At 47.3% G+C, this 72,089-nt stretch overlaps 1 protein-coding gene across 1 annotated transcript; it reads left to right on the forward strand.

Moving 5' to 3' along the window:
• Positions 1-13,572: 13,572 nt before the first annotated feature.
• CCNI (cyclin I) lies at positions 13,573-54,520 on the forward strand. The gene is made up of 7 exons (XM_066574338.1): positions 13,573-13,888; positions 26,778-26,934; positions 44,192-44,326; positions 45,734-45,808; positions 47,027-47,167; positions 49,318-49,548; positions 52,816-54,520. Exons 2-7 carry the CDS (start codon positions 26,821-26,823, stop codon positions 53,269-53,271), a joined length of 1,152 nt encoding a protein of 383 aa, XP_066430435.1. The 5' UTR covers positions 13,573-13,888; positions 26,778-26,820; the 3' UTR covers positions 53,272-54,520.
• The last annotated feature ends 17,569 nt before the right edge of the window (positions 54,521-72,089 follow it).

The raw sequence follows: 72,089 nt of genomic DNA on the forward strand, positions 1-72,089 counted from the left end.
TAGCGACCAGCGCCAGGGATTTGATGGTATTGTCCCTAACTTCTCCGACTGGGACAAACCCCACTTGCTCCCTGTGGATCAGGTGAGGGATAGTGTCTTGAAGGCGTGAGGCAATCAGTTTTCCAAATAGTTTTATAGCTATATTAAGGAGGGAAATTGGCCTGTAGTTGCCGCAAACCGAGGCGTCCTTACCAGGTTTGGGGATGACCATGATGTGAGCTATCAAGGCCTGGACGGGGAAGTGCGCCCCCCCCCCCCCCCGTCCCACCGCGTTAAAGGGTCTAAAGACGAGAGGCAAGACCTCCTTCTGGAACGCTTTATAGAACCTGGCTGTAAAGCTGTCCGGACCTGGGCTCTTGCCCACTTTTACATTTTTACTTAGCTCGCCGCATACTATGTCTCTGGGTCTATTGGAGTCAGAGGAGATGGGGTCCAAGGAGCAGTGGATTCTATCAATTTCAATCTCAGAGTCCAGTGGCTTCTGTAATATCTCATTGAAAAACTCCTGGGCCCAGTTTTCTGGTTGAGAGTTGCCGATTTTCTCAGTGAGACCCCTAATTCTCAAGTTGTTTCTACGATGACGATTTTCCAGGTCGTCGATCAAGAAATATAACTCAGTGATCTGCTCGGAGTGTTGCAATAGCTCGTGAGAATGGGCATCCATGGTATTAGTAATTTGCTCCTGTGCGTCTTCTATCTCCTTAGTCCTCTGGCCCGTGTGATGGATATCTTGTTGGAGGGCGGCGATGTCCTTCTTATGGTAAGATTCCATTTTTTGAAAGAGACTGTTGATTTCTCTGTTGGTGGGTAGAGCTTTTTCCTATCCCAGTCTTCCTGGGTAGCAGGGGAGTCAGCGAACGAGAAGCTCACCCTTCTATTGTCAGACTGCCCCCGCTCGTTATTGGTGGATGGGGGGCTGGGTGTGAGGGGTACGTCCTCATGGCAGGTCTCTCTTGTGTCCCCACTTCCTAGGGATTATCTCTCCCCTTCTGACTGGGACACTTGATGATGGGGGAAAATGAAGGGGATCTGTGGCCGTGACCTTCATTTCCCCTGCAACCATGTGCTGGGGGGCCTTTCTGGCCATGAGGGCTTGTGCAGGTGGGCCTCTCTCAGGAGCGCCCTCCTTATCTCGGGTTGCATTAGGGCCCCGCTGTCTCTGTGGCTTAGGTGTGCTGGCCGCTTTGTGCAATGTCTTCCCGGGACTCCCCACACGCTCCGTCCCCTCAGCAGATGCACGGCTGGCCGGAGCACTGGAAGGGACTCCACCTGGCACCACACTCCCTACTTGGTAGCCATCAGCAGACGCCCCGGGGGTCTACAATTCAGTCTTTCTCCTCCACTGGGATCACTGTTTCCGTCTCTTCTCCCACGTGTCGCGCAGTCTCCTTCATCAGCGGCGCCATCTTGAGAAGTATGCTCTCCTGCTTTTCCCGTGCTCCCTGGGGGATCTGTGCCTTCTTGGGGCCCTCCTGGGTCTTCTTCCGTCTCATCTGGGCAGTAAACGGGGCCCAGTCCTCGTTCAGGATCTGTGAAATGGCGCTGGAGCTGGGAGTGGTGTGGAGATATAGCTCACTTGCTCATCAGCCGGCCATGCCTGCCCATACTAGGGCTACATAGGATATGCAGAGAAATAGATAATGCTGTGATTAAGTTCTCCTCTGTATCGATACGCAGTGCCCACACGCAGGTGTGTATGGCGCAATGAAAGCTAATACACGGGCGGTGACAATACGCCCATGTGAATGAGCCCTTAGTCAGGAGAGCAGTATTATACTATTGCTGCAGACCCTTCATTCTCCAGATCATGGGGTTTGAATCTTCAAATATGAAAGTTACTATGGACACTGAAATTATACAAAGATAACAAAAAATGAAACAAAAATGGCAAATGTATGATGAAAATGAAATAAAGAAGTCATGAAGAAGTTAGTCATTGAAGTTTCTGGGAGTGGAACGGGCAGTCCTCGGAGACCGGCTGTGCAGCTGCTGGCTGTTTTCAGTTGAACACAATGCTGTTCCACCTGCTCTTATTTGCCAACATGAGATGGAAGTCTTCACAGAGTAGTAGATAATGACAAAACATATAATGCACACAGTATAGAGGAAAAAACTGCATGTAGGGACATAGTTTGCATAATTCTGCAATGGTGGGGGTGGTTGCTCAGAACTGTTGTCTCATGGCGTATTGTGTGTGAAAGAAAAGGACACTCCTAAAATTAAAATATTATTTGTGAAGGATATCATAACACAGATTACGACATGTGGGAGAATGTTGCATATTTCATTTTTCTAACTACAGTATATACTACTGTAGTTATAACACTACTGGGTATTCTTTCACCACAACTGTCGCTGGCACCAGGCGTTCAGGATGCGCTCCCTGGATTTTCCCCCCAGATTCTCCCAGCGACCAACACATTCGGCTGTACCCATGTTGTTATAAAGGAGACATAGTTGAATGCTATAGTAGCACATCATTCACTCTAGTGGAGCACATGACATTTTAGGGCTACAGCTTTCACATAGAATGGACTATTCATATCAACTATAAGGGCCCATTTACGCACAACGATTATCACTCAAAATTCGCTCAGTAACCATCGTTTGAGCGATAATCGTTGTCTGTAAATGCTCCTATCTTTTACTCTGCGGCTGAACAATGATTTTTAGGTGAGCATAAAATCCATCCTTCAGCTGGAGAGAAGATAACACAGATGCATGCTGTGTTTGCTGTCCATTGTGCTGTATTCTCTACGGGAGTGCTGATTACATTGTATTCAGCTTGCAGCCCCAAGACAGAACAAAGGAGCTGAATGCAGAGAACAGACCACCTGCTGTTCTCTGCATACAGCTCCTGGAGGCTCATTTACATGCAAATGAAGGTGAAAAGCTGCTAATGGACATTAGAGTTCATTAGCAGTTTATGCAAAACAATCGCTCAAACCCTATTTTTTGAACGATTATCTTTGCATGTAAATCGGCCTTAAAGGGGTTGTCCCACGCCGAAATGGGTTTTTTTTTTCCAATAGGCCTTCCATTCGGCGCGAGACAAACCCAATGCATGTGTTAAAAAAAAAACCCGTTTAGTACTTACCCGAATCCCCGCGCTGCGGCGACTTCTTAGCAAGATGGCCGCCGGGATCTTCACCCACGATGCACCGCAGGTCTTCTCCCATGGTGCACCGTGGGCTCTGTGCGGTCCATTGCCGATTCCAGCCTCCTGATTGGCTGGAATCGGCACACGTGACGGGGCGGAGCTACGAGGACCAGCTCTCCGGCACGAGCGGCCCCATTCACCAGGGAGAAGACCGGACTGCGCAAGCGCGTCTAATCGGGCGATTAGACGCTGAAATTAGACGGCACAATGGAGACGAGGACGCTAGCAACGGAACAGGTAAGTGAATAACTTCTGATAACTTCTGTATGGCTCATAATTAATGCACGATGTACATTACAAAGTGCATTAATATGGCCATACAGAAGTGTATACCCCCACTTGCTTTCGCGGGACAACCCCTTTAACTTTGGGGGGGGCTCTAAGAAGTGCACTGGGAGAAGGAGCAGAATGGGGAGTTTGTGTACAGAGATGGTTCATGGCTGACAAAAGACTGAATGGTGGTCTGCACCTGGACAGACGGGAAAAAGGGGGAAAGTGTATGACTCTGCGCAGAGAAGATGTCACGTACAATCACTGGAAATAACTGCAATGTATTCACATTTCACTGTGCAGAACTGGTATCTCTCTGTATGTTCCAATGAGAAGTCCACCGGCAAGTGATCTAAAGGAAAAATTACAGACTTCCCCCCTTTACTAGTGAGATCCAACATCTAACCAAATATATCAAAAATGGCCATTACCCGTATGCAATAAAAGATCATCTGCATATAACAAGATCCATTCTTGAATTTCTCCATACTGCAGTCCAACTATTTCAGGTGATTGAGAAGTGAACCAAAAAACAAAAAAACAAACAAACACACACATACCCACATTCCCTAGGGCTCTAATCACCTAGATAGGCCGCCTGCACACGGGCGGAAATACCGCGGCGGGATTTCCGCCGCTCAAAGCCTGCATAGAAGTGCATTACAATACGCACTCCTTTGCAGACGGCCGCGGTTTGGCCGCGCGAAATCTCGCGCGGCAAACAAAACGCGGCATGTCCTATTTTTGTGCGGGGCTCGCAGAGCCTCGCACAGAAACGTCCCTCACCCGGCCGCCGGCTCCGGTCTGCGCATGCGCCGGCTGCCCGGCAGCCGGCACATGAAGGAGCCGGGGCCGCAGGGCGCGGATGAGTACGCGCTCGTCTCTGCAGGCGCTCGGGTCGGGTCTCGCGGCGAGAATTCTCGCCGCCGGATCCGACCCGCTCGTCTGCAGGCGGCCATATAGTGATAATGGTAAAAAAATTCTAGTACCACAGTAAGGTCACTAATCCTAAGGCTGCCTGCCTGTTTCGTCTGTACTGCGGATGGTCGCAGCGAGCCGTCGGCGGACATGCGCAGTACGGATTTTTTTTAAAACTGCGCTTTCCGCTTCATCGCTAGGCGATGATATGGAATCCGGGACGTGTCCGCAATGTCAATTACGGATGGGCCGCGGGTTGGACTGCTTCCATTGACTTAAATGGAAGCCGTCCATGTGGACACCACATGAAAATAGAGCATGCTGAGATTTTTCCTGAGATTGCGGAAACCGCACTTGGTTTCTGCGGGTGTGCAGGAAGAATCGATTTCCCATAGCATGCCATGGATGGTATTTGCTCCAGATCCATAGTGTGGACGCCCGCTGCAGATTCCGCAATGCAAATCCGTTTGTGTGCGGTTGGCCTAAAAAGGAGTACCGAAATGCCTTCCACTAATCGAACAAATAATCTCATTTCAGGCGGTCAAATATTCTACCTATAATCTACTACTAACAATAATAGTAATCTTTATTTGTATAGCGCCAACATATTCCGCAGCGCTTACATAGACGGGGAATACAGAAAGACAAAAGTACAAATATTACAGAACCATGGCTACATAGTAATCAGTTGGTGGAAACAATAGGGGTGAGGGTCCTGCTCCAAACAGTAGGGGTGAGGGTCCTGCTCCAAACAGTAGGGTGAGGGTCCTGCTCCAAACAGTAGGGGTGAGGGTCCTGCTCCAACGAGCTTACATACTACGAATAGTGGGGTGATACAGAAGGTAAAGGGCTGGAGATGTGCACGGTATGGGGGGGTGGAGGGTGAGGGATGCTATACACAGACAATGGTCAGACATTTAGCCGTGTGACGGCAGAATCGGTAAGACTGCAGGAGCGGGTTACTAATAAAAAGGACTACTTATTAGGGCTCATACAAATGACCGTATGTTTAAAACGCTTCAGCTGTCTGTGTGATGCCGCAGGGGTTGCATATGAATCGCCACCCTTACGCAATGTATTGCGAATGGACAGCGTTGCATATGCTGCCCATAAACAAATAGGGCTCACGCTGCATGGTATGTCAAACAGAGCATGCTGCGATCTACTTCACGCTTGTATCTACATGCAGCGTTTACATGCTCATAAGAATGGATCAATGAAAGTCCCTTTACTTTCATTGATTCCATTCACCGCATGTCACACAGCTGTACATCGTATGCGTAATACGCAATGAACGTACGGTCGTGTGAATGAGCCCTACTGTTATAGAAACATTGTTATTAATCCAGGAGGCAGTATTCGCCGTGCATCACAACACTCAGACGGATACAAAATAGCATAAGGCAGATGTAAACTCCGTAGCCTTCTCTCAACAGCTTCATCCGTTTTTTTTTTGGTATATCCACTGAATAATCTGAAAAGACAGCTATACGGTGACCGTCCATCATTAACTCTTTCATTTCTTTTGCTTTCTTTAAAATAATGTTCTGATTAGAGATGAGCTAGCGTACTCGGAAAAGCACTACTTGCTCGAGTAATGTGCTTTATCCGAGTATCGCTGTGCTCGTCCCTGAAGATTCGGGTGCCGCTGCGGCTGACAGGTGAGTCGCAGCGGGGAGCAGGGGAGAGCGGGCGGGAGAGAGGGAGAGAAAGATCTCCCCTCCGTTCCTCCCCGCTCTCCCCTGCAGCTCCCCGCTCCGTGCCGGCACCCGAATCTTCAGGGACGAGCACAGCGATACTCGGATAAAGCAAATTACTCGAGCGAGTAGTGCTTTTCCGAGTACGCTCGCTCATCTCTAGTTCTGATCTTTATAATGATGGAGTTTTATCAAACCGGTTCTCGGCCCGGCACCAGGTGGAGGTGGTCCAGCAGGAACTCTATGCGCCCTTCCCACCACAAAGAAAGCTGAAGTATCTTCCCAGTAGGTATATTATTCTAATGAAGGTATACGTCTGGATATTAAACGGTAATTGTATTCCAAAATATAATTTTAATAAAAATAATCTGCTTTTTTTTTTAAAAAGTGTTATCTTTCAGTTATCATATAGCTGCATTATTTAGAAATATACCACCGTACACAGAGCGGCGCTGCTGTATCTAAGCCTGCTCTGATATACAGTACATTTTTTTCGAAGGGGGTATGTTTTGGGGATTGGGTCCTTTCCCTCCTATGTGGTTACATGGTGCAGTTCCAGTGTTCACAAGGTTAAAACATCTAACTTCTGTTTGGGTCACGTATAACTTTGTGAGGGTGTGGGTATTTTATGATACTCTTTTTGTTGTGGAGTACACCCAATAAGCGGTGGTCGCTGGAAGGGGCGGTGGGTGTCACACCGCACATGGGAGCCTGCTATTGGCTGTATGGACACACCTCCTCACCAGCTGACAGTACAATAGGCTCTTATGACCTCTATGTCTGGCTATGGGACAAGTGAGGGGTGTGGAAGCTCTGTCTTCATGTAACACACAGGAGGAGAAGTCAGGGACCGCACACATCACAAAAGTCAGATCCCTCCGCTGTGGACTGAAAAAAAAAAAAGTCTTAAATTAGAGTACACCAATAGTAGTCGGTCTCTGTTACTTTACAGTAAGGCACCATGATAAAACACCAGATTCAGCACGATGATTTGCTGTCATTAGCTCTTCTTGTTTTACTATATATGTATCATTCCTAGTATATACAAATACGTCATGAATTCACATTTTGTCTAGATCTTTAAAAGGACAGCTTGTGCGAAATGCAAGGTGTTCTCTTCAAACCTCTCACAACCCAATCGATCAATATGATACAATTGTGACAAATGATGAATTGTAATTAACACTAGATGAAAAAAAAAAACATCTAAAGAATTTTGGGTCTCATTTATCAAACCAATCTAATAGTAAAACTGACTGCTGCCCACAGCAACCAATCACAGCTGAGCTATCATATTACCAGAGTAATATAAGGAAAGAGCTGTGATTGGTTGCTGTGGGCAACAAAAAACGTATTGCTATTAGGATACACTCACGGAGGGCAGAAATGCCGCAGAATTTCTGCAACGGAACATTCCAAAACAGAGTAAGATTCCGCACCCAATGCCACTTCCGAATAACTGACCAGAGGCGCTAAGCTCATTAGAGCCCACCGGGGCAAGGCTGTATAAAAAATTGGGGGTGAGGGATCTGCCAAAATCAGCTGTTGATACTCAGCTGATTTTGAGTAAATCCACACCAATATGTTCTGGAGGCGGAATTTGCAGTGGAAATTCCACAGCATTTCCGCCCCGGTGAACAAACCGTAACAGAAGTGATGAGGATTTTCAAATATAGAAAATCCGTACCAATTCCGCTACGTGTGAGCGGACCCTAAGGAATCATGTCCACGACTGCATATTACGCGTTGCTTGCACGGACGTGTGATGCGTGGTGAATGGAGTCAATGAACTTTTGTTGAACCATGCACATGTGCATCTAGAAACATGGAAAAGAATTGCAGCATGATCTATTTCTCTGCGTACCACGCGGCTTGAGCTCTATATATTTGCATGGGTGGTGTATGATGCACTGTTGATACGCAATACAGAGCAGGGAGTTAAAGGGGTTGTCCCGCGAAATCAAGTGGGGGTATACACTTCTGTATGGCCATATTAATGCACTTTGTAATGTACATCGTGCATTAATTATGAGCCATACAGAAGTTATTCACTTACCTGTTCCGTTGCTAGCGTCCTCGTCTCCATGGTGCCGTCTAATTTTCAGCGTTTAATCGCCCGATTAGACACGCTTGCGCAGTCCTGTCTTCTGTCTTCTGAATGGGGCCGCTCGTGCCAGAGAGCGGCTCCTCGTAGCTCCGCCCCGTCACGTGTGCCGATTCCAGCCAATCAGGAGGCTGGAATCGGCAATGGACCGCAGAGAAGACCTGCGGTCCACCGAGGGTGAAGATCCCGGCGGCCATCTTCACAAGGTAAGTAAGAAGTCACCGGAGCGCGGGGATTCGGGTAAGTACTACCCGTTTTTTTTTTTTTATCCCTGCATCGGGTTTGTCTCGCGCCGAACGAGGGGGCTATTGAGAAAAAAAACAAAAACGTTTCGGCGCGGGACAACCCCTTTAAAAGAGTAAAAAAAAGTTGCACTGCGGCTGTCCGAGTGATATGCGGGCATGTGCAGTGCATACACAGCCATACACGGTCTCTGCCTTCACAGCGTATGTTTGCCAAACAGGTAAAATGCTGCAGGTAGACCCGCTCCGTATTCGCATACGCCCCTGGGCACGAGCCCTTAGGTTTAATAAATGTAGCCCACAATACTTTGAGCTTCTCTTTCATCCAGTGCTAATTACAGCCATCATTCATCATAACTCAATCATACGGATTGATTGAAGTGTGGGTGGTCCGTAAGGAACATCTTGTACTTTCATGAGATGTGATACAACAATGTATGCATGGAACTTGTACCGAGACACTTTGTATGACTCTGTACTAGGAAGTCCTAGGAATTCCATGTATCGCCATATTGTTTTTCTCTCCACCACCATATTTTGGGAGAATATTTTGTAATATATCATCTGTGGGCATATGGAATCCAAACCTCTGTAAGTCTCAAGATGTTGTTTGAGGTACATGCAGTGTTTTTAAAAGGAACAGTTCAGTTCTGAAGTGGTTTTATGGGACTTATATAATTGTTACTGCTCATAAATCACCCCTCACCCCCCCCCCCGCCTCCCCCAAAAAGAGCAAAACAAAAAAACTGCCCGTCAAAATGTTCAAGACGGTATTTAGTACGATCCTGCTGTGGATTTTCCCACTGCAGACAATCCACAGAATCACCAACCCATGGGAGCAAACCCTTTGGCTTTTGAAGTGCAGATTGTGTTGGATTGGTCATTTGGTCACCGTAACGCTTTTGTAGAGCCCCGAAAGTGGAAACCCCTGAGGAGGGACCTCAGTTTGTGGATGTTTGGTATGCTTTGTAACAATCCTTGATGCAGGGGCCAGGTTTTTCAGCACAGGTTTCACAGTTATAAGAGGTGTCCTTTCGTATCCGCCTTTGTAGCACATTTTGCACCTTTTTAAAATTCTTTCCTACTTACCACTGGAAGGGACTTTACTAACGAAATATTGACTTGGTGCAATATGGCTGCCATGACTTCTGCAAGTACTGAGTCTGTACCTTTCCTGGTTCCCAAATATTAGGATCGTGATTATCACCTCTTGAAAATGAACAACTGTTACCATTTGCCCTGCACATCACAGTGGCATGTAAGCATCATACAGTGCCATGTGTACAAAGTGCACAGCCAGTACCACACCTTTGTGTTCTGCATGACACTATATGGCTTCAGCATTTGATCAACCCTTTCCATGTACATTTTATACTCCAGGATGCAGCCTAGTTTGGGGGTCACCATAGCGGTACCTTATAATAGGGTTGGGGGTGCTGCTGTTTGTGTGAATTGGGGTCATTATAAGGACATCCCTGTTGTTACACTTGACCAACATGTTGCCCTGTTTCACTCGCAGGGTGCCACAAGCTGCAGTTAACTATGAAAGTGAAGAACGTGAGAGGAATGTAGTTAGAGAATGTTGTAGAAGTTATCCACGTAGGAGAGGTAACCCTGCTCCAGTAGTGGGTGCGCCAAATTTCACCTAATTTGACCACTAACTCCTAGGAAAGGGCCATTCTGGGGATTCAGTCCTAATGTCCTTTCCTTCGTAATATCTAAACCCGCGGGTGTACCCAGAGGGCGCGCTCACACATCGAATACATTTTAACTGTATACCTTGCTCTCTTACTGGGCAGGGATGGGTGGAATTTAAGCCTTCATCCAAAATGTACGAGGGACGCGTCTACGGAAATGCATTTTTATGGGTTGTATGTCACAGCAAAACTGGAAGTGAAATGCTCCATAAGTAGCCTGAGTTTGAGTAGATGGTCAAATATTGGGTCATCTTGGGGCAGGCTTCTTTACCAGATCCATCTTCATACTAAGAGATCAGGCGCTGTGACTCATCGCCGACCAAACTGACATCACACAAATGCACTGCCAGCGCTGTGGAATGAGGTACAGAATAGGCAGGTAAGGAGCCGCAGGCAGAGGTGGACCACCCATGGAATACTCCATCGGTAATCTGCATATAGACTATGGTGTAAAAGTGGTTCCCCCTTGGCCTATAAAAGCCCCTCGGAAGCCCCTTGTGTGTAGTGACCTCTTCTTCTGCTTGTATGGAGCTTGTTGACCACTAGACCCCTCTACGATGCAGAGAAGAGATTTCACCCCGTTACCAGAGTCTGAGAGGGGCGCATTATTGGGATGTGAGAAGCTGGGGTATTAGTGTACCTTGACACCACCGAAAGCTAGGGGTTTGACAGGGAGAACACCCCTCTCACACCCCCAGCTCCATAGGGCCAAGGCTGCCAAGTCCTACTAGGAGACTGTGCATAGATGTGTGCGTGATGTGCACAATTGTTGTTACGTTTACATTATTAGCTGTAAATGCTGCCATGTTTCTGCAGTAACGTGGCAGCATGAACATAGTGTAAGCTTAAGAAGAAAACTTACCCTCACCCTAAGGTCCCCCGCTCAGAGCTGCCTGCCTCCAGCTCCATGTCGCCGGCTCCCCCACTCACAGCTGCCGTGCTGATGGTGTGCCCTCCGGCGCTGGGACTGTCATCTCCGTGGTCACCTGCCGCTGACCTGCTGAGATATGGCAACGTTACCGCTCTTAGGCGCCGGCGGGACTGTGACATCTGTGCCCACGCGCCCCGACGTACAGCTGTCACTCTCTGAACATCAGCTCCGCCACCAGGAAAGCCATATCAGCTTTGGTGGATGGCGGGGGGGTTCTTGCTCTTGCCGTCCAGCACATCACCTTCGGTGTGTGGCGGGGGGATTCCGGTGGCGTGTGCTCCTGCTGCTGCCGGCCGCCGGAAAGCACTGCGTCTCCCCCCCGGCCTGTAGGCTCGCTGTAGCTGGCGGTATGTGGAAGGTGGGAGTGGCTGTTGTGGAGCACCGGCGCCGGCGCAACATCATTGCGTTCAGGACGGCGACCAGTAACACTGTGGGAGCTATGGCTCTGCATTTCAACGAGGGTCCGCTGCATCCATTTTCCTACAACTTGCAGTGCCCTTCCAGGACCTATATGCCAGGCTGGTGTTCAGCCAATCAGGTAGTGGGGGCGTCACCCCAATGTCAATCTTGACTCCACCAGGACTTCCTGGTGGCGTCAACATACACTAATACCAGAAGCTGGATGGTTGTATGCATGAATTGTCCCCACCGGCCGTTCTGACCAGACTGTTGGGACCAGTGGATGTGTGAGGGCACACAAGGTGATCGGGATCAGAAAGCCCCCTACAGACCACAAGTAGAGAGGACCGTCTGACCAGACTGTTGGGAGGTGTTGGGACAAGTGGATGTGTGAGGGCACACAAGGTGACTGGGCTCAGGACCCCCCTACAGACCACCAGTAGAGAGGACCGTCTGACCAGACTGTTAGGTGGTGTTGGGACCAGTGGATGTGTGAGGGCACACAAGGTGACCGGACTCAGGACGCCCCCTGTAGACCACCAGTAGAGAGGACCATCTGAGCAGACTGTTAGGAGGTGTTGGGACCAGTGGATGTGTGAGGGCACACAAGGTGTCCGGGCTCAGGATGCCCCCTGTAGACCACCAGTAGAGAGGACCGTCTGACCAGACTATTAGGAGTTGTTGGGACCAGTGGATGTGTGAGGGCACACAAGGTGACCGGGCTCAGGACCCCCGACAGACCACCAGTAGAGAGGAGCATCTGACCAGCCTGTTAGGAGATGTTGGGACCAGCGGATGTGTGAGGGCACACAAGGTGACTGGGCTCAGAACGCCCCCTACAGACCACAAGTAGAGAGGAGCGTCTGACCAGACTGTTAGGAGGTGTTGGGACCAGTGGATGTGTGAGGGCACACAAGATGACCAGACTCAGGACGCCCCCTACAGACCACCAGTAGAAAGGACTGTCTGACCAGACTGTTAGGAGGTGTTGGGACTAGCGGATGTGTGAGGGCACACAAGGTGACCGGGCTCAGGACGCCCCCTACAGACCAGCAGTAGAGAGGAGCGTCTGATCATCCGACAAGCACCAGCAGCTCCAACTGTTTCCTTGTCTGCCATCTAGAGACAGGTGGCACTATTGTTACTGCCATGGCTATCAGAACCGTTTCCAGGCGCCTGGCTGAAGGACAATGAGTTTTGACAATGAGTATACTTCATATTGGCAGACATGACTCAGTCCATTCAGAAGCTGGCATCAAACATTTTTTGGCTATCTTGCGTTTATACCACCTGAATAATATTAGAAACAAGGTGATACTTGTGTGCTCCACGGTATGACGAGCAGTCCTAGAGTATGCAAAGTGGCCACAACAATGAGCCGAGCACTGCACTGTTATGGAAGGTATCCAAAGGAAAATCTGTTACCCCTAGCAACCAATCACAGCACAGCTTTCATTTTACCTCAGCAGTATAAGAAATGAAAGCAGAGCTGTGATTGGTTGCTATGGGCAACAAAAAATTACAGGGGAAGTCACTGAGTTTTCTATTTTTACGCCAGTTTTCGTCGCCCGGTGCTGAAGAACGGCCATGCAACATTTAACTCAAACCGGACCAGAACTGTGGATGTGTACCCGACAAACAGTTTTTGTGTTTTATATATAAGATACTTGTGTTTTGGGGAAATAAAAAGAATTTTTGAAATAAATGGTTTTTTTTGTTTTCACACACGTGTATTGGTGAAAATAATTAAAAAAAAAAGTGGTGACAGATAACCCACAAATACCCAAAAAGTGACAGGGTCCACACAAAAACATCTGCCTACAGCGCATCTCACACCTCCCTGCTTAGACAGGTTATCCCGAGCTGCAGTAACAAGCTCCTATTCCTCCATGTTTCTGTGGTAACACTGCCCTCCACCCTCATTATACCCCTTCCCGACTCCTTACTACATACATGGGGACCATCTATAGACCCCCTCCGCCCCGGTCTCTTCCCCCTCAAAGCTAAAGTCACAATGTAATATAGTCCCCCCTCTCTGTATCCCTCCGCATTCGTACGGAACTTTTTCTCTCCTATTCATGTTTATGCGAAGAGGCCCCTGCCTCCCTCAACCCTCTCACAGCAGATATATCCTTCCTCCCCCGTCCGGTCCTTCTTTCCCTCCCCACCCCCTTAGGAAGTAAAGTAGTCCTACCTTCCTATTTCTCTCTTTCCCCTCTCATTCTTCTGATTTAACCCCCCATCCACCTCCTCTCCCCCCCTAAGAAGAAGGACACCATAACGTCATTGGGAGAGGCAGTCATCATGAGCCCCCTCAGCTCCCAGAAGCCAGGAGGACACCCCCTCATATAAATACATGGAGGGCATTATTTTATAACTAAGTAGATATTGTTTTTTATTTGATTTTTTTTTTTTAATGGACCGGATGATCTCCAAATGCAGCAGTGAAACCTACAGCTTTGCAGGGGAGGTAAGCCAGAAGTGACCATAGAGACATCAGTCTCCATTGTTGTATATGGGATGGATTCTGTATCCCCCTTATGGTTATATATATATATATATATATATATATATATATATATATATATATATATATATATATATATATGCACTGTGTTCTATAGCATTTATTGTATTGTGTGCTGTGATTTCTGTGCCCTATGTTATGCATTGTGCATGCAGTAGATTGCAAGCTCTTGGGGTTCTCGCATCCTGATGAAAGGTCCCCAGTAGGAAGAATCAGTGACATCATCTACTATCCGGTATACAGGGGAGGCGGGGGCCCCCCTACAGGACGTACTTATCCGAGGACCCCGATTCTTAAAGTACGCGGCGTATTCTATATACCGCTACGAGGAGGTTTACGCTAATTTCACATTTGCGCTAGGCGTTCCGTTTTCCGTTATGGGAGCAGGAAACCGGAATCCCCTGGATGAACGAATTTATGTCATAACGGAACCAAACTGTGCCGAGCGGACCCCTTGACCATAAGGGGGTCCGTTCGGTTGCTACACGCGTCCGGCGTTTTTAAGCGGATGGAAAAGTCCCGTGTGCACGATTTTTTTTTTCATCCGTAATTTCATGGCAGATCTGCGCCGGCGCCCCCCACGCGGATGAGATCAGAACCTGAAGGCTCTTTTATTAAGCGGAAGTGACGGTAATCGTTCCGTGTAAACGCGCCACAGACCGGACGATCATCGCTCGCGGTTCATTCCATGCAGCGTAAAAATCACGGTTGGCTCGTTCACTGACCGTTCGGTTTAAATGGCGCTTGTTCGGTCGTTCTCGCTTGTATGTCGAAGGTGAACGACTAAACGATTTTTTTTTTTGTTTGAACGAGCGGGTGACGTATAAACAGGCGAATTCTGACATCGGCGCTCATTCAAGCAGTTTATCATTTGGTTTAAACAGACGTTAGGGCTTTTTCATACGGGCGTATTTGCGCACGCATTAAGCAGGCGACGCGCGTACTTGATGCACGCACTTCCTGCGCAAAAAAAGGACGGCTTCTTCTACTTTGTTGCGCAGAAAAGGTCCCCATACAAGTTAATGGAGGGTGCGCAAATGCACGGTTCGTTCCGCCATAACACGGCGTTGAGGCACACGCAAATGCACATATACGTCCGTGTGAAGGAGCCCTGAAGCTGCTGTTACACGGGATGACCTGTTTGGCGCAGACAGCCGCCGGCTCATCCGCTGACTGAATGGAGGCAGAACAGACCGGGGATCGTCCGGCCGCCTCCATCCACCGTGAACAGGCCGTTGGTTATAAGTGACGATGCCTGATCACACGGAACGGTGCCTGGTTCAGTCTTTAACACGCAGCAAGTGATCGGGGCACGAGAAGCTGCACTGTGGGGGCCCGACCATAATGGTTACTTTGTTGCATTGTTCTGTTTGTCATTGGGTTACATTCCACAACACAGAGATGACTTGTAGACTGGAAGAACCCGTCAGAGGCCGGCAGCACACCACAGGGTCGGATCCCGCATATGGGAGCCCGCAGCGGTATCCGACCCTGTGCCCGACCGGCATCTGCACGCAGGAGCCCGCAGCGGTATCCGACCCTGTGCCCGACTGGCATCCGCACGCAGGAGCCCGCAGCGGTATCCGACCCTGTGCCCGACTGGCATCTGCACGCAGGAGCCCGCAGCGGTATGCGACCTTGTGCCTGGCCGGCATCCGCACGCAGGAGCCCGCAGCAGTATGTGACCCTGTGCCCGGCCGGCAGATGCCCGCTGCGGTATACGACCCTGTGCAGGCCGGCATCCGCACGCAGGAGCCCGCAGCGGTATCCAACCCTGTGCCCGGCCGGCATCCGCACGGAGGAGCCCGCAGCGGTATCCGACCCTGTGCCCGGCCGGCATCCGCACGGAGGAGCCCGCAGCGGTATCCGACCCTGTGCCCGGCCGGCATCCACACGCAGGAGCCCGCAGCGGTAGCCGACCCTGTGCCCGGCCGTCAGGAGCCCGCAGCGGTAGCCGACCCTGTGCCCGGCCGTCAGGAGCCCGCAGCGGTAGCCGACCCTGTGCCCGGCCGGCAGGAGCCCGCAGCGGTAGTCGAGCCTGTGCCCGACTGGCATCCACACGCAGGAGCACGCGGCGGTATCCGACCCTGTGCCCGGCCGGCATCCGCACGGAGGAGCCCGCAGCGGTATCCGACCCTGTGCCCGGCCGGCATCCGCACGCAGGAGCCCGCAGCGGTAGCCGACCCTGTGCCCGGCCGGCAGGAGCCCGCAGCGGTAGCCGACCCTGTGCCCGGCCGGCAGGAGCCCGCAGCGGTAGCCGACCCTGTGCCCGGCCGGCATCCGCACGCAGGAGCACGCGGCGGTATCCGACCCTGTGGCCAACCGGCATCCGCACACACCTCCTTATTTCTTCTTCTTTCCTGCACTGCGGTCGGTCCGCATGGCAATCCAACAGACATACGTAGTACAGATTTTTTTTTTTAGCCGATGACGAGGAATCCCCAACGTTTCCGCAATGTCAATTGTGAAAGGGTCGGACGGCTTCCGATGACTTCAATGGAAGCCATCCACGCAAAAATTAAGCATGCTGTGATTTTTTTTTTTCTACGCAAGCGGAAACCGCAATTAGTTTCTGTGAGTGTGCAGGGAGAACCACTTTCCAATAGCGTGCTATGGGCGGTATTTGCTGGGAAGCGCCTTTTGCTTGATTTGTTGTGCCAACAGTTAAGCATGACGGAGATGTAAAATTATAGATGAGAAAAGCTGAAAAAGCTTGGGAAGCCCTTGATGATAATGTGCTGCTGACAGTGGACCAATACTGTGGGAAGGGTCAGCCATACTTCCAACACGGCAACGCGCCTTGTCACAAATCCAATGTTGTGTTGGTTTGAGGACAGTCCCGACCTGGATCCCTACTGATCTTTGGGACAAACTGGAATGTCGGGTCTGGGAATGTGAACCGCGTCCATATTTCCTAGATGTTTGCAGGATGAATGGAGGGAAATACCAGCTGAAGTGTAGCAGATGGCAATAGAAAGTATGCCACAGAAAGTATCCAATATCAGGTTCGCACCCGGAAATAAATACAACTTTTTGGTCCTTGCTCTGGGGACCAGTGACGTTTGGTAGGATAGTGCACATTTGGAGCGGCTAATTCCCCGCAGGTTCCAGCATACATGTAATCAGTATAGATGCGTTACTATAGGCACACAATGGGGAAATGAAACCCTTCCTACCTCTAGCAACCAATCGGGTTACTTTTTTTTTTTTTTTTCTTAGAGGCCCCTTTAAAAATCAAAAAAAAAAATCTGATTGGTTGTTTTGGACAATTCTTTTTTTTTTTTTTAACTTTTGCGCCTGCACACAGTCAGACCGTACGCACGTGTGCTGGTGAATGGACGCACGATTTACTGGCAGAATTATGGAAACGCCCTTGTTCTATGCAGCGGTTCCTACACGACCCTGCTGATCTGTAGGAGCATCAAGTGCTGATAGTTGGTGGCATATTAGATATTATGGGGGTCCTAAGATTTATCATATACGTGTTTTACTGCGATAACGGACACATCCTGTTTGGGATAATACAACCTTCGTTTCAGCTTCTTTTCTGAACGTAATTAATCTGATATTTGGGCCTCATATCCACAGGGAAAATCAGGCGCGCTCCGGATTCTCCATGGAGAATCCGTAGCGGGTCCCTCCTGCCCCGCGGACATGAGGCATAAAAATAAGAATAAACTCACCTCTCGCCCGCTCCGGATCTTCCCTTCGCCGCGTCGTCATCTTCTCTGCGTCGCGGCCGGATCTTCTTTCTTCGGCCCGGCGGATGCGCAGGGTGACGGCCCGAAGAAAAAAGATCCGGCCGCGACGGAGAGATGGAGCCGCGGCGAAGGGAAGAACCGGAGCGGGTGAATAAATTCCGATTTTTGTCTCCCGCGGATCCGGACGGCTTCCATAGGCTTCAATAGAAGCCTGCGGGAGACCCGCACGAAAATGGAGCATGGTCCGGATTTTTTCATGCTCCATTTTTTTTTAAATCACTTTTATTGACCATCCGCGGGTATTTATCTACCCCGCGGGTGGTCAATGCATCCCTATGGGGTGCGGATCCGCGCGCGGGAGAAGAGTTAAAATCCGCTGCGGATTTTAATTCTTCTTTTGCCCGTGGACATGAGGCCTTAGGATAAAGTGATCACATAGTAGATCTCTGGCACAAATGGATATAAAGTCTTTGTCAAAAACAATCCGGCCCCTAGAAGGAGTTGGCATTCTGCTGCAAAACACGGCATGCAGCTCCATCTCGGGCCGGGCTCACACAAACTTATTGTTACCCGCACCGAATTTGCAGTAATGGCGTCATTGAAAGTATATGCATGCACACTTGTGTATACTTATTGCATGTTACACGCGACCAAACTGACGTCACACAAATGCACTGCCAGCGCTGTGGAGTGAGGTACAGAATGGGCAGGTAAGGAGCCGCAGGCAGAGGTGGACCGCCCATGGAATACTCCATCGGTAATCTGCATATAGACTATGGTGTAAAAGTGGTTCCCCCCTTGGCCTATAAAAGCCCCTCGGAAGCCCCTTGTGTGTAGTGACCTCTTCTTCTGCTTGTGTGGAGCTTGTTGACCACCAGGCGCCTCTACGACACAGAGAAGAGATTTCACCCCGTTACCAGAGTCTGAGAGGGGCGCATTATTGGGATGTGAGAAGCTGGAGGGTCGTATCCATGAATTGTCCCCCACCGGGCCGTACTGACCAGACTGTTGGAAGGTGCTGGGACCAGTGGATGTGTGAGGGCACACAAGGTGACCGGGCTCAGGACGCCCCCTACAGACCACCAGTAGAGGTTTGTCTGAGCACACTGTTAGGAGGTGTTGAGACCAGTGGATGGGGGCACACAAGGTGACCGGGCTCAGGATGCCCCCTGTAGACCACCAGTAGAGAGGACCGTCTGACCAGACTGTTAGGAGTTGTTGGGACCAGTGGATGGGGGAACACAAGGTGACCGAGCTCAGGATGCCCCCTACAGGCCATCAGTAGAGAGGAGCGTCTGACCAGACTGTTAGGAGGTGTTGGGACCAGTGGATGGGGGAACACAAGGTGACCGAGCTCAGGATGCCCCCTACAGGCCATCAGTAGAGAGGAGCGTCTGACCAGACTGTTAGGAGGTGTTGGGACCAGTGGATGGGGGCACACAAGGTGACCGGGCTCAGGACCCCCAACAGACCACCAGTAGAGAGGAGCGTCTGACCAGACTGTTAGAAGGTGTTGGGACCAGTGGATGTGTGAGGGCACACAAGGTGACCGGCTCAGGACGCCCCCTACAGGCCATCAGTAGTGAGGAGCGTCTGATCAGACTGTTAGGAGGTGTTGGGACCAGTGGATGGGGGAACACAAGGTGACCGAGCTCAGGATGCCCCCTACAGGCCATCAGTAGAGAGGAGCGTCTGACCAGACTGTTAGGAGGTGTTGGGACCAGTGGATGTGTGAGGGCACACAAGGTGACCGAGCTCAGGATGCCCCCTACAGGCCATCAGTAGTGAGGAGTGTCTGACCAGACTGTTAGGAGGTGTTGGGACCAGTGGATGTGTGAGGCTCATTACATGTACGGCTTTTGACACCCACCGGTGCCTACATTTACAGGGGTGTGTAATGAAAAACTGGACGCTACGGAGGGGAACTGCGTTGTCTTCACTGACAAATCCAGGTTGAGTTTGGGCGCCGATGATGGCAATGTTCCTGTCTGGAGACCCTGGGGCGAGCGCCTTAATCCTGCGTTTACTTTGGAGCCGCCCCCTGCCCCCTGCTGGTGTAATGGTCTGGGGGGGTCATACGACAGTTACCCCTAGTGGTGGTACAAGGGACAATGACAGCTCAGCAATATGTTCAGGACATCCTGCAGCCACGTGTGTTCCTCTCATGGCAGCTTCCAAGAGGCAGCAGGATAATGCTTAGCCGCACACACAAGGGGGTCATAGGAAGACCCCACAACATTGTCACATCTTGTATCCAAGCTAGAGGCAGTAAAATTGGGTATTAAAGCCTCCATGCCCACCTGTATCACATTTTGCATCCAAGCTAAAGGGGGTACAAGAGGGAACTAGAGCCTCCATGCCCCCCGTATCACATCTTGTATCCAAGCTAGAGGCGGTAAAGCAGGGTACTAAAGCCTCCATGCCCCCCATATCACATCTTGTATCCAAACTAGAGGCGGTACAACAGGGTACTAGAGCCTCCATGCTCGCCCCTATCTTATCTTGTATCCAAGCTAGAGGCGGTACATCAGGGTACTAGAGCCTCCATGCCCCCCGTATCACATCTTGTATCCAAGCTAGAGGCGGTACGTCAGGGTACTAGAGCCTCCATGCTCGCCCAATGTTACAATCCCGCAGAGAAAGTTTGATTTGATTCCGGCAACTTCTAGGGGAGGGATGGGTTTGGACAAGGAGTGTGTAACGCCAAGATCTCTGGAAGTAAAGGATGGCATGAAGGAATAGTTGGCCATGAAAAGTGTGTATCTTAAGCTTCCAAAAACTGAGTGCTACAATGTGATTGTTTGCGGTGTGACAATGGTTTTCCCCTGGCAGCGCGTCGGCCCCGTGCTCTGCTACTTCATAACATATGGAAGTCAATAGAAGGCATTTGTGTATCTATTTGCACACTGTCTTATTTTCCTGCATCTCGATTGCCCGTGGAGGTGGGGGGTGGGGTGAGGGCAGAGCGCCCTTCGGTAAAATGGGAGAGGCCCAGATTACATGTCTATGTGGGGGCGCTGGGTCCTGGAATGCCATCGTTGAGCCTTGTGCTTTGCCGGCAGCATTTTCTCTATTGGGGTTATTGAGCTGCGTTGGCAATATATGTTTGGCATATGGGATAAGAGGACACTGTGTGCTTGTTTAGAATGGGAGCCTATGGGTTGTGGATACCTGTTGGGAAGTAGTCTCAAGGTAGATCACCAGTGGAAGCCTCATACAGTGTGAACGGAACCTTCAGCTGTAGGGTAGAACTTCACTATAAACTTACAACTGGTGGTCCGCCGCCTACCACTTTAGTGGGTACTAACCATCGCCTACCAGGAACACTCCACGAGACCTGTTGTTTTGGAGATATTCTGACTCTATTGTCTAGCCTGTAGTTACTTGGATCCTTACGCTTGCCTGCCAACTTCAAGAACAGACTGTTCACTTGCCCGCTAATCTATCCCATCTCTTGACAGTTGCCATTGTAATGTAATAGTATCGCTGCCTGGGTCAGCCGCTCTAATGTTATCACTTGATTGGTAGATGACATCCATTTGGGGCCCATTGCGCCCTGTGGACTATAGGATACACTTTACCATATGGCACCGCTTCAGATGAATTGGTGCTTCTTGCAGGTTGTGTTTTACTTGCTTAGGGGTTCTGAGACCGAATTTTTTTTTTATTTGTAGCCAATGTTTCCCTATGGAGCCTCCTTGTTTATCACATCTCACGACCTAGCGGTTTTTGTGTAATGCGATACATTTCCCTACCCCTAAAATAAGCCCTATCTGCATTCTCTGAAAAAAAAAAAAAGGAACACTTACCTTGCAGGCTCGGTCTGAGCCCTCCTGCTGTTGTCTGGAGCTCCGCCGGGTGTCCTGCAGTTCTCGTTGGCCCGCAGAAAATTACTTCCTGGTTGCGGGATTCATAAATCCCGCCTCCTGGAAGCGATGGCTCTGATTGGTTCATCTAGCGTTGCTCAGTCAAGCAATGCAGCACTCGATGAACCAATGCGATGGCTGTGATTGTTTCATCCAGCGCTGCATTGATTGGCTGAGTAGCCCTGGATGAATCAATCAACAGGCAGCGCGTTGTGGAGGTGGGATTTATGAATTGGCTGAGCCACAGCATTGATTGGCTAAACTATAAATCCCGCCTCCAAAATGTGATTGGTTCTTCAAACTCAGCCAATCGATGCCAATGAATTGAATTGCGGACAGGCCACGGATTCTGCCGGGAAACAGAAGATTTAGAAAAAAAGAAATCTGTGCTCCGCACATACTGGCGCTTCCGCACACATCCACAGTGAAGACCCGGACTGTTTAGCACTGTCCTCGGCTGCGGGCAGGGCCGGTTTTCACTGCAGGCTCTGATATGCAGAATATGAGGCCTAACTGGATTTTCAATTCTGCATCAAAATCCACATGTTTGCAGTAGAGGATCGCATGTTTCGCAACGCTTTGAAGAATATTCCGTCCTGGGTGAAAGCACCCTTGTGGTCCCCATTTCCTGCTGTTTGCGGCATGTGACCTCATTTAAACTACATTTCCCAGCAGCCCATTCAGTCTACTCTGGGCTCTATGCACAATTTCTATATATGCAAATAAATCTGTATAAAACACTAGAATGAGTTAGGAATACATTGGGTTAACGGGGAGCTCTCAATCCACATCCTAAATCATCTCTACCATATGTACAAAAGCGGTATTTGAGGACGCCTATGCCACTAGATCAATATCCTAACATTATAAGCCTGCCGTAAGTGCTGCTGGACCTCATACAGACTGCTTGGACGATGAAGAAGACCTTGTCATGTGCTACCCAATACTAGAACCTGAGACCTTGGTAAGACCTACAGCCAAGGCTACACTTTTGTACAAGAAGGCTATAAATCGGGCGGTAGCAGGTTCACCATGCCTTGGTGGAAGATACTTGGGAAACCCTGTCTGTGGGGTCGAAATTAGGGTGAGCATATTAGCAGATAATTCTAGGAATGTGAGAAAGGCAATGTATCATCGATTTGTGCACAGCCAAAAAATTAAATATGAATTTCTTATAGACCTAGGAAATAGAATTATGTAAAACCATTTAAAATGGAAGAAAACAATATCAGACTCTTCACAGCACTTAAACAGACTATAATAAAGCCCCATTTACATGCAACGATTATCGCTCAAAATTTGTTCAAACGATAGCTTTTGAGCGATAATTGTTGCGTGTAAATGCTTCCATCTTTCACTCTTTGGCTGAATGATGATTTTTAGGTGAGCATAAAATCCATCCTTCAGCTGGAGAGAGATAGTAGGGACAGCATTCTGTGTTCTCCAAGTGAGCAGCTAAATACATTGTATTCAGCTGACAGCCCGCAGGAGCCTACCATTTTAAGACTACGGAGAAATAAAAAGGTTGCTTTTTTTAATATTTACTCCGGTTTATGCTGCCACTGCTTCTAACTTCTTTTAGCCCACAGCAGCCTGTGCAAAGTCCAGACCACATGCTGGGATTTGCAAACAGCTGCTGGAGGCTCATTTACATGCAAATGAAGCTGATAAAGTGTTAATGGGCATTAATGCCCATTAGTACTTTATGCAAAATGATCGCTAGAACTGTCAATCTTTCAACCGTTGGAAAGATTGTCTTTGCGTGTAAATGAGCCTTTAGACAGTAAAGTAAGGAAAATGTATTGAATATATCCCAAGTGTATGAAATCATTAATAATAAAACAACCATGTAAATAATGTCAAAATGAACTCAAAAATTTAACAAAATGTGCAGATAGAAAAGAAAATCCCATTAAAGTGCAATAGTTGCTAGGCGCATAATGACGGTCGTTGGATCGTGTAGGGAAAACTGGCAATGTGACATCTAACCATGAAAGTGAAAAGATACTTAGATATAAAGTGTATAGAGAATCCAAAAAGCCTATAAAGTCCTGCGGAGACGAATCTGAGTATAAGGTGCTATGAGGAGCCGTGACCGTAGTGTCCCTGAGGAGGCTGCAGCTACCTTTTGATTTGCTTACCTTTTCAATTAGTTTTACGTTTTTGCTTTACATTTTCCCATAGCTCTTTATGTTCAAAAGGTTTTTATTAAAAAGCCGTAGAATATGTACATTGAACATGAATACAGATACTGTATTTTCCCCAAAGTAAGACACTGTTTTATATAAATTTTTTTCCCCAAAAGAGGCGCAGGGTCTTATTTTGGGGTGTCTCTTAATACCTAGCAGGCGCCATTCGGGTCCCTCTCGCTGGTCTCCGTCGCTTCTGCAGTCTTCCATGTAGTCCTCAGCGCTGAGCGAGCATTCTCTTTCTGTTGACGGAGCTTGAATACCCCGCCTCCAGCAAGAGATTGCTGTGATTGGTTCAGGAACACCGCCTTAGCCATTCAGAGCCGGCGCTCAAAGAACCAATCACAGCCATTCATTGAATGACATCATTGAACGGCTGTGATTGGTTCATCGAGCGCCGGCTGTGAATGGCTAAGGCGGTGTTCCTGAACCAATCACAGCAATCTCTTGCTGGAGGCGGGGTATTCAAGCCCTGCTGCCAGCAAGAGAATGCTTTATCAGCTCTGAGGACTACACTGAAGACTGCCGGAGACCAGCGAGAGGGACCCGGACGGCAACTGCTAGGTGAGTATTGTATTGGGGTTTTTTTTCCACGTAGTGTACCTAGGACTTATTTTGCAGGGAGGGCTTAGATTTCAAGTCCCCAAAAATTGGGGTAGGGCTTATTTTCAAGGAAACACGGCACAATAAAAAGAATTGTACATACGGTCCTGTCATCTGTCTTCTGTATATCAATTGTGTCAGCTTCCATTTTATATTTAAGGAAACCAGTATGGGCAGGTATGGCCACCTCGGGGACCTCATCCAGTTCAATTATGATCCATAACGTTGTGGAGGTCAACTCAAAGTAGGAACTCTATTAGCTGTAGTATTAATCCCCGTCACGGTAGCGACACTTGGTGAAGCTGGACCATTAAACTAGAAGTGGTAAGAAGGATAGTTAAAGTAGAGCAGGAAAGAGAAGATAAAGGTAAAAGAATATGTGGTGTCCTTGGACGTTGCCGGGAATTTAGAAGTAATCAAGTCTTCTATGGGATAGAACCATTCAACAGTCAAGAGTCTCGAAAGTCTATTCATACGGACCAAGTGGAGTAAAATCTCATAAGTTCTTCATCAAGATCAGAACATCTACGTTCTTCCATGTATTTCAGGAAATCCATAGCCTTCTCCATGGACAAGAGTGCGATCTCTTGGGTAACGTCAAATGAGATTCTACGTCTAGCTTTGTAAAGCCTACAGATGTCTTGCCACAGAGGAGCTATGAGTAGGCGCTCCCGCCATATAAGTAACATCCAGCCTGTGAGGCATCTCCAGCCTTGGCCTAGAACTGTTTTGTGTAGTTTAGAAGGCTTTCTTTACCTCTGTGATACTATTTTGCAATTAAAGGGGTTGTCCCGAGGCAGCAAGTGGGTCTATACACTTCTGTATGGCCATATTAATGCACTTTGTAATATACATTGTGCATTAATTATGAGCCATACAGAAGTTGTAAAAAGTTTTATACTTACCTCCTCCGTTGCTGGCGTCCTCGTCTCCATGGTGCCGACTAATTTTCGCCCTCCGATGGCCAAATTAGCCGCGCTTGCGCAGTCCGGGTCTTCTCCTTTTCTCTATGGGGCTCCGTGTAGCTCCGTGTAGCTCCGCCCCGTCACGTGCCGATTCCAGCCAATCAGGAGGCTGGAATCGGCAATGGACCGCACAGAAGCCCTGCGGTCCATGGAGACAGAGGATCCCGGCGGCCATCTTCAGCAGGTGAGTATGAAGACGCCGGACCGCCGGGATTCAGGTAAGCGCTGTGGGGGTTGTTTTTTTAACCCCTGCATCGGGGTTGTCTCGCGCCGAACGGGGGGGGGGTTAAAAAAAAAAAAAAAAAACGTTTCGGCGCGGGACAACCCCTTTAAGCTCTTGTAATCGGCTGGATCCATAGCTCTTTATCATCTGCAAGCATTGCTTGGGTATTTCATAAGTCATGAGACTACATTGCTAAACCCCCATTGACTTTGATCCTTGTTGCTCGACTGAGTAAGCCCAGTTTGAAATTTTAGACTGTATTGGACTTTCTGAAGGATCTCTGCATATGAAGAACATTCTTGCATTGTATATCGTTCTCTTTGCATCTTTTTGCATTGGAGATCCCAATAGAAATGTGTTTTTAGGATGTTATGGCGACCATTTCTGTACATTGTATACATATATACTTGCTAAGACTGGGTTTACACAACTTGTGAGCTGTTGACGAGGACTTTGCGGGATGATGAGTTGATAGTCAGACACCATCTCTGACAGCCTAAAGTGACTTAATGAAATGATTTGCATCACAGTACAAAATGTAGCTAATGTTTAATACAATGAATGTCTGGGATCTGATGGTAAGGTATGTAGATGGTCTTTAAAGGGGTTGTCCCGAGGCAAAAGTGACATTTTTTTTTTCTGCCCAGTCCCCCTTCTAAATCAAACATTACAATGTACACGTGTAAAGAAGGTTTCTACTCACCATTCTAGCGTTTCATCAACTTATAAAACTTCTTCCAAAGATGGCTGCCGGTCCTTTCCCAGGGATGCACCGCGGTTTTCTCCCATGGTGCACCGCGGGTCTTCTCCCATGGTGCACCGTGGGCTCTGTGCGGTCCATTGCCGATTCCAGCCTCCTGATTGGCTGGAATCGGCACACGTGACGGGGCGGAGCTACGTGATGATGCGTAGAAGGGGGCGGAGCCAGAACACCACTAGTGCCCGGACCGACCAGAAGGGAGAAGACCCTTCTGCGCAAGCGCGTCTAATCGGGTGATTAGATGCTGAAATTAGATGACACCATGGAGACGGGGACGCCAGCGCAGGGAAGGTGAGTATATAACTTCTGTATGGCTCATATTTAATGCACGATGTATATTACAAAGTGCATTAATATGGCCATACAGAAGTGTATAGACCCACTTGCTTTTGTGAGACAACCCCTTTAAACTCATGCTATAAGTCACATTATTATATTATTATAGTCCCGTCATTTCTGATACTGACTTATGGCCATCTTTTTTATGTACGCTGTTCAACACCCCCTTTCTCTTCTGTTTTTCAGGTAGCTGTATCCGGTTGGGTGGCAGGCGTATCCAAGGGGTACCATGAAGTACTCTGGACCCCTGGAGAGCCAGAGACTGTCCTTTCTATTAGAAAGGGCAGTCTCTAGAGAAGCCCAGATGTGGAAGGTGTACGTGCATAAGACACCAACCAATCAGGTACGTGCTTTGTAGTTTTCTTAAACCTGAATAATTGTATCAGTTTAATTTGTATTAATTATCGCATTTTATACACTGAATTACAATGTATCAATATTGTCCATCTTTGGCCTCCTAGTATAATAAAAAAACGGAATCCTTTCCGACCAGTTTTAGATCTTCACTAGAACCACCGGCCGGAGGTTCTGCTGCAGATCTGACTGAGAACAGCGGTAGAAATAGCGCTGCATGCAGTGCTTTTTCTTTCGCCCAAAAGCCGGGCAGCTGGGTGGAAAGCGGGCAAACCCCATTATAGTCAATGGAATCCGCCCAGCGCTGTTCGGTTGCATCCAGAGACAGAACCATTTGGCCCCGAATGGAGCAGGAAAGCAGAATCCCCCCAGGGCAGAGGTGAGACTAATAGGAGTAAGGGCGCATCCGCACAGGCGACACTATTTCGACGCGCGAAAATCACAGCAATATCGCATCGGTGGTCCATGCAATATCGCAGCGTTTTCTTGCGGCGATCACACGATTTTGTGTCTGTTCAAAGTCGCACTAGCTGCAGTAAAAAAAACATCACCTAAGAGGTGCTTTCATCTTCTGCTCTTCAACCCTGGGATTCGTCTTCATTCTTCTGCCAACCCTTCCTGGATTGGAGGATCAAAATTGATGAAGTCAGTGGAAGTTATCCATCCCGCGGCCATTATGCAATCATCATTGCAGAATGGCCGCAGGAGCTGTGGCATCCTCTCACCTGCGCAAGTGCCGGCTGGCACATTTGCAGCTTAGAAGGCTGCGGCATCACCATAGTGACGACGTGCCATCCTCTGTACTGCGTGTGTACCATCCGGAACCTTTGCAGCAGGGGAGAAGACGCCAAACAGGTAAGCTAGGGTCCCCGGCTGGCCAACGGTTCGAACCCCGCTGCGGAAATCCTGCATGCGGGGTCCGACCTGCCCCTTTGTGCGGGCGGCCTTGTATAGGGAATGAACGCAATGATTTATCTTCTCTATAAACAGGGAACTCAGCCAGCGACCCGTGCAAACAGTATATTGTTTGGTGTAAACCATCCCTTAGATAACAGACACAACTCTCCAACATTTTATCAGTCATCCATGCAGACCTCCAGGTGTTTCCTTTGTGTTACTTCTTCCTGCCGCTGTATGCATGTTACAAGAGCTTTACTTTTCTACATATTGCCTACATAATGCCAAAAAGTTTCTACATAATGCCAAAGCCGGACTCACGCGAACGATCCACATTCTGCATGTGGTTTACCGCAGTGGGATCCGGCCGTGACCCCGCGTATCTGCTATTTCTGTACTGCGGACGACCGTGGACGCTCAAAGGCGGTCATGCGCAGTACAGATTTTTTTTCTAAATAATGTATTTCCGATGACGCAGGTACCCGATGTCCATCCATAATGTCAATTGTGGATGGGCTGTGGGTCGGATGGCCTCCATTGACTTCAATGGAGTCCGCAGCAAAATAGATCATGCTGCGATTTTTTAAATTTTTTTTTTTATTTACTTTTTTTTCTTTCCTCCACTTTTGGAATTCGCAATTCGTTTCCACCAGTGGAAAGGAAAAAGCGTTTTTAATATATCTTTCAATGCATTTGCTGCAGATCCTCCATGCAGACGCAAACCGCGGATTCCACAATAGAAATCCGTTTTGTGTAAGAGAGGCTTCAGGCCAGGTTCACATTTGCGCGGTCACCACTTGGAGGTTCTGTCGCAGATCCGGCAAAAAATATTAGAAGGAATTGTGCTGCATGCAGGACGTTTTCTTCCGGTAAAATGCGGGGTAGCTGAGCGGAAACCAAACGGATACCATTATAGTCAATGGGGTCCATTCGGAGCAGTTAGTTTCCATCATCAGACGAACAAGTTCGGCAGGGGATTCCCCTTTCCTGTCCCCCAAACGGAGCAGGAAATGGGAATCCCCGGTGTGAAAGCAGCCTTACACATTAGTAAAGATCTCTGTTCCGGAGTGTCAGCGAGGAGCCCGTTCCTGTTGGTTTGGCGGTAGGACTCCACTTCTATCCTCCCACAGATGGCTATGGCCGGTTACCATCTTATGGCTTTCAGATTACGTTTGGCTCACTGACACTGAGGAATTGATAATTAGAGCTTTAATTGGATGTTCTAGATGTTGCATTATATGGTAATTTAGCTAATAGCGGGGGTTTATTTAATGAAATCTTTTAGTTTTTCCCCTATAGTTTGCAGATTTTTCCCGCTGCCCCTCGGAGTGATGTACAGTAGAGGACGTGCCATCCTACGGGAGCCTTAGGACTAGACTACAGAATTGCTCATTGTATTCAGCGTCTTTCATATAAGCTCTTTCACTTATGCAACGCGGCATTTGTAATTTAAAATGCATGTCATGCGTCTTAAGGCACAAAAGGCTATTTAAGGCTTCTTCTACAAGGACACGTTTATTACTGGGCGCCTCGCAACCAATGACCGAAAAAGACAAGCTTGCCTTTTTAGTAATGTTACATTCCTGGAGACTCCTGACTGTCCTCTGAAAAAGACGTTCTATAATCTACCGCGATCAGATACAAGCAGTTTTCTTTTTCCTTCCTTGGCCTGCCTTTGCACTGGAGAGAACATTGCACGACTTTTGCGCGAAGCGAGAAAATGCAGAATTATGAAACCCATGCTTTTGAATGACTTCATTCGCATCTGCAATGTTTTCTATCATGCGATGCTGTGAGCTCTGGAAATCGCTGCGTGCCGTATCTTTCTGCGTTTTCGAGATTTTTTTTTTAAAGGGGTTCTGACATCAAAAAAAAAAATTGTACTCACCTTGCCTGGCTAGGACCCATCGCCAGACATGTCCCCTCCGTCTGGCATCTTCTTCTGTGCCTTTAAAGCAGAGCAGGAGCGGTCAAAAAGACCGCTTCCTGCTCTGGTCCGTCCGTCAGGCACTTCCGAGGTGAACGGACGGACCGCCCACAGCAAGCACGTCACAAGCAGTGCTTGCTGTGGGCGGCCCGTCCGTCCTGCTGAACTCCGAAGTGCTGCGCATGCGCAGTGGAGACGCAGCCCGTCCTGACTCCTGTCAGAGGGCACCTCTCCACTGCGCATGCGCGCGATCCCGAAGCGGCGCGGCTCGTGTAGACAGAAGAGGAGGAACAGCGCCTGCCGGGAGATGACCCCCCCCGATGTCAACAACAACAGGAGACAAGGTAAGTATTATCTTTTTATGCTTTAGCAGCCATTAAACCCTGGGTTCCCTGGGTCCATTAGGCACACCAGGGAGCAATGGCTGCTAAAGCATAAAAAAATTATTTGTGTCAGAACCCCTTTAATTTTATTTTTTCCCCCGCCGATGTTTTCCTACGGAGCCTCCCATTTATCGCATCGCAATGCACGAACTTGCAATGTAAGTGCGATGCAATTTTAACAGTAGAAACTCCTATTGAGAAAATCGCAAGCGGCAGGGAAAAGTATTGCTGACACTCAGACATCGCATGAGCACATATGCGATTATTGTCGCAATTTTCTGGCGGCGATATCGCGCTCCCCAGTGTGAAGGAGCCCTAAGGTGCTTTTAGACGGAACGATAATTTTTCGGTCTGAACTGGACTATGTCCATGGAGGAACTAAGTGTGTGTTGGCTAGGCAAACTGGAAGGGGGTACTGGTGTATCTTGTCGACACCGGAAGCTAGAGGTTTGACAGCCCTTAGCAGGAGGAAACGCCCCTGTCAGGCCCCTAGCTCCCGATTGGCTGCATTCCTGTCCAGCCCGAAACATACTTACAGCTGCCAGCACACTGGGCAGACTGATGGATGGTGGACAGTTTCTAGGCTGGCCTCCCTGCTGTGCTGCGGACCACTGTTTTCTTTTTACTGCCAACTGCACTGGTGCTGTTGACCCCGCTGGTCGCCCATGTCGCCTCCCTACTGTACTGTAAATGTCCCCGTGGCCCTACCATGTGCGGTGTTGGACCTGCCATGTTGCCATCGTATCTTTCACCTACGCTGTTCTTCTGGCCATTGGCCTCCCATATGCGGCCCTGGGCCAACAGTCACTGTCTCCCATATGTTGTGCGTGCACAGCTCTCAGTGTCTCTGCTGCCGGCCGAACATCTTCCTTCTCGCCCGCTGTCCCTGGTGCTCTTCTGCCTACTGCACCACACAGAGCCCTGGTTGGACTACACTGAGGGCTGGATGTAAGCATGCCATGAGCGGCAGAATGGATCGTGACAGCGGTGTTTCTGCAGGGGTGACACAGTGCGAGCGGAGAGTGGGGTTGGCAGACACACTGATGCCAGGCTTGCAAGCGACCGGACACCTGTCACAGTCACGTACATTTTTCTAGGTTTAAGTGTGTGTCAGCGGCAACCAATCAGCAACTATGGCCATCACATGGGCGTTCCATGTATGACAGGTTGGCCAACCCACCTCTCCACCCATACATCCGGTGGAGACCAGATACACCAGTACCCTGGGAAGGTATGATACAAATGTGTGAGTTAAAAGAGGTGCTACGTAAGCAGCCTGATTATAAGTTTCCTTGTGGCGAAACATTTTGGAAGGGCATGTGTTATATGTTTTTTAGATTAGGTTTAGGGATGGCTCCACCATACAATAAATGTTTATAGATGGCTAGGCATCTAGGCAATCCCTTTGTGGTTTCATAGATACTTCTCTGACTGCCAAAAGTCCCACCATTTCCCCAAACCGTGCATGCTGTGTGTACTAGAGACCACGCTGACACTGCCGATCTCTTATCACAACTGTGTCCAACTACCTAGACTTTGAGACCATGCTCTGCCCATTTTGTGCCCTGAACATTCCCTCACATTGTCTCCTACTACAGAGACTGTGATCGCATTGTGTGAGGCCATCACCATCCATCTAAACTGACATCTGCTCCACCAGCTCTGCAAACTCGCATCAGACGGCACAGAGATGCCCGAATCATATTGTGATCTTTGAAGCAAACCTTAATATGTTTCACAATAGTAATGCCATCTACTTTATCTTTTTGGGTGCTTTTTAGATGGAACGATTATCGTTCAAACGAGCGAAAGTGAACCATTTTCATTCGGTCTAAACGCGAACCAACGACTGAATGGCGAATGATACATATTAGCTTTCCGCTCGTCGCTCATTTTACGCAGGACTAAGAATCATCGTTGGCTTGTTCACTTATCGTTCGGTTTAAGCGGCGCTCGTTCAGTCACTTGTACAGCGAACATGAAAGACTCAACAATGTATCTGCCTGTATGAGCCGGCTGTGCGAGAGCGAACGAGCCAACGATGACGTCACTCGCCCATTCAAATGATAATCGGCTCGTCTAAAATAACACCAATCGCACAACAGATTTTTAGCGCTTTTTTTTTTTTTGCGATTGACCCATTAGTCTGAACGGACTTACAAAAATCCTTGCCAAAACAACCCCAATCGGATGAAGGGAACTGATTTTCAGTCTCTTAAAGTTTTTTTCAGTCAGCATAAAAACCATCGCTGGATCGTGGACTTATCGTTCCGTGTAAACGCTCCCTGCTCAGCGCTTCGCACGAGTGCTAATGACCTTAACTGTGATGTCAGCTCTAGTCATTTAGCATTAGTTTGACATGGAATGAGAAACCTCCTGTCTAGAAGATGGGGACATTAGATAAAAGGGTACATAAAGAACAAGATAAGATTTGGAAAGCGTATTGTTCTGTGGTTTAACCTGTTCTGCGCTGCTGACAGGTTCCCTTATAGACTTCAGTCGGGTCACTTTGTAATACCACCATGGAAACTTTTTATTTACTTTTTCCTTACTAGCTGCGGAAGTCGCCTGCAACTGAAGCATAGTCCGCCTTTGTTAAAGGGACTTTTGAGATTAAAGGGAAAACTCCTTGAATGGTTGCTTCATCAGTCTCCGAAATAATCTCTCCCCTTCCCCGTCATGAACTTTTGTACTTTTTCTGGTAAACGCCTGCAAGACCCGTGACAAAAAATGCCCAATGTTTTTGATCTAACAGCTTTTTCCCCAGTACTGGCATAATATTGCTGCGTTGCATTTGTACCGCCGGGCTCCGTAGCTTGCAGAACCGTAGAACAACTTGTTCCATGTCTGTTTTTATGTCCTAAGGTATTCTTTGCAGTAATAATCTATTACGTGTTTATGGGAATGGTTTAATTCGCTTCTGCACGTCAGTGTTCCACAGTTATGGTGTAGATTATCTAAAGCCCAGTCATTAAGTGGCGTGTCTGCAGAGAGGTTTTATGGCTGCGTACGCAGGTAGCACACTATAAGCATTTGGCGTGCAGGTCTGTGCTTGTGGCCTTCTGATGTCTTACTCCATATATGTTCACACTGGCATCGTGGTTCAGTTCCATCAGGTTTCAGTTGCCTGTAACGAGTGGAATAGTACAGCCTGCTGCCCGGTAAAGAAAAGAACCACAAGCCTAACGAATGCCACTGTAAGTTAAAGGAATCCCTTAGGATGCATAAGGCTGCACATATGGCAGGTGACCTGGTTTTCTATCCCTCTAACATAGCATAGAATCGCTAAGGGAAAACTGATGTCGGAACTGATCTCGTGTTTTTCTATGGGAGAGGTTTTATCATCCATTGCAATAATTGTTACGGAGAAGTGGAGATAAAATGGGCAGAGCGTCCCAGATAGGGTGCCAATAGGAGTGTGGGAATAGAGAAAAGTTGAGCGGGTGAAAAAATAGTAGAGTACTGCGGCTGCTATCGGCCTAGTGCACTGGGAGACCTAGTAGAGTGCCGCCGGTGCTGTCGGCCTAGTGCACTGGGAGACCTAGTAGAGTGCCGCCGGTGCTGCCGGCCTAGTGCGCTGGGAGACCTAGTAGAGTGCCGCCGGTGCTGCCGGCCTAGTGCGCTTTGAGAGCTAGTAGAGTGCCGCCGGTGCTGTCGGCCTAGTGCGCTGGGAGACTTAGTAGAGTAGCACCAGCCTCGTGTGCTCTGGGACCAACGGTCTTAGTAGTGTTTGGTAAATTGGAGAAAAGGTAGAAAAAACTAGGGCCCTGGGCACGACCTATAGTCAATGTAGACTTATAGAATTGTGAGTCCAGTTGTACGTATGTTGAGTCAAAGTAGAGTGCTACCGACCTAGTAGAGTGCCGCCGGTGCTGCCGGCCTAGTGCGCTGGGAGACCTAGTAGAGTACCGCCAGTGCTGTCGGCCTAGTGCGCTGGGAGACTTAGTAGAGTAGCACCAGCCTCGTGTGCTCTGGGACCAACGGTCTTAGTAGTGTTTGGTAAATTGGAGAAAAGGTAGAAAAAACTAGGGCCCTGGGCACGACCTATAGTCAATGTAGACTTATAGAATTGTGAGTCCAGTTGTACGTATGTTGAGTCAAATAATGATTTCGTAGAAGGGGTGTATAACCCAAGTGACGTTTTATTTCATATTCCAAAAATCAAGGCCAGCAATGTAACGTGTTGTATCTGGCCAGGTTGTCCTCTGCTCCCGGCCAGATAGAACCCCACCATTAGACCAAACCATTCTTCTGCCAACCAAAGCGTTGTGTAGTGGTAGGGTTTTGTCTGCCCTAATGTTCATTACCAATAAATGTCGTCATGACTCCAAATGACTCGGCTGCCCCTTCTACCTGGGAAGAGACGACCTACATCATGTAAACCACCCAACTTCCTGAGAAAGAGGTCTGTGTAACTCGAAACATTGTTCCATTACTGACTTTGTCTAAACTCTTTTGCACAATTTTATTCCAGTCTTCGCTGTCCAGTACTGTGAGATTACACTCCAATCGTAGCACGTCCATACAAAGTGCTGTACCGAATGCCAAGTACGGCTAAAGGCGCTTTTAGATGGAACGATTTATCGTTTCAAAAAATCTTTCAAACGAGCAAAAGTGGACGATTTATTGTTGAGTCTAAACATGAGCCAATGACCGAACGACCAATAATAATTATACAGTGAATGTGAAAGACTGAACAACTTCTCGGTTGAACGAGCCAACGATGTATCCGCGTGTCTAAAGTGACCTCACTCGCTCATTCAAATGATAATTAATCGTCCCGTCCAAAAGGACCCGAAGCCCTGGATTTACTTCCCTGCCTGGTAATTTCACTGAATTTTGGTAATCCCTTTTCTACGAGTGGTTCCTTTTTTGAGATCCCGCAAATACATGAGAAAAGTTTTCTTCACATAAAACACTAATTTTAGGTGATGTCCCAGACCGGAGGTCCCCAACCTTTTCCACACTGTGAGTCATGAACAACTTTTGGGTGATGGTCAGGAGTCATAAGCAAATTCAAAAATGGAGGAGAGAAATTTCTAGGTTGGACCTACATGGTAACTTTGACCATGAAACACATCATGTGTTCAAAGATCACAACATGGCCCTGCCACATCACACATGGCCCTGCCACATCACACATGGCCCTGCCACATCACACATGGCCCTGCTACATCGCATTCTAATGTGAGTTGCATCACGACTCTATTCACATACAAGTTGCTGGGACCAGGGTGCAGTACAGTCCTAGCCTAAATGGGAAGAAGCAAGATATAACATTTCAGACCTTTGCTTACACATGTCAGTGTGAAATCCAACACTAGTATTATGCCATCCGAAGGTTATAGGCCATGTCTGCAATAAGGTCCATTGCCAAGCAGCACCGCTTTTAAATACCAGTTGCTCAGTCGTTCTCAATCGCTGATAAGGCGAATGACTGAACGATTAAAGAAGCAAACGAGTCAGCGATGTATCTGCCTGTATGAATGGCGCACTCTGACATCGTTCGCTCGTTCAAACGGTAAATCGTTTGGTGTAAAAGGACCAAAAGTAGTAGTAATATTGCACCATTTATTCATCATTGTGAGTCTGCCCCGGCTGGAGGCAGTTGTGCCTTTTCATTATGCCATTTGCAAGTAATTTCTAATTAGCTGCCGCATACTTTACACCAAGCTCCTTTCGGTTTGGAATGGGACCAGAAGTTACTTTTTCCCACGTTGATAGCCGGATCATGTGGGGTTTTAAAGTTCAATCGCAGTCCACTGTTCTCAACTCATGTTTGAAGTAGAAGGAAAGGTTGAATGGACAATGTCCTAAGTATACTACAATACTTTATTATTTCATTGTCCTTAATGCAGACCCGATTCGCTCCACGGCTCATATTGCATCAGCTTTATGTGCGCTGAAGTCCTCTGCATGTAGAAAAGGGTTGACATAAACTTTGTTTCCATAAGTTTTTATAGTTTTTACTTTGAAACAATAATACAACATTGTATAAAACGGTAGAATCATAGAGTAATAAAGAAGTTACCGGGACCATTACTAGAAGAATCGGCTTAGTAGGTGAGAAGTTGCGAAGTATTAAATCACTATTCTTCTAATTGAACAGGGCAAGACAGGCCAGACACACAAGGGATCGGTTGGTAAGAGGGAGAGGTAATGGGCAGCTAAAGACTGTGAAAAGGGGTCATGCAGTACCAACGTTCCCCTGGTGAGGGGGTAACGAGCAAAACGGAATGCAAATTAATTGGAGGGAATATGAAAGAGGTTGGCTGGAATTTACTGGGAGGATCTGGGCTTGAACGGACAGGTTCCACATGATAAGGGAGTATTGATGCCAGGGTGCCCAGGTTCTTTCAAATCGTTCCTCCCGATCTTTAAGAAGTGCAGCCAACTTCTTGTTGACAGTTTTCCAGGACCGTTTGATTTTGACAGGGTCTATACGAACCAGGAAACACAAAGAGATCCATCTAAATATTTGCTTGGGTATATCTGCAATTCACCTGCTGAGGAGGGCTTGTGCAGGCTGAGCCTCGTGTGGTCCTAAGCTCCAACTCAAGACCTGAAGGTTGCAGGTTCAATCCCCACTTGTTTTAGGGGTAACCCCCTGAGGCCGGTAAAATGAGTACCCAGCTTGCTGGGGGCTAAAAGATGACTGGGGAAGGCAATGGTAAACCGCCCTGCAAAAACAGTCTGCCAAGAAACCACCTAGGTCCCTAGACTTAAATCCAGAAATGACGCAGTTTGACTGAATGTCCAAAAACCTGGTGCCTGACCCCCAAAGATTACCCCGTAAACATGTTAAGTTTGGAGTCTGCTTCCTTTCCATAAACTTTAGATGCACGCACTCGCTAATGAGTAACATGTAACGCATGAGCACGGCCAACATCTTGCATGGCAACGCATTAAATGTGAGTGCTTATCGGCACATACTGCAGCCACTAATGGCGCCACTGATTTTTGTACACGTCTTTGGAGACTTGCCATGTCACTCATTGGTAGTATATATTGTATCACCCGTGTCGAAGAAGAGAAAACGACCGCTGGTCTTAAAGGACCCATCTGTGACCATACAGATACAATGTATTCCATCGTTAGGATAAGCTATTTTTCCCTGTAACGAGGTTCTCTGCAACTAATAAATCATGGAATATAAACCAATAACTCTGGCGCATCCACTTTATGGGCTTGTACCTTGTACAGTATGATACAATGCTAAGACTTGGTGAACTTCGCACCCCGTCGGGAGACGTGCCGCACCTTGTAACACGCGGTGATGCGGAGACCTCGTCCGAATATTCCTGGCAGATTAATGTAGAAATTCCACTTACAACCGTGTGTTCTGCTCGTGACTTCTTACCTCCATTCTCACCGCTGTCCGTTTATGGGACCAGGAATGGCTATCTTCAGTGTGTAATGATGGGTCCTTCATGAATCGGTCGTTTCTGCTTTCACAGTTTATAGGACCTAGATGCAAATCTATTAATCTGCACAGCACATGGGTGCAGTGATACATGATATACACGTCTGCTGTCAGTCTCCACGGCTGTCCGTGTACACGTCTGCTGTCAGTCTCCACGGCTGTCCGTGTACACGTGCGCTGTCAGTCTCCTACGCGCCGCGGCTGTCCGTGTACACGTCTGCTGTCGGGCTCCTACGCGCCGCGGCTGTCCCTGTACACGTCTGCTGTCAGGCTCCTACGCGCCGCGGCTGTCCGTGTACACGTCTGCTGTCAGGCTCCTACGCGCCGCGGCTGTCCGTGTACACGTCTGCTGTCAGGCTCCTACGCGCCGCGGCTGTCCGTGTACACGTCTGCTGTCAGGCTCCTACGCTCCGCGGCTGTCCGTGTACACGTCTGCTGTCAGACTCCTACGCTCCGTGGCTGTCCGTGTACACGTCTGCTGTCAGGCTCCTACGCGCCGCGGCTGTCCGTGTACACGTCTGCTGTCAGGCTCCTACGTGCCGCGGCTGTCCGTGTACACGTCTGCTGTCAGGCTCCTACGCGCCGCGGCTGTCCGTGTACACGTCTGCTGTCAGGCTCCTACGCTCCGCGGCTGTCCGTGTACACGTCTGCTGTCAGACTCCTACGCTCCGTGGCTGTCCGTGTACACGTCTGCTGTCAGGCTCCTACGTGCCACGGCTGTCCATGTACACGTCTGCTGTCAGGCTCCTACGTGCCGCGGCTGTCCGTGTACACGTCTGCTGTCAGGCTCCTACGCGCCACGGCTGTCCGTGTACACGTCTGCTGTCAGGCTCCTACGTGCCATGGCTGTCCATGTACACGTCTGCTGTCAGCAGTAACATCAGATAGGTCCAGTAAGAGCCCGTTATTCACAGTCCAGTGCTATGCATTTGGCTGATGAATACATTCATTACTACACTATCTGGGGACTATTTTTTTTATTTTTTTTGCCCATTGCCAGATGCTTACTATTTAGTGTGCAATGCCAAAAAAAATCAGTGTCCCCTTTCCTGCACTTGAGGATTCAAATTATTCCACTTCAGCCAATGTCCCAATAGCCGTCGTTCTTGTATAATTAAGGGGTGCTATGCCTTGGTTTACATGCAGTGATTTACTTATGACCAATCATAATGGATGCTATATATTAAAGCACAAGGAAACCTGTCATAGGGAATAACAAGGGTCAGGAGCTGCCAGCAGTAACATCTGCGTTGGCTTTTGATGTTCTCATTCAGTTTCCTCCCATTTAAGGCCTCGTAATTGGCCCTATAATGTTACGACTATCTAAAATCCATCTTTCTGGGAAGTAATCCCCGTACTGTGTGTAAACTCGATAATCTATCAAACATGTTATTATAGGATATTGAGCAGGGAAAGAAGTATTTAGCCATGCTAGGACTCTGATGAGGGACGGATAGGTAAACATTAGTTTATGCTTCTGCCTATCCGGTTATTCCACATTAATGAGTTGTGGACCTACAGGCAGTGTGTAAACCACACACATGTACTGCTGCGGCTCGCTACATTGTTGCTATGTACAGTTACATCGTAAATCATGTCCATAGACAGCAACTGAGCACAAGAAACAAACATGGCATTGTGTGGCATTACTGTTGGGTTCCTTGGGCGAGTTGGCCATCAGTTTTGCCACAATCCAAGCAGCTGCTGCTATTCCTTAAGGCCCTTTTACACGGGACGATCATCATTCTAAATCGGACATTTTCCCAATGGAATTCTGAACGATAATCGTCCCGTGTAAACACATACAGCGACTGAGCGAGAATTGTTTATTCGTTCAGTCTCTGCGTGCAGAAAACTGAATGACGCGCCGTTCGGTGTAAAGGGCAGTCATTCATTAGAGAGCGAAAATCGCACGCAGCCGTAAACATCCACAATTATTTCACTGAAGGCCACATCAGGCTTATGGGTACCTTCATGAGTGTATTTGTGAAGCGTACTACGTGCACCATTTTTGCGTGCATAATATGCAGGGAGTAGCAACCATTGACATAACCTATTTGGGTATGTGTTACACGCCGCAATAGGCCATTGCAGTGAATGTGCCGGCGCAAATACGCAAGAAACCTGCATATTAGCATGCCATTTCAGTTCTCCCAGTAATGATGGTGTCCCCCCATATTGGCCCCAGTAATGATGGTGTCCCCCCATATTGGCCCCAGTAATGATGGTGTCCCCCCATATTGGCCCCAGTAATGATGGTGTCCCCCCATATTGGCCCCAGTAATGATGGTGTCCCCCCATATTGGCCCCAGTAATGATGGTGTCCCCCCATATTGGCCCCAGTAATGATGGTGTCCCCCATAGTAGCTCCAGTAGTAATAGTGTCCCCCACAGTAGCCCCAGTAGTAATAGTGTCCCCCATAGTGGCTAAAGCAGTAATGGCAGCCCCCCCATCATCATCTGTCCAGGCAGCGTCCCTACAGGCTTCCCACTTACCCAACCTGCAGCTCCGGTTCAGCTGCAACCACTACTGTTACTATCTGTGACCACCTGACTCCTCCCCTCGGTGCTGCGTACAGGACGGCACACACAGACACCGGGGAGAATAGGTTAGCGGTCACAGACTCTGCACTGCCGCCGGACCGCAGCTGCATGCTGGGTGAGTGGAGTACCTGTTAGGCTGTTGCACAGCGGGTGGGCCACATAAAATGAGGCAGCAGCCTGGATTCGACCCGCAGCCTTGTGTTTGACGTGTGATCTATGGAACTATTTATTGGTTCACCATACGGCTTCTGTCCTGCTCTAAATGACTCGTTGCTTGGCCCAGATGATGCAGACCATGACTTGTCTGCTACATTGTGAGCCTCCAGAAGATCCGAGTCCTCCTGCTCCCGTATAGTCCGGACACCCTGCCGCCTGGTTCTACCAACATGTTCTCCCACAATATCACCTTTTGAGTTAAGGCAATACTATGTAACGTGCTGCTATAATTTCCATTTGGCAGAGCTAATCATTATTTTCTTAAGCTAGTCCAAAGCGGTTATGCCTGTTTAATCCCAGGACATAACTACTATTGTGCTCTGAAAGTGCACATGTAAGTACTTTTCTCAGTTCTTCAAGCTGCCAGCTTCTCTTGCTGCATGTGTATCACAAGGAACGGCACACGGGGGTCTGTGAGAAAGGCGTATATGGCGGGTTTCACTATAGAATGCCTATAGACAGGCGCGTCGCATGACTGAGTGCAGCGTAAACATGGCTTGTCTATCATCACATACAGTACGAGCGACGAGGCTGGCCATTCATCCTATGGGTCCGCAGTGGATCAGCAATGTACACTACTTTTGAAGTGTATTTCCAGTTCTTCAAACTTAGGTTCATCTACAATCTTAAAATGCTTTATTCTCCGTATTGAAATTGTAAGTTCTGCCGATCTCGTTGATGCGGGAGAAGATCCTCCGTCAATGTAGATCTACCCTACAGCCATGCAACTGCCTCCTATGTCTGCATGCTTAACCCTTTCCAATCCACTGTCTGACGTCTAAAGACATTCTGATTGAAGGCTGTACAGCTCTGATGTCGGAAGACGTCCGGCGGGGTATTCTTACTGTAGATTTACTGGCCGCTCTGTTGTCAGGGGGCCTCTCCAGCATGTCACATACTGCAGTACTGGCTCTAGCCAGCAGATGGAAACATTGTATAATGGTAGAAAGAGAAAGCCCCGTAGGAAACACTGAATCCAAAACTGGATTGCAAAGGGTTAAGCTGGCCCTACACATGGAATAGCCGGAGTTTGGCAGACTTCACTCCAAACCGGCTTCTTTCAATGGGGAGTAAAAGTAACTTTACACGGAGCAACTGCTGTTCAGAAAAGTCCCTGAAGCGCGTGACCAGAAGTCGTTGGTTTGCTACTACACAGGACGCTGCTTGTTCGTAGGGGATCTCCATAGTCACAAGTTGTTCTGATACAAATGACTGTGACTTTATATCAGACGGAGTTGGATCAGCTGAAACCAAGCGAATATTGGTGGCCGTGTTCACACGGAGCAACTATCCTTTCCCAGTGATTGGACAAGTCGATTCTCAAAGGAACAGACATCGCTAGCTGGTCCGTTATCAGACGGCCTCGTTATACAGGTAGAAACGTCGTTGGCTCGTTCTAACTAGAATCGTTTAGTCTATCACATTCGCTGCGTAGGTGATCGAGAACGACTGACCGAGCGCTGGTTAAGCCGAACGGTAGGCGAACGAACCAACGATGGTTTTTATACCGGTATCAAGTGAACAATTCTCATTCGTCGTTCGATTGTTGGCTCGTGTTCAGACCGAATGATTATCGTTCACTTTTGCTTGTTTGAATGATTTTTTTTTTGATTGATCGCTACTTCTACAATCACCTTAAGTTGATGCCAGATGCCTCTACCCCCTGTGGGTTCACACACGGCGTATTCCCGGCGGGAATCTCGCGGTTTGGCCGCAGCGAAAAACCGCGGAATTTCCGCCGGGAAAGCGCTGCTTCAAAACCCGCTGCACTTAAAAAGAACGGACACGCTGCGGCCCGCGTATCTGCGCTGCAACGCTTGCTTTGCCGTGACGGATTTGCGGCCCCGTGTGGACGGGATTTCTCAGAAATCTTGTCTACATGGCTGGTTAATCCCGGGATTAGCGGCCGCATGCGAATTTGCCGCGGCAAAATTCCGAACGGAATTTCCGCGGCAAATCCGCCCTGTGTGAACCCAGCACCAGACTTTTCTCCTGCAGGGACAAAACATTGGCAGGTTGAGATTTAGCATACATCTTCGCTCATGGAACAGCGCAGTGCATTCTATTTCACCGCAAAATCCGCGACATAAAGGCCCTAGTGCTCTAAGGTCCCGGATATACCCGCAACCTATAGGCAATTACATTGTGTCTGGGCTGTGGGTAGCTAAGTGACGGCGCGGGAAATATAAACAAAAAAATAGGTGTACTGCGTATGACCGCCCATGTGAGTGCACGTCCATACGCAGTATATTATGTGGCCATTCGCAGGGTCACGGCTGGGCTCGCAGTAGGAATCCACTGTGGACCTCCGCAAGCGGATTCAAGAGTCCATCCGTTTGAGCCCGGCAAAATAGAGACCGCTGAGATTTTTCTTCCGCTGGCGGAATATGCAATTTGTATCCTTAAGTGTGAACGAAAAAGCGAAAGTATATGCTATTCAATGCCTGCATTTTGCCGCCGCTCCTCCGTTGATCTGAAATTGGAAACCGCCCGTGTGAGCCTAACCCTGACGCAACTCCTTACTGCATCATCTTGGTTTGTTCTTTAGAGACTGACTGGTGTCTGTTTTTCAGCAATTCTTCGAAACTGTTGTGAAGATTAAAAGAGGTTACATCAGTAACATAAGAAACAGGCTTATACTTGCCTCTTCCTGCACCCGACGTGTGCCACACCACTGCTCGGTCCTCCTCTCTTTGTTTACAGCCTACAGTCCCGCCTGGCTTACGGGATGTTGCAGGCACTGCAGCCAATAGCAGCGGAGCGATCGATTGCTATGACGTCCCGTGAACCGGCTGGGGCAGCCTGTGGACATTATGTCAGAGGGGTGATCGGAAGTGGCGGCACAGGACATGGCAGTAGCGGGTAGAGGGGAGTATATGTCTATTTACTATGTTACTGGAATGGATTTTACACAGGAGGTTGAACTCTGACAACCCCTTTAAGAATCCTTGTACATGTAACAATATGCTCCAGTAGACCAATGGTCGTCTACCGGCCCTCACCTGTTTGTCCTACATAGAGAATCATCGCTGTTGGCAGCAGAAATCTCGTCTACATGGCTGGCTAATCCTACATACTGTATATTTAATTTTCTGTTCTCTCTGAGCTGGTTGGAGGAATCTGTTATAGTTCTGTCTTTTATACACTGGGGCACATGGAGAAAACTGCAGATTCTGCTCCATACCGTTCTGTAAGAGACACATAACATCATGGAGGATATTAGAGAAGTCACGAGCAGTGTATATGTGAATGAGTAACAGTAATTAGCTCCTCAGCACTTCTACCACTACCTCTGTGTGTGTCTGCTTCTTTCCTGTTTCTTCACTTCCTCTTCTCTAGAACACCCCGGCTAACCAGCACTTTAGAGGGACTTTTCAGTAAAAAAAGTATCATTTAATTAAAGGACTTCACACTTTTTTTTGCTAGTTGACACATATAAGTCAGTGGCCAATTAACATAACAAGTGGAAGAGCAGATGTATCCAGATTTCTATTGGTTGTGAGCCATTTCCAAATAGAACATGTGGTCATACAGTTTTGAACCTTGTACCAAGTTCTAGTAATGCTATGACTTCCCTGGCGTCATATACGCCTGTATCCGCAGCACCAGATGTGTCTTCTGAGCTTTTGGTTGAGGAACTCGGAGGAAGAGATTCATCAAATTATCATCCGCAGAGATTGAACTGTAATTACAGAGAATACCACAATCCAGAGTTCGGGACCTTCTCTGTCTGGCAGATGGGGCCAGAAACTCTACATCTGGACATTCTAGAACCCCCAATGTAGAATATGCCAAAGTATCAAACTTCTCGCTTTGGATTCGCTCACTTTCTTCCTTTTTTCTATACTTTTTCCAGGATGCAGCTATTTCTCCACAACAGCGGGAAGAGGTGATCCACTGGTTGGCCGAACTGAAACATCAGTTCCACGTTTACCCAGAAACCCTTGCTCTGGCTATAAGTATTTTGGACCGGTTTCTGGCCTCTGTAAAGGTGATCCCTCACATTGTCTACTACTTCAGCTTCACAAAGTGCACAAATCAGTAACACTAAAGTATCATTCAGTCCTTAAAACTTGCCAAGTGTGATCCGAACCCCCCTCACCCCCCCCCCCCCAGAAAAAAACAAACTATGAATGAATACACTAAATAGCCACTCTATTTCCCACACCCTTACTCCATCTCCACCAGCCTGAACTGTTGACACCTGACAGGAAGGGGTCATCGGTTCATGCTGCTTGTGTCAAATTTTGTCCCTAGCAGATAAGTGAGGCTCTGCTGCCTAGGACCCCTTGCTGATGAGCTGTTCACAAGGAGTGCTTGTGTACTGAGCTGATTTCTGCAGTAAGCAAACAGCTCCGTTCCCATTGCAGTGGCCAGGCTTGGTATTGCAGCCAAAGTTCCCATAATGCCAAGCCTGGCCACAGCAGTGAGACCAAAGCAGTTAACATTTTCGCCAGGCCTCTCTTCATGCTGCTGCGCTTTTGCCGCACCTAGTAAAGGCCAGTTCTTAGAGGACAGAACCCGGGGATACACTCTCCAAAAACACGAAATGTTCTGCTATCTACATTCTCAAGTTAATTAGCCCAGTTTTTTTAAAAGCTGTCAACTAACGACCCTGTTAATCACTGAATGACACAAAGTCCATCTGATATAAAGATGACTGAGGGCGGCTTCACACGGACGTATTTGCGCGTGCAATACGCACTGAATAGAACCCATTGACTTCATTGGTATAGTTCACATTGGCACTCGCATTTCGGCCGCTCAAAAAAAGCTAGAACATATTTTATCATTTGCGTATTTGCGCACCAAATGTCCCCACTGGGGGGCGCACAAATGTGTGTGCAATATGCAAGGACATGCGTGAAACCTTGCGTAATTCCGCTGGAAAGAGAGCGCATCTGGAACTAATTAGACTAATTAAGCATTTCAAGTCCTTGTGTCCCGTGCGCAGAAGGAACATGCCCTGCGGGCAGAACCATTGCAGTGGGAGACGGCGACACACGTGCAAAAATGCCGTGTTCATAGCGCAAAATGTTGCACTGAGGCGTGTCCAATTGTGTATACGCCCGTGTGGAGCCACCCTTGAAGACGTCTGTGAATTCTTGCAGTCCCATGTCGCCTTAATTGAGTTAATTTTTGGAGATCATTCAGTATACTGGGATGAAATCTGAATATTTAAACTAATTCCCATTAAAAGTTAGTATGTCCCGTCCTCGTCTGTTATCGCTGCGGGGGAGACGGTCTTCGCTTCCCATAGCGATCAATCGCAGCTCAGCTTTCATTTCGTACTCTGACTTTGAAAAATGAATGCTGCTCTGTGATTGGTTGCTATGGACAACAAAGATACGTTTTAATTTGGACCGTTTTCTGAATCTCCCTATGTTTTTACTTACAGGCCCATCCAAAATACCTGAGGTGCATTGCAATCAGCTGCTTCTACCTTGCCATCAAAACTGTTGAGGAGGATGAAGTAAGTTTTTGTTTCTTGCTACATTTTCATTTTAGGTTAACTGTAGTCGCCATAGTAACAGAAAAGGTCATGCATTTGCCACTTTACGAAGAAGATTTTAAGCTTCAAGATATTCGGGCCGGTGTGCATGGGGATATGGTACTCCTTGTCTGGAATTGTAGAAAGTGTTGTCTTCAGATGTAAAAGCTGGGGTGCTATATGTGGGGATTAGATGGACGGTCTTGCCACTGGAGATTCTAAAAGTGGTTCCCCCCCTTTGGCCTATAAGAGGCTCTCGGAGGCTCCTTGTGTGTAGTGAGCTCAAGAACTCTACATGTGTGCTATGGGGCCTAAAAGGACTTCAAGCAAAATTTCTGTTTTGAAAGACACCGACTACTCCTTTCATTTTGGGCCCCGTTGTGGACTCAGATATAACATTAGGGCCACAATGGGTATATTTCGGAACACGGGAGAAACAGGGGTATCCATTTTGGGGTGTAAATCCTCGTTTTCATGTAAACTATAGGACAAAAATATGTCTTTAAAATGACAAATTTGCAAAAATATGAAATTTTACTTTTTCTCCTCTAAATTGAATTAATTCCTTAAAAACAAATGTGGGGTCAAAATACTCATGACACCCCTCAGTGAATACACTAAGGGGTGTAGTTTTTAAAATGGGGTGACTTGTGGGGGTATCTATCATTTTGACTTCTATGAGCCTTTCCAATCTTGGCTTGGTATAGGAAAACAAAGTGTTCCTCAAAATGCTAAAAAGTAATGTTAAATTTGTACGTCTCCTAAATGGTTAAAAAAAAACCGAACGTTTCTCCAATGTGCGTCCAAAATAAAGTAAACGGATGGAAATATAAATCTTAGCAAAAATTTCTATATTATGTTTGCACATATTTAAGATATTGCAGTTGGAAATGTGAAAAAATGACAATTTTTTTTCAAAATTTTCCCAATTTTGGCGCTTTTAATAAATAAACACTAATTCTATCGGTCTATTTTTTTCTGCCTAAATGAAGTAAAACATGTGGCGAAAAAACAATGTCAGAATCGCTTGGATATGCAAAACCTTTATGGTGTTTTTCCATGTTAAAGTGACACGTGTCAGATTTGCAAAATTTGGCCTGGTCATTAAGGCGCAAACAGGCTTGGTTACTAAGGGGTTAATATTTTTTTGTTTTCCAATTGGAGTAGTGTTTTTTAATCTGCGTTATCTTCCTCCTGTAGCGGATTCCTGCCCTCAAGGTCTTGACGCAAGGAAGTTCCTGCGGCTGTTCTCCAGCTGAGGTTCTCAGGATGGAGAGGATTATTCTGGACAAACTGAACTGGGACCTTCATACGGCTACACCTCTGGATTTCCTTTACATTGTAAGTATATTTTTGGCAGCTGATTTAATTGATATTTTGGAAAGGAAAGTCAATGTTTTTAAGAATGTTGGAAATGTTAACCCTTTCCAATCCACTGTCTGACGTCTGAAGACATTCTGATTGAAGGCTATACAGCTCCGATGTCAAAAGACATCCAGCAGGGTATTCTTACTGTATATTACTGGCTGCTCTGTTGTCGGGGGGCCTCTCCAGCATGTCCCATACCACAGTACTGGCTTTAGCCAGCAGATGGCGCCATTGTATAATGGCAGAAAGAGAAAGCCCCCTAGGAAAACCTGAATCCAAAATTGGACTGCAAAGGGTTAAAGGGGTTTTCTAAGACCCTCTATCAAGTTAGTTAAAGCCAGGGATCGTTTTAAAGCAATAACCCACCAGTTCATTCTGCCCATCTTTAAGAATTGCTAAAGTGGTCAACCCCTTTAAATATTGCCTTGAACATGGAGAAAGATTTAGCTTTACTGGATAAATGGTCAGAGGACGGAAACTGCAGTTCAATGTTTCCAAATATAAAATAATGCACTTGGGTAGAAGAAGCCCTCGGAATAAGCATCGACTCGGCTGTTCTGTATTATCCAGGACTTCAGAAGAGAAGCATTTAGGGGTTCTCATTTCTGACCGCCTTAAAATGAGCCCACAATGCGATCAAGCAGTAAAGCAAGCAAGTAAGATGCTCAGCAGTAAGGGCTCACGTCCACGGGCTGATTTGAATTGCGCAATCCGTACAGAAGATCCGCAAGTCAAAGTGCCCACAGGGAAGCATTGGCATCCGCAACTGTATTTAAGCATGCGGATTTCAATTGCGGACCTCCCGCTGCAGAAAAAAAAAACATGCTCCATTTCAGTGCGGATTCCGTGCATGTGGGCTCAATAGAAGTCAATGGCAGCGGGCGATCTGCAATTCAATTGCGGATGCATTGCAAATTTGAAGGTTAAAATCAATTCAGGAGGTGGTGAAAAGGCTGGGAGGTGAGGTTGCAGATTTTACCATTACATCCGCGATCACCCACAAATGGTTTCCGTAGGGCTCCTGCTGCGGAATCTGATCCGCCCGTGGACATGAGGCCTTAGAGGTATCACCAGTGGAAAGAGAGAGATTGTGATCCTGCCGTATAGAGCTGTAGTATTCCATATCTGGAATATTCTGTTCACTTCTGGAGACCCCGCCTACAGAAAGACATTGATAAGATAGAACAAGTCCAAAAACTAACTACAAAAAATGGGGGAAGGTCTCAAAATAAAATGTATCAGGAAAGACTTAAAAAAGACTTTAAAAACTTACTTTGAAAGAACATGATGGAATCCTGTGTATATGTATAAGGTATAAATAAGGATCAGGACAGAAGTGTTTTGACGGAAGCTAAACGCTAGAACAAGGGGATACAATCTGAGATTAGTTGTAGGAACATCGGAAGCAACGTCAGGAAATATTTGGAGTAGTTGATGCTTGGAGCAAACTTCCAACAGAACGCCAATAACTAAATGAAAGCGTGCCTGGGATGAGCTTAGATTTATCCTACGAGGAATGAAAACGAAATAATATAAGGGCGGACTAGATGGCCCATGAGAAAGTTAGATATACCAGCAGCACTCAAAAAGAGAAACTAACCCAATGGGATGAGGTGGGCCCAAATGCCAAGCCCCACAGGGAACCTGAACCCTGGTTCCACGAACAGTCCATAAGTAAAACGGAAGAATGTGGCAGCATACGTACGGTGCAGTATCGGTAACAGAAAACTTTATTTCTCCATGCTTAGACAGACAAGCGACGTTTCGACCTTCCCAGGTCTTTATCAAGCTTGACCTTACCGTAGGCATGCTTCCACATTCTTCTGTCTTACTTCTCGATGGTCAATGAGGTCTTCTTCTGCCGTTAAGTTTCTCTTTATAGACTCTAGACTTGAAGGGGCTTAAAAAAAAAGTAATCCAGTAGATTTGTACACCAATTTGTTTCCTATTGCAAATACTTAAATGCTGTAAGGATTCTTTCATCTCCAGCATTAATCACCTCTTTTATTTAGGACTGTAGATGAGGTTCCATGCCAGCACCGCCACAAACTATGCATCAAAGTAACATCTTCATGTTTGAGAATGTTGTCCCAGTTACCATCTTTTATTCTTTCTCTTGCCAGTTCCATGCCATTCTGCTGACTACCAGCCCACAATTGTTAGACAGTATGCATGAGGGGATCCCATCACAGCACGTAGCTCTGCTCACCCACCAGCTCCTACAGTGCACCGCCTCTCACCAGCTCTTGCAGTTCAAGGGCTCCATGTTGGCACTGGCTGTTCTCAGCTTAGACATGGAAAAACTGCTTCCTGATTGGCTTGCTCTTACTATCAAACTGCTTCAATCTGCACAGGTGAGCGGCATGTTTTGGGTCTTGGACCTCTCAACTTGATAGCTCAGAAATGGTTATAAAAAGTGCTTCTTACAAGATCAACCTACCAAGTGGGAATACCACTAGAAAGATAAATGTTACCAATTAGAACTAGACGAGGGCCAAACTATCGTGACCCCCATATTACCACTACAGTCATACTAAAAAAAAAACTTATACAAAGACCTATATTGCCCTCTTACAGTCACCATAGACACCAACTCTTCACTCTGCAGACTGTGTAAGTGATTACAGTACTGTTATATCCAGTTATCACTGGTGATGTCTCTTCTGACTGGGTATGGATACATAATAGAAACATGAATGGAGCAAAGCCGGGTGGTAGGAATGGCCCAAAGAAAAGGCAAGGCCCTTATGGGTTTGAGGTGTACAAGTACTTCTGGAGCACTGAATTAAGCCACTAGTTTTTTGTCTTTTGAATGGGGTCGTTCACTTTCTCTTCTCTTTTCTTTTCCATCTGACCCTGACCAACATGATGACTTCTGATCCCAGCTCGTGTCTGTAAAATTTGACACACATGCATCCTTGATTTAGTTTTCCAGCCACCTAGCTTCATTTTTCAAAACTCTACATAGTTTCCCCATCCATAGTGCCACAGATGGTAATAATGCGACCTATGGTGCCCAACAGCCTAATAGCATTCCCCTTTTTGTGCTCTCCGTAGACCTCACACAATGTGCCACTTTTAGTGCCCTACAAACACACTGTAGAAGTGCCCCCACTCAGTAATAATGTGCCTCATGAGCTCCATTTAGTAGTAATGCCCTTTACATACACAAGATTGACCCGATGTTTGCTACGCAAACATAAACTGTTTCAAAAGTGGTGGTTGTGAACTTCTAAATCTGCTTGGTTAGGTGATTGTTTAGAGGGTCACTTTTTGTATTTGGAGCAGATATCTAATATAAAAAAGCCTACAGGTCTCTGCCTGCCTGGCTGCCTTTGTCTCTGCCTGCCTGGCTGCCTTTGTCTCTGCCTGCCTGGCTGCCTTTGTCGCTGCCTGCTTGCCTGCCTTTGTCGCTGCCTGCTTGCCTGCCTTTGTCGCTGTCTGCTTGCCTGCCTTTGTCGCTGTCTGCTTGCCTGCCTTTGTCGCTGTCTGCTTGCCTGCCTTTGTCTCTGCCTGCCTGCCTTTGTCGTTGTCTGCCTGCCTGCCTTTGTCGTTGTCTGCCTGCCTGCCTTTGTCGTTGTCTGCTTGCCTGCCTTTGTCGTTGTCTGCTTGCCTGCCTTTGTCGTTGTCTGCTTGCCTGCCTTTGTCGTTGTCTGCTTGCCTGCCTTTGTCGTTGTCTGCTTGCCTGCCTTTGTCGTTGTCTGCTTGCCTGCCTTTGTCGTTGTCTGCTTGCCTGCCTTTGTCGTTGTCTGCTTGCCTGCCTTTGTCGCTGTCTGCCTGCCTGCCTTTGTCGCTGCCTGCCTGCCTGCCTTTGTCTCTGCCTGCCTGCCTGCCTTTGTCTCTGCCTGCTTGCCTGCCTTTGTCGCTGTCACTCTTTCTGTCACTGCTCTCTCTCTCTTTCTACCGCTTGCTCTCCTTCTGTCTCTATCTCTCTTTGTCTCTGTCGCTCTCTCTCGGATTCTCGGTGTCTCTATCGCTTTGTTTGTTTCACTCTTTCTGTCTCTATTGCTCTCGCTATGTTTCTCTATCACTCTCCCTTTTTGTCTGTCTCTCTATTGCTCTCCTTCTCTCTTGTGCCCTCTCTTTCACTCTGTCTGTCTCTCTATCACTCGTCTCTCTGTTGCTCTTTCTGTCTGTCTCACTATCTTTGTCTATCGCGCTCTCTCTGTCTCTCTATCGATCTTTCTCTTACTGTCTGTCTCTTTCGCTCTCACTCTCTCTCTATTGCTCTCTATCGCTGTCACAGTCTCTATTGCACTCTCTGTCTCTATCGTTGTGTCTCACAGTCTCTATTGCACTCTCTGTCTCTATCGTTGTGTCTCTGTCTCTATCGCTCTCTCTGTCTCTATTGCTCTCTCTGTCTCTATTGCTCTCTCTGTCTCTATTGCTCTCTCTGTCTCTATTGCTCTCTCTGTCTCTATTGCTCTCTCTGTCTCTATTGCTCTCTCTGTCTCTATTGCTCTCTCTGTCTCTATCGTTGTGTCTCACAGTCTCTATTGCACTCTCTGTCTCTATCGTTGTGTCTCACAGTCTCTATTGCTCTCTCTGTCTCTATCGTTGTGTCTCACAGTCTCTATTGCTCTCTCTGTCTCTATCATTGTGTCTCACTGTCTCTATTGCTCTCTCTGTCTCTATCGTTGTGTCTCACTGTCTCTATCGCTCTTGGTTTTGGGCCTCAAAAGTGTAGCTCCTGGCCTTGGCAGTCCATGCTATACTGATCCCCCGCTGACTTCTGGATAGTGTGGTTACGATTGCTCTTTCCAGAAGTTAGTGGGTGACCAGTCCGATGCAGAGTGACACCGCATGGTGTATCTGGGCAAAATATGGCCGAGATGAGGTGACCAAGAGGATGAAAACAACCGAGAACAGCTGGGCTATGCAGTTTCTACAACTCCCATAGAAGTCAATGTGCATTATGGAAACTGCATCACGCATAGCTACTCTATATCTGTAGCTCCCAAGTTACATTGTAGTTTGCTGTGCAGTATATTGTCGGCGTAATCCCATTGACTATCATGGGAGTTATGGAAACGGCATAGCGAAGACGGCTCCTGGCTTGAGGTGGGACCTGCACCTACTGGACATGTATGGCATATCCTGTGGATATACCATAAGTCCCAAATGGGAATACCCTTTTAAATCTGTCTGTGCAGGGGATTTGGAATTCTATACAAGAAAGATTAATTTAAGAAATTGTTGTATTTTGGACAAATTAGACCATAATGATTACTATTAAAACTCGATTGATCGTGCAGAAAAATGATCATTTTTATTTGGCAGCCAGTTCCATGTAAATGCTAGTTTACATTAATAGTATAATGGGGCAGATTTATCAAAACTGTCTAAATGCAAGCGTGTCGTTGTTGCCCATAGCAGCCAATCGCATTGCAGCTTTCATTTTACTACAGCAGTTTAATAAATGACATTTTTTGATAAATGAGGCCCAATGTGTTGCAAAGTCTCGGCAATGTACAGTTTTTGTTTTAATGATGCAAATGTGGTGATCCCAATCCTTCCGTCAAGGACCATTAATATGTGGTTTGTAAAGAATAAGCCAACACTTCTTAAACGGATCCGTGGCGAGTCGCATCGCTGATACATGTCCTCTTGGTTTCTTGCAGATGGATAGCACCCAGCTGTTTCTCTGTCGGGAAGAAGCATCACGGCACCTTTCTCCTCTGCAGGCTTCCTTGCCTCCCAACACTGTATATGTCTACAGTCCCCTCAAGCGGACACTGGTGACCTGCAACAGAGGAGAGTACCTATTCCGTCCCTCCCCTGTCCCAGGCCCCAGAGTCTACCACAAGGGCAAAAGCACACCAGGATCTCTTATGAAGGGAGCGACCTACTTCTACCAGCGTCTGGCAGCTCCTGGAGCTTGCAAGCAGGCCTCCGCTAAGAGAAAAGTGGAGCAGATGGAAGTCGATGACTTCTACGATGGGATCAAGAGGCTTTATAATGAAGATAGCACTGTGGAGGTTGGGAGCATGGAGATTGCTACATGTAACGGCAGTCTGCCCAGGCAAGAGGGCAGTATATCCCCTTGCCCCCAGTTGCAAGCAGTGTCTGTCATGTAATAGCACTTGCAAAAACAAAAAAAACACCCCACCCACACATTATAAAGTCACATGCTAGATTAGATTCCATTGACACTTTCCGAATTGTGGTTGGGTACCGCTGTCAGTGCAGTGCATTGCAGGCCGCCTACGCAAGGAATGGTGCTCAAACAACACTAATAGCTATAAAGTGTAGTAGTCAAAGGCCATGCCCTACCAGCTCTGGACAGAGGTCTACAAACCCTGCCTGATTTTTTTTCATGCTGCTGAATCTTGTTCCATCTCTCGTCATTTTTAAATAAAAAGCTTTAAAAAAATATAAAATGAAAAAGCGACAGAAAACAAAAAGTAAAAAAAAAAAAATTTCCAAAACAACCAAAAACATTGACAAAAAAATAAAAAAAATTAGCAGAATTGTTTAACCTTCTAGTGTTGTCAGTTCCATTGTGTTCTGCCGGTAGATCTACTGTATTTTGTGCACCTTGACATTTTCCCTGCAAGCCTGTCCTATCTTGTGTTCTAGACTTGTCCTTCGGTAGAGGCCGATGTCTCGGCTTGTGCAGCGCTTCACTTCTTCATTTTCCTCCTCACGCTCTTGCTTTCTTGTGAAAACTGACCTTACACTAAAAAGATCTTCATCCTTATCAAATTAACAGACAAAACAATAGTTAGGAATGGGCCCGCTCCAGCGTCGGGTCTAGATACTCTCGGCTTTAGTGGGTTTATATATGACGCCTACGACACAAAATGATTGGTGTTTAATTAGCTCTAGAAGTGGCGTCCTTTGCTGTCATTCCAAGCATTGGGCCCTGCAGTTCTCTGCTTGTAGTGAGCCGAAGATGTGTATTCTTGCAGTCCTTGTGGCGTGATTCCCCTCGTAGGTCTGCACCCACCGGATCATTATCAAACATCTCAAATGTTAGGAAATATAGAAAAAAAAAAATCGGCTTTAATTCGTATTTGCGTTCAGAGAGCATCAGGATACAACCATGCCTGGTTAGGAGTCATGTTAGCATATTCTGCACTCAGGATTTCCTCATTTTCCCCCTGGGACAGTGTTTTATATAGAGTTCATGAACTTGAGAAAACTTGGAATAGATAGCAATACCTTTTCTGTGTCCCAGCATGCATATTTATACTTTCTGTAAACCTGTCTTACACAACAAGCTACTTTTTAGAGATCACTGCTCAACCTGGAGCAGGCATGGCTGACGGAATCTAACTCCCATGTAAGTTTTACCTGGTTGCAATAAAGTAAAACTGCCCTATCTGTCTCTTCTGGTTTATTGTCTAGGAGTGAGGGGGATTTATCTTAACTTGTGTGCCTTCATTTTGAAAGGGATACAAAGTGTAGAAACTACCATGCACTATAACCCCCCATTTTCATTTATTATATCATATAAATAGGTAGGGAAATTAAGAAATCTGTAAAGCTGGGTCTACACGGGGCCGCCAATCCGTCACGGCAAAGCTGGATGGAACGGGTGTTGCGGTACGGATTCAGAATATGCAGCATGTCAATTTTTTTCTGCTACGGCCTCGCTCCTCTCTATGGGGAGAGAAAGCCACAGCTGAATCCTAGTGGCCGTACCATCCCAAAACCCGCAGGTTTTGAACCTGCGCTTTTCCAGCAGGTTTTTTTGGTGAGGCCAAACCGCGGGAATTCTGTTGGAAATCCGCCCCGTGTGAACCCAGCCTTAAGATTGCTTCCAGGTGTCCAAGCACAGTAGCCATTTTCTTGTCTGTGTCATAGGCGGACACTGCAAGATCTTGAGTATAGCTGCTGCCACTAAGAGGCACACAATAAGGCTGGGTTCAGCCAGGACAGATTTGTCTCGGAAATTCTGTGCGGCAAATCCGCCCGTGGCTCCTAATTCCGGGATTAGGCAGGTCTGTGGACGAGATTTTGCAAAAATCTTGTCCACACGGGGCGGGTAATCCGTCGTGGCAAAGCCGGGGGCGGAATTGGTGATGCAACGCAGAATTGACAGCCGCAGCATGTCAATTCGTCTATTTTTTTCCGTTGCAGCCTCGCTCCTCTCTATGGGGAGAGAAAGCCGCAACAGAATGCCGCTGGACGAACCGCTTTCGAAGCTGGCTCTCCCGCGGAAACCTCGCAGCATTTCGTTGCGCCTAAGCCGCGGGATTTCTGTCCTGTGGGAACCCAACCTAAGGACAAAAGTGTTAGGTCCTCCCACCATCTATGGTCCTCCTGCAGGCACTGAGCTATATTAGTTTTAGCTTAGTGTCCGTAGACCGCCTGCTCCACAGGTCTATGGACAGGTCATTTGGGTTGGGAATACAGGGCTGGCACCAGATCACCCTGTTACCCCATATGAGGAGGGAGAACAGAGTGGCTCTAACATCTCTGTTGCCTACCCTACCTCCAGAAGAAAAGGAGGCACAGACAAGCCCTATTTCCTCTGTGTCTCACCAGCTATAGTGCCCCCCTGCATATTAGCCTTTTACACCCCACCTCTACACCATTCGCAACCTGATTGGTTGTTTAGATTTACTCATTCACAGTGATTGGTTATTTGATGTGGCTGATTCACGGTGATTGGTTGTTTAGATTGGCTCGTGTAGAGGTGGGGTGTAAAAGGCTAATATGCCGCCGGGAGGATAAATACACCTGTGCTGGGGAAAGGACTCCTCTCCTGCTGCCTTCCCCCTTCCTTCCAGGGCTCCTTTCTGAGCTAGCAGCACCTGCCCTTCGCTTCTAATTTAGGTCCTGTTATGTCAGGCCTACACAGCCTGAAACTGGAGGATGGGGCTTGCTGTTGGCACCCTGGGTGGGGTGGAACCTCTTCCCTGAAGTACATCAGCAATTGGCCATCTTATGCTCCTCTCCTAATCAGCCCCAGCTCTCATAGCAGCCTTCCACTGTGAAGTAGTCATCCAAGACTGAGCCCCATTTGTCCCTGTGCTGAAAGCCTCCATCAGCAGTGTCCGCAGGGGCAACCAAAGGACATAAGACGCCCTCAGACAAGGACCAGTCAGTTATGTACTGTGCGCCAGGCAGAATACCTTCGCATGATTTGTCAGCCTCTGATGTACCCAGCATATGACTGCTCTTGCTTACCCTTATCACCTTCACATCGGCTATAGAGGTAAGACCTAGACCCGTAGAGTGCCTATGAGCACCGGCAGCATGTTTTTCCTGTGGGCATTCGAATAAGGAAGATGGAACAATACCTCTGCAGCGCCACCTACTGGATGGCAGCATTCCTGCAAATCAAAATCTGACCCTTACATACAAACAATAATTGGGAGTTGAAAACCAAGCCAGGACCCATACGCAGGATTGGTTTTCAATTCCCAATGATTGTTATAATGATTTGTATAAAGGGTCTGACATTGATTTGCAGGAATGCTGCCATCCAGTAGGTGGCGCTGCAGAGGTATTGTTCCATCTTCCTTATTTGTATATATTTCCCAGAGGAGCATGCATGGCCTTATCTGTATTCTCACTAACCTCCTAGGTGTTTCCTGTGGGTAATACTATAGCCTTAATTAGATCCCCTCCGTTAGCCTATCTTGGGACCAGGCAACTGACATTGGTGATCCCTTTTACATGAGACCCATTGTTCAACCCCTATCGGGCTGCTATCCGGAGTGGGCGCACTCACTCCCCTTGATGGTATCACACTATCCATGGTTACCAAGCCCATTTCTACATTGTTTCACTAGGTGATGCAGCAGTCCCCCCTGCTCACATCAACTGTGGATGAGTTGAATCCAGTACATGGGAGAGGAGAAACCCCATCCATCATCAATACTTCAGGGAGGAAACCCACTGGCTTGGGCTATGGGTGCCTCTGTAATTAGCATGGCAGTGAGGCTACTATGGGTGCACTCTACCCCCTTCCCATGGAGAAGTAATTGTTGCATGGTGAGACGATGTCTATTATGGCTGCACGGTATTGGCATGCAGCTTCCGCCTTATTACCCTCCCCCATAGGAGTAGTTGCAGTATGGCGAGTCTCTTTATGTGACGCCAAGCTTCAAGCCTGCCTCATTACTCCCTTCCATAGGTGCAGTAATGGCAGTACTCCAAGCCTCTGTATGTGACAAACTATGCAGTTATGGTAAGCGTCAATCGCCTCATTACTCCCTTTCATAGGAGGAGTGATCCTACAAGGGTGGTACCCCTATCTCTCATATGTATGCAATTATGACAAGTACAATCTGCCTCATTAACCCCTTCCTTAGGAGGAGTAATTCTAGAATGGCAAGATCCTGTATCGCTTATGCCTACACAATTAGGACAAGTACAATCTACCTCATTAACTCCTTCCATAGGAGGAGTAACTACTGCTGTGATACCATCAGTCACAATTCTGCAGTTATGGCACGTACCAAGCTCCCTCATTAATAATATCCATGGGAGGAGTCATTGTGTGACAGCTGAAGGCGGCGTTGGTCATGATAGCAAATGAAACTATCGGGCCGCCATTCTTCATGCCTTCTAAAGAAGTAGATGCGTTACTGCTAGATTCGGCACTTGACATAATTCTGTAAAAGTAAGGCATCCTCACTCCCCCCGCCACAGGAGGAATAATGTGTTACTGCTAAACTCTGCGTTTGACATAAAAGAGTGACTACAAGTTCAAGGCTGACTCATTACCCCTTTCTACAGGTGTACTGATTTTTTTTTTTTTGTAGGACTCTGAATCTGGCGTGACGAGGCAGTGAATGCAATCGTCAAACAGCCTCATTGCCTCCTCTTTAGGGTTTATTCAGATGACCGTATATACGGTGTCCCTCTCTGCAGGGGGAGGAGGCTGGAAGAGCTGGGGGCAGTACACTGAGCTCCCGCCCCTCGGCACTATTTGCAATGAGACGGATGGGGCGGAACTGAGCTCTGTGACTTAGCTCCGCCCCCTCATTTTGCAAATAGTGCCGAGAGGCAGGAGAGAGGGACACTGTATATCAGCTGGGTGTGAAAATCCGGCCGTCTGAATAAGCCCTTAGGAGGAAGAAGGGTATTACTGCCAGACTGTGTATCCAGCATGATTATACGGTGATTGCAAGTATAGGTCACCGCCAGGGGCATAGCTAAAGGCGCATGGGCCTGGGTGCAAAAGTTTATCTTGGGGCCCCCAACTTCTCTTAACCCCTTAACGCAGAGGCGTAACTTGAAGTTCCTGGGCCCCAATGCAAAACCTATAACAGGGCCCCCAACTATAATGCTTTATTAATAGTACTGGGCTCCCTATATGGAGAAGAGAGGCCTTATGGGCCCCCCTAAGGCTCCTGGGCCCGGGTGCAATCACATCCACCTATAGCTACGCCAGTGGTCACCACGCTCCCCCTCTATAGGAGCAATAAATGATTGACTGCAAGACCCTTCTGATTATGTAGTGCGGTATCTACCAGTCACCTGCTGCCTTCATACAGTTGGTAATTGTATTACTCTTGGACTCTGTATAGGACTTGGTTGCTGGCATCAGGCAGTTATATTACGTCCACCATATATTACTGTGATATGCTGTATCCGACATGGTCTACAGTACTACCTTCCATAGGACAAGTATCTGCGTTACAGCTAGATTCTGTATACCATGATCACAATTGGACAGGCATCAGGTTGTTTCACTGCTTTCTTCCATGAAAGCATTATTGTACCTCACTCTCCGTCTTGGATGTATCTTGGTATTTTCACAAACTGTACCAGATATCGGTCAACCAATGTCTTCATGGTCACACTGTTATGATGAGTACAAGACAACCAATTTCCTCCTTCTGCAGAACAGGCTATACTTTTTTGACTTGAGTTTGACAGGGTTACCCTATTGTCACAACCACCATACAGCCTTAGTAACCTCTCCCATAGGGGAGTCGTTCCAGTTAATCCTTGTCCTAGACACAATCATGTGGCTATAAGAGCACTTGTGCAATTTGCAGATTGCTCTGTCTTGCCAGGTCATATATATGATATTGACAACACTCAGCGCTAGTATTAATCAGCCATCTTCAATTCCCTCTATAATCAGGATATTTGCAATAGGTTCTTGAAACTCTCGGTAGTGCAGGAGGCTGCACAGCATGCCCAGAAAGCTCTGCCTTAAAGCCCAAGCTAACAGTTTCTTACAATATTGATCCTTGAGGAAGGCGCTGCCTCTGAGGCTTCAACGGGCTTGTCTGGGTAACACCAATGAAAGATTCTTAAAGGGGTTGTCCCGCGAAACAAAGTTGGGATATACACTTCTGTATGGCCATATTAATGCACTTTGTAATGTACATTGTGCATTAATTATGAGCCATACAGAAGTTATTCACTTACCTGCTCCGTTGCTAGCGTCCTCGTCTCCATGGTGCCGTCTAATTTTCAGCGTCTAATCGCCCGATTAGACGCGCTTGCGCAGTCCGGTCTTCTCCCGTCTGAATGGGGCCGCTCGTGCCAGAGAGCTGCTCCTCGTAGTTCCGCCCCGTCACGTGTGCCGATTCCAGCCAATCAGGAGGCTGGAATCGGCAATGGACCGCACAGAAGACCTGCGGTCCACCGAGGGTGAAGATCCCGGCGGCCATCTTCGCAAGGTAAGTAAGAAGTCACCGGAGCGCGGGGATTCGGGTAAGTACTATCCGGTTTTTTTTTTCAACACATGCATCGGGTTTGTCTCGCGCCGAACGGGGGGGCTATTGAAAAAAAAACAAAACATTTTGGCGCGGGACAACCCCTTTAAGGCCTTCCAGTTGGTATGTCTGCTTGGTGAGTGATCGCCCTCCCTTGTTGCACTGAACACAGACCATGCTAAGCAGTAATTGCATATTTGTGTCATCAGTAACTAAATAGCCTACAGATGTATGGAGCGCATCAGACAGGCACATTATCTATCCTATCATCACTTCTAGTGGTTGCGGCAAGCTTTAAGTCGCCTATTTTAATGCCCTTTTTTGGATGAAGGCTGAGGGCTACTAATTAAGCATCTCATGCTAGATGACCCTCTTCCCATAATTATCGTTACTTTAGTTTTGCCCGTTTTTTTTCTACTAAGCTGTCAATGCTGTTATGTTAGCGTTAGTCAGTATCATCCTTCTTCTGCTGGGTGGAGTAAGTAGGCTCTACAAAATATCATCCTGATGAGTAGGTGTGTTCCATCACATCTAATGTCTCAGCACTTGGGTTAAGGCTTCTGGCTCCTTCTAATAGCCATCCTTAACATGTTGTCCTCACTGTACAAGAAGAAACTTTCACTCCACTTTGTCCTCTTCAATGGCAGTTTCATCCAGACTGGTCACAGTTGTCAGATTCTCATCTTCCCTTGAGACCCACCTTTTTAAAACAAAAACAAAAAACCTCACACTGCAAGTACGCCTTGGCTACATTCGTCTTCCCCCAAAGCAAAGAGGTGATCCTTCTCTCAATTTCGTAATTCCCTTTTTGATTTCAATCATTTCAACTTGATATCCTATATTCTGGACCATCTGACCTTCCTGATTCCCTTAGCTGATCGCTCTCCAATGAGTTACCTTCCTGCCCAAGGAAAGTCTGGTCCATCCTTTCCAACACTTCGGTACAGATCCCTGCAGAATGCCCTCTCACGCTCATCCTTCTGCAACTTTAAGTCTTTCCTCTACCACTGCATTTCCCTGCTGCTCTTTCCTTGCTTGGGTCAGTTGAAGATCGCTATAGTAATGGCCTACCTAGGCAATCTAAGAAGAAGCCGTGACGCCAGGGTCACCTCAGAGCTGTCCAGCATCCTGTGGCAGGTTGGGTTCCACATGGCAGCTCTTTTGGCCTGCCATATTCCAGGAGTGGACAACTAGATGGCCAACATCTATAATTGAGATCATACCAGCTCAGAGGGTGAGCTCTTCTATTGAGAAGCAGGAAGTTATTTTTAACATTGATTCTACCACAATCTCGGCTTGCCTTGGCTACTAGCAAAAGAGAGCTAAAACTGTACTTTTGCTACTTTCCTTTTCCTGCCTCTTCTTCAGCCTACTTGATAGGGGAGTTCTGTCCGTTCTCTCATTCCTCTGAGATATCACATATCCTCTGCAAGACATGGCTCATCCCATAAGTACCGTCTAAGGGTTTAATCCACATGGAACCCCTCCCACTTTAAAGTCATCCCATCTTCTTCCATGTTCCAGTGCACTGTTCTTCTGTCTGACCTTACCTGGTTTATGGCAGGGTGTTCTTGCTGAAGGCCAAGGATGTCACTCCCTTGGTAGATGCCATTCCAATAGAGTGATTAGAGTTTCTTTGTCAATTGACAAGGGCTTCGGCCACCCTGGCGATAAAGACACTTTCAAGCCTTAGCATTTTTGAGGTTCTACTTAATGCATTCTTTCATGGTCACATGGGTCAGCAGGTGCCAGCATACTGACCATACTCACCTTCTCTTTGACCCACGCCTTGGGAACTGCTTTGGATCGTCCCACGGTCTTGCTGTATCCCCCAATGACAAAGACTAGAAGATGGAATATTTGTTCCCTGCTCCCATAGGAGTCTATAGGACCCGTCAGCGTTTATTGGCCAAAAGTTATTTCCAGAACCATCTTTTGGCTGAGCGTATATGCGCCGGCCGTGCAATATGTTCTATTTTTCACGCTGCCAGTGTATTTACGTGCCGTATATTCACCCGTGTGAACTAGGGCATTGAAAATCAATACCTCTCATGGGCGCGTATATACGCCCGGGCGTAAAAACACGCCATTTATGCGCTTGTGTGAAGGAAGCCTGAAGGTGTATTGACATGGGCGAGAAAATAGCGCAGGTTTTGTGTGTTGCAAGATGCACAAAACTCGCGTGAAACTAAAACCTATTTGCAATGGATGTATTCATACGGGCAATTTGGGCAAATGGAAAAATCACAGCATGTTCTATTTTCGTGCAAGTCTCACACAAGCATAGAACATGCAGATGTGTGGCCTCCCACTCAGCAAACGGACAGGCTGTTTTCGGGCTGTACGATGCGAGTCGCGCCTGAGAATGTTAGGAGCGATCTGCTGTTATCCGTGTGAATGCACCCTTAGGCCTCATGTCCGCGGGGAAAATCAGGCCCGCTGCGGATTCTTCATGCAGAATCCCGCAGCGGGTCCCTCCTGCCCCGCGGACATGAGGCCTAAAAAGAAGAATTACTTACCTGTCCGGACGCTGCGGATCTGCCCTCCGTCGCGACCGGATCTTCTTTCTTTGGCCGGGGGATGTGCTCGGCATGCTGGCAGCGCGCTGTGCACTCTTTTTTTTAAAAACTCCTGCTTTCCCGCGCCGGAGAGCAGGAATTCAGCTGCGGGTGTGCCGCGGATCCGGACGGCTTCCATAGGCTTCAAAAGAATCCTGCGGGAGACCTGCACGAAAATGGAGCATGCTGCCGGTGTTTTGGATCCACTACGGGTTTTGTCTTACAAAAACGGATATAAAATGTGCCATGTTGAAGTACCCCAAGGGTAAGGTCATGTGATGCAGATCGGTTTGCAGACATTCCTATGACTATCATAGTCATCTGAATGGGGGTTTTCATAAATGGAGGCACATGGGTGGCACAGATCTTTGGTAATGGAAAGTTCTGCAATAGATCTGCTGTGTGGGAATATACCCTTAGGTAACCGGCTGCAGCAAGAGCCTTCCTGGGATCATGCATTCAGCTTTTCTTGCAATGAGGGGTGGATCCAAAAGGAAGGTAAAGGAAAGACTGTTTTCTACACTGCATGGACACTTGAGGTTTAAGAGTTTTTCTAGTAGCATGTTGGACTCCTTTGACCTTCAGAACTGCAGCAGCTTATCATGGCACAGATTCCACTGGGGGTTGCAATAGTTCCACAAGGATTTTAGTGCATGCAGACAGGAAGCTTCTTCTGGATGCTCCTCTAGGGGGCATTAGCCACTCTCAAGGTCAATACTACCGGAGAATGGTCAGAAAGGAGTCTAGATGTTCAGCTCTAACCACATATAGCAATAGGACTTGATTAGCAGTCGCCAAGTCTATGCAAGACAGGGAATGTTAGGTAGAAACACAAGAGAAAGGGCTCCTTCACACTGAAAATCACAACTTTTTAACGGAGATTTTCGAGCGTCATTGCTTTTTTTTTTTTTTTGCAAAAAAATTGTTACCACTTGCGATTTTATATTTTCTGCACAATTTTGCTGCTATTTTTAGCGCAAAAGTCAATAGGACTTTCTAATGTTAAAAACGCCTTGCACCAAAAACGCAAGTCAAAAAAGGAGGCTCCATAGGGAAACATGGGAGATAAAAAAAAGCCGCTAAACGCAGAGAGAAAGAACATGCTGTGATTTTTTTTTCTATCACAACATCACAAATGTGAAGGAAGCCATTGACAATCATCGGTTTCCTAATTCTGCGTTTTTACTCACCCTTTTCTCTCCAGTGTGAAGGCGTCCTTAGGGAACATTTACACAGTTTTGTGCGTTATGAGACGCAGACAGAAGAAGCAGCCATTTTCTTTTCAATGGGTCTATTTACGCATGCGATTGTTCTCTCGCCGTGATGCTGCGAGATGAAAAAAGTTGCAGCATGTTCTATTTTCCTGTGAAAACTTGCCCATTATTTACTATGGACGAGTTGAAAAAGAATTGCATCGCACTCACATGTAACGTGCATGTACATACGAGGGATACGATTCTCAACTTTTCCTATTGAAGCTACACACGATTTTCACGTACATGAAAATAACGTACCGCAAGGCGATTTTCTAAAAAAAATTTAAAAAAAAGCACTTATAGGAACCGCGGGTTTAAAAGTGCAATATTAGGACCGATATCATCCTTGCCCGGGTAGATATGGCCTTGCTCATTAAGTTTGGAGTTTTACTCTCCACCGATCTATAAGACCCAGTTAAGGTCCTTTCACGCGGGACAGCCGTCTGGCAAACGATGCCAGACACTTGTCCTCGTATGTACTCACCCCCGAGCTTTTGCACAGGAGCGAGTATCGTTGGTTCACAGCGGGGAGGCTGGAGATTTCTCTTTTCACATTTTGACTTTGCAATCTTTGCCCACTCTTCCATGTGAAACTATACAAATCTGTCAGACTGGAGGGTATCTTGTCACCACCAGGAAGCTAGGGGTTAGACAGAACTTGGGTGGAGGAACAGCCCTGCCACGCCCGTAGCTCCTGATTGGGTGACTTCTGTAAGGTCCTCAAAGGTCCTAGCTGCAGCCTCTGTACTGCTTTTTGGCTGCCCTGGAAGGTTAGGGATTAGTTTTCCTGTTTGGCTTCCATTATTACCTGTAAAAGCAGAAGCCTTTACAGCTATAAATGTAAGCCTAATAGGAAATCTAACCCCTAACCCTCCAGGGCAGCCAAAAAGCAGTACAGAGGCTGCAGCTGTCCCTGCGCTCCCTTAGTGCTCCGTGCAGCAATTATTTTGCAGCCGCTGTGCAGACTGTCAGCTCCCTACCTGCTGCCAATTGGCCCAGTCAGTAACTGATAGGGTCCACTGTCCCTGTGGCTCAGCCGTTGTTTCTGCCTCACCCACTGCTCTGCCTGTTGCCACTTACAGTATTGAAGAGGCCAGCGCTCCCTGCCTCGCTAGGGTCCTCTGCCGCCTCGCCGCTGAACGGCATTGGCCGGTGTTGTCCGGCACCTCTGCCTCTGGCTGCGCGGACACTCCCTGCCTCGCCGCTGTCCACCTGCCCTGTCTGAATTTAGTAATGCCCCCCAGCCAATCAGAAGCTGGTGGCATTACTAAATTCTTTGACAGCTACTACCTTGTTACCACCCCTAACTTCCGGTGGTGACAAGGTACAATAATACCCATCTTGTGTGTAGCACCCTCTTCTGGTCAACCCTCAGATTTTCAATGGGATTCAGGTCTGGGCTCTGGCTGAGTTACTGCAAAACTTTGATGATCTACTAGTGAAGCCGTCTTCACTGTGTTCCACGGTATACATAACGCCTCGGAAATGTTTTGGTCACATTCTCCTGATAACTTTCAACAATCAGATCCCTTTGGTGATCTTTATGAACAAACTAAGAAAATATCTTCCTAGAAGAGCTGAACTTTATATCTAGTAAATCAGAATCACAAAAAATAATGGCAGTGGAGTACTGACTACTATTTATTAGGAGTTTAGAGGTGATTGGCTAATTCTGAACACAACCACACCCCCAAATATAATATATAAATCTGAAATGATTCATTTTGGTTGCATTTTTTTTAACATGACAAAAACATGGCATTTTAGCAGAGGTGTGTAGACTCTCTATCTCCACTGTATATATCAGCAGCAGTATACACTCCATACAGGAAGCAATGGACCGCTACATCACGCCCTTCACATTCCATTTTGGAGTAATACACTTAAGCGACAGATCTTTATGGATCAATAAACTGACTCCTCTAGAGGAAGCCGAGAAAACCACATAATAGCGATGACTAATCCATTGACTATTAAGACAAGCTCCTGCGGCCAAAGTCATGTGTGTCTCCTGCCACCTAATAAAAAAGTATGTTGAGAGATCGCCAACTGGTGGAATCTCGAAGACCTTTGACATTCCAAGACGGTCATACCTCAGAGATAGAATTCAGGATCCAAACCTCCTAAATTCGTGTTCCAGCTGTACAATCCCTTCCAAAAAAAAAAACACAATAGAAAAACATGAACATATTCCCACAAAATGCGTAATTCACACAAAGAAACGTAATATTCTGTTTCACTCTCCGAAGAAAGGTGGGTCAATACATGGTCGCCCGGCTTAGACCAAGCAGCAGTAGTGATATTAATCACAATGTGTCTCCAGAAACAGTCGTTCTAAAAGCAAAACAATTAGCAGCCAGAAGATGGAAAGGCCAGGACATTTCTCGCTACTGAACATGGGAAGGACTAAAGGGAAGCATCTGTAGCAGAATGCTGTAGAACATAGTACTACAGGGAACGGAATGTTCTTTTCTGGTACGGACTTGCAATGTATTACAGGCATATGCATTGCAAGGCCGTTCCAAAAAAGAACATTCCAGTAGCAGTACATCCTAGAGAACAAACCGGAATTGCCATTCGTAAAGGACATATGCACATAAGACGGGCAATCAAGTCTTTGGGCTTCATTGGCATCCAGCCAGCGTAAAGCATCTTGTGGACTTCTGCAGAACTTAGAAAAAAGGCAATCTTAGCACCATTAATGGCGATATCAGGGTGGTCCCAAGCTTTCTGCAATATTTTAATAAGCACTGGAGAGGGCAGCCTGCCTGGTGGCTCAGGGCATGTAGGAACCCTGTGTGCCCCTTCTACCGCAAACAGTGGAGAGAGTCTTTGCCAGAGTGCCACATTTAGGTCACACCCCTTTGTTGGACGAGCTGTAAAATCTGTCTAAGGCCTTAGTCACACGGGCGTTTTTTCACGCGATTTGCGGATCGCATGATGGATGCGCATCCGCAAATCGCGTGACCGGTGCGCGCAAGTCGCCCGCAAATCGCCGCGTTTCATTAGAAACGGGCCGGAGCTGTCCAGCGCATTGCATTCAATGAAGACGGCAATAGAGCCAGCTCCATTTAAAGCAATGCGCTGCGGGCGGGCCCGGGATGAATTGTCGGGAAGGGCTTAAATATATAAGCCCTTCCCTGCAATTCATCCTAAAACGTGTAAAAATAAAAATATATATATATATACACTCACCTTTTCCCGGCAGCCGGAGCTCCGCGCGGCCGTCCTGCAGTGGGTGTGAAGGGGGTGTGAGTCAGACCTGCCCCCTGATTGGCTCAGTGCTGAGCCAATCAGAGGCATGTCTCACTCACATATCCTGCGGTCCTCTCTACACAGAGACTTGGGTCACACACCACCAAAGTCATAAAGTCACATTGAGATATTGGTGGTAGCATTACTGCACACAACATGATGTAACTGTGACAAGAGTCATGAAATATCTGAAGCTCATGGGTTTTCAATCCAGCACAGAGTTCAATGTAAGTCATGCAAAACTTATTTTTTTAGTTTCTAATGGGGATTGTAGATTTTAACTTGCACGTGAATCGGGCCCTAAAATAGCCATGCAACTTCACCAAAGCAGGCAAACCGCAGACGAGCAGCCTACATTTTTTGTGGGAAATATGCAAATAGAAAGATGGACAATACCTCTGCAGCGCCACCTATTGGAAGGCAGCACTCCTGCAAGTCAATGTTAGGCTTTTTAAACAAGCCTTGTAACAATGACTGGGAATTGTAAGCTAAAGCCAGAATAACCATACACAGACAGCTGTTGCGGGGCGCTGTAGAGGTATTGTTCCATCTATCCATTTGTATATTTGGCCTCACAAGTCTCCTCACTCACCTTCTAGGATCTCTCCTTAAGGAGAAATGATACCCTTCCTGACCCACGTTTTTTTGGCTTTTCTACCTATTTTCCTATGAAGTAGCGTTTCCGCGTACATTGTCTTCAATGGAGGCCATCCGCGCAGAATCCACGCTAAAAGTGAGGATGCTGCGATTTCTCTTCCGCTCGCAGAATCCGCAATTCCTACCAGCACGTCTGAGCGAATCGGCAAAAGGTCATGCCTTTCAATGCCCATGTATCATCCTCGCAGATCATGGAATCCCCACTTACAGAGATTAACGTTTACAAATCTTCAAGCGAATGTTCTCCAGCCTTGTCTATGGCTTGTTTGTTGGGAGACTCTCTTACAATGGCCTAAAAAGAACTGGTGCTTGATGTTCTAGGCCCTCGTGTAAACAGGCAGCTGCTGGGCATTGAGTAGGAGGCAGGAGCGAAGGTAAGTGTTCTTAAAAGCTATTAAACATACATTTATTGTGTAAATGTATGTCTTTTAATAAAGAATTTTTATTATGTGGGTGCGCCCGAGGAAGCCTTCATCCTGCAACTCGTGTTACTTACCCTGGAGCCAGCGATTAAACAAGAACTCATAGGTGTGATGATGATCTACGGCTGCTGGCGAGCTTGTTCCTTTTTTTCCCTTTTTCTTTGGTATGTCTTTCAAATGTTTAGGCTATTGTAGTACCTTTATGGTCACTCTGTTCGCTGTATCGCCATCTCCTGGCTAAGATGGTTAGTGCACCTGTGAAGCCACTCCAACAGATTGGATTTGTCATTAAATCTAGCCTCCAGCATTCTTTACGGCTTCACACAGAACAGCAATGTTCACACTGTAAGCATTGCCCTTACTAGCAGGCCTAGTGCCAGAACTTTAGACCACAGGCTAGCCTCTGCCATTCTTTATTGCTTTACATAGCACAGCAATGTTTATAGTGTAGAACACATTTTCATAGGGTACTGGTACAAAAACAAGACCTTGGCCGGCCTCTACCTAAAACACTTGGCATTGCCCTTACTAGCAGGCCTGGTGCCAAAACTTTAGACCTCACAGGTCATTAGTCCATTACCATCTTGTGTTAGCATACGGGGCATCATCGACATGCATCTCTGTGAGCAGCATACACCTGTCTTCAGACGGCGAACTCAGAACTAACCAAGCGAGGCATATCTTCTCTTTTATTGAGCCATCTCAGATATCTCATAATCAAGACCATTACACAGCAAACACATTCTTTCTTTGGGCTCCCTCTAGTGGCCACTTTAATAACTGCGCTCCGTCAGGTATGTTCACAAGGCGGAATCCCATGCGGATTTTTCTGCATAGATTCAGTCTCGAAAAACCACAGCACAAATCCGCAGCTGAGCCATAGCTTTCTACAACCACAGATTTTAAACCCACGTGCAGAAAAAAATCGTAATGGCATGTGCCTTCTGGTCACAAATTCTGTGTTGGGAAAAATTTGCACATGGAAGAAAAAACATTAGTGCCATAGTTTATAAAGACAGATTCCATATCCAATTTTCCACCATGCGGTGCTCATTTTTGCAATTTTATCTTTACGTGTAAACGGTCCCTCACTGAAGAAGAGTCTTGTAGACTTATTAGGCCACATTTAATAGTCCACATCCCAGATGTGACGAGGTGCATGCAATAACTGGTGTACTAAAGCTATTTCTGTTGACTATACCATAAATGGCCAGGTGTGCATATTTTAACCCCTTAACACATCACGGACGCATGGTACTTAGCGCAAGACATAAACCTACATCCTGTGTTGAAAGTTTTGCCATGGTTGCAATCACAGGAACACTGTAGCGATGGCTGCTAACATAGTTACCAGCATATCACTACTTGCCACAGGGGAACCTATCACAGCGGTCCTGCCCCAGTAATCGCTATGATTGGTCAGTCAGCAATCAGAGCACAGCAGCTCGACTTCACGCTATTTACAATGAGAGCGGTCTCCAATCACCGCAGCGTGTTATCGGTGGCTGGCCAGAGAACAAAATATAGTGATCGGTGGTAGTGTAGTGTGATCAGTAAATTAGTGTGGCTAGTAAAGTCTGTGTATTTGGTGTGGTGTCTGATCCGGTCAGTATAGAAAAAAAAAAAAAAGTTCCCGCTGTGTTCCAGTCTCCCTATTCCCGTAGTCACCCACCCGGTGGATAGTCAGTGTAATAAAGGAAAAAAAAAAAAAAACACAAAAAGAAAAAGTTCCAGCTTGGCTCCCGACCTCGCCCTGTGGTCACCCAACCAATAAAATTTTTTGGGGTGCTTTTTGGGTACATAAATCTATAGTATGGCCCGCAGGAGGTTTACTGCGGAGGAGGCTTACGCAATAATCGCATCCGAGTCAGAAGAGGCCAATGAGGAAGACCCCACATTTCTGGCATTATCCTCTTCATCATCAAGCGAATCTGAACCCCCTGTATCCCGAGAAGGTGTACAAGGACTGCCACTTCAGAGGACTCCAATTTATCTGATGCTCAGTGGATTAGCCCAGAAAATTTCACACCCCAAACCCCTGATTATACTCGAAACTCAGGGATACAAATTTATATAAACAGGGCTCAGGGGGTTGAGTTTAATATTTTTTTATTTTTTTTTGGGGGGGGGGGTGATTTTATTGCCCATATTGCTACCCAAACTAATCGATATGCCTAGAATTTCATCAAAGAAAACCCCAACCCTAGTTTTGCAAATCCCCACAAATGGACCCCTGTGAATGCATCAGAAATTGCAAAATTTGGGGGCATTGTGTTACATATGGGGCTAGTAAAGAAGTCGAGAAGTAGGGCCTACTGGAGCACGGATATTTTATACCACACCTCAATGTTCTGCATGGCGGTATGAAGAACATGTTTTGAAGTGATCATAAAATTCTTGCATTATAAGGTAATACGCAGCCCCCCCCCCAGTAATCACCAAAATTATGGTCGCTTATAAAAAATCAGACCAGTAATAGAGCTTTTTAATGCTGACTTTTCCCAGGCATACACCCCTAAGGAAAAGACTTCTGTAGAGGAGTCCCTGCTACATTTCAAAGTGAGGACACCAAAATTGAGCAGGTGTGTCAAGTATAAGGACAAGAGGGATGTCCTTATATTGAGTACAATACACGGCCATAGCAGCGCCCCCTACCCAGTACAAGGTACCAGTACAGAGACCCCAAGGCCAGACGGCGTCCTTGACTACAGTAGGTACATGGGAGGGGTTGACCTGTGCGACCAAGTACTCAGGCAGTACAATGCCAAGCGGAAAACAAGGGGGTGGTATAAAAAGAATCGTATAATGCCCATGTGCTATATTGGTGTGCCGGCCAGAGGGGCAGCTTTCCTGAATGCCAGGAGGAGTTCATCAAGGCCCTAATATTTGGGGACCTGGAAGGGGGGAGCCCACTACTTCGGGAAGCGAGGCCACACATATAGTGCCAGGGCAACATGTTCTAGTAACATTCCCTCCACTGGTAAGAAAGGAAGACCCCAAAAAAGCTGCAGAGTCAAAAAAAGGACATCTACTACAGTGCCCCACACAAAGATTGCTTCTGAATATACCACATGGTCCAGGAAGTTTAATGCTTTTAGTGCATTGAACAGAGTTTTATGATTTGCTGATGATATACTCCGCACAGCTTGTACAGAAAGCCACATGCCGCTCCTTCTCTTCTGACCCCTGCCGTGTGCCCAAACAGCAGCTTACATACACATATGGGCCATTTCCATGCTTGGGAGAAATTGGGTAACACATCATGGGGTGCTTTGTCGCTTGTTGCCCCTTGGCAAAAATCTGGGTCTAAACCTCTATAATACTGGAAAAATGTAAATTTTTCATTTTCAAATCAAAATGTTAAAAAAAAAAATTCAAAAAGTGCTCACTGCACTCCACGACTTCCCTGGGGGTGGGGGGTCTAGTTTCCAAAATGATGTCAGTTCTTGGGGGTTTGAAATGTGCTGGTACCTCAGGGGCACTGAAGACATAAGATGGGGTCTGAAAATTATTACAGCAGAATCTGCATTCCAAAAGCCAAATAGTGCTTTTTATCTTCTGAGCCCGGCCGGGTCCCCAAACTGCAGTACATGTACAGAAATATGGTTTTAAATTGAAAATCTGCAAAAAAAATGGAATTATTATAATTTCTCATGCACTTTTCTTTAATTCCTGTGAAACATCTAAAAGGTTTAATAAACTTCCTAAATGCCATTTTGAGTACTCTGAGGGGTGCAGTTTTTTGGGGGCAATTCATGGGGGTTTTATGATATATATCGTATTTTTCGCTCTATAAGACGCACTTTTTTCCCTCCAAAGTGGGGGGGAAAAGTCAGTGTGTCCTATAGAGCGAATGTGCAGCCGGCGTACAAAGCCAACACAGCAGGAGAGCAGAGCGGCCCGCCCAACAGCTGATTGGTGGGGGCAGGGGAGTAGCAGGGAGCTCAACTGTTTTATGGGCGGCCGGCAGCTTCTGCTATGAAGCTCACAGATAGTGTGATAATGATCGCTCCATAGCAGAGCCCAGCTTCCATAAAATAGCTGATTGGTGGGGGCGGGGGAGCAGCAGGGGGCTCAACACTTGGTCAGGCAGCCAGCAGCTCCTGCTATGAAGC

Source organism: Eleutherodactylus coqui, chromosome 7 (assembly GCF_035609145.1).
Source record: "Eleutherodactylus coqui strain aEleCoq1 chromosome 7, aEleCoq1.hap1, whole genome shotgun sequence".
NCBI lineage: Eukaryota > Metazoa > Chordata > Amphibia > Anura > Eleutherodactylidae > Eleutherodactylus > Eleutherodactylus coqui.

Excerpts from the sequence above, each read along its gene's own strand:
- CCNI (XM_066574338.1), top strand. The coding sequence starts at position 26,821 with ATGAAGTACTCTGGACCCCTGGAGAGCCAGAGACTGTCCTTTCTATTA. Across the intron at positions 44,327-45,733 it reads GGTTTCTGGCCTCTGTAAAG|GCCCATCCAAAATACCTGAG; the intron begins GTGATCCCTCAC and ends TTTTACTTACAG. Across the intron at positions 49,549-52,815 it reads AACTGCTTCAATCTGCACAG|ATGGATAGCACCCAGCTGTT; the intron begins GTGAGCGGCATG and ends GGTTTCTTGCAG.